Below are 69,772 nucleotides of genomic sequence, written 5' to 3' on the forward strand. Positions count from 1 at the left end.
ATTTAAGGTTCCATATATGTGGGATCCATCTTGATGTACGCATTATAACATGAGGGACCCATAGTGGGGGGGTCCCTCCACCACCGTTGATACCTCTCTCTCTCTTTCTCTCCCTCCCTTCTTCTCTCTCTTTCTCATGTATTATGGCCCCCACTGTGATGTATGATCTATGTAGTCCCATCCATAGGGCCACCTTGTTGACCGTCTATGGGTGGGCCTGGATGTAGGGGAAACACAAATGTCAGGTTAGTCCAAATATGGTGGGCCATGTCCATGTGGGACCCACCATGATGTAGCATTAAATCCATGTCGTCCAGCGTCCCTGGATGCTTGACGTGGTGGCAGTGGAGGGTGGTCTGTCGTGGGACCCAAATCCATAGCTAAAGTGGTAGGCTGAGTGTAAGATACCTCGTTTCAACGCTGGGGCCTCAGCATTGATTCCCTACTGGGAGTGGCTAGCCGTAGGAGTGGCTAGCCGTGAAGTGTGAACGTTAGTGGGGTCCTTGAGACCCATCCACGCCATCCACCCTATTCCTTGGCTCATTTTAGGCGTTGAGTGGAAAAATGAGGCCAATCGGATAATTAAGCAGGCCATGCCATAGAAAACTATTTTTCCTACCGTTTAAAGCTATTAGGACCCACCTTGCTGTATCTACACACCAAACATGTTGTATATTAGACTTGTTTAGTGTGTTTTGAGCCCGAGAATCCATTGGACGGAGTAGATTCTCAAGAAGCGGGCCCCACATGTGAAAAACTTCAGCAATATATATATATATATGGACGAGCGGGCAGCGGCTCACGGGCCCAGCCGTGGGCCCCACCATGATGTGGTTTTGAGATCTACATCGTGCATTTGGTAGGCCCCCTTAGGGTAAAGGGCCACCCGAAAAATCAGCCTAATCCGAAGCTTAGGTGGCCCACACGGCAGGAAACAGTGGGATTGAGTGGCTGCCATTAAAACCCCTTTTAGGTTCTCACTCTCAGCATATGTGTGCTGTCTAGGCCGTTCAAGGCCTAAACGTGGATATAGTATATTATAATATATATAAAATACATTATATTATATATATTATATATTATATTATACAATATATACATGATGGTGGGCCCTACGTGGGATCCACCTCTACCTTTCTAGTGCAGCAACTGCACGTATAATAGTTATACAGTGGCCCCTTCTTGACAGCAGTAAGCCTGCAGGCCCCACATTAATGTATGTATTTTACACCATTCATTGTTTAAATGGTGGGGTCGTTGTATCCAAACCGCCCAACCACATTGAGATATCATTTTCATGGCATGAGCAAAAGGTTGGGTTAGATCTAAAGTTCAAAGTGGACCCCACCATTTAAATAGTGGACCGTGACATCCACCGTTCAACTTGTAAGGGCAGCAGTAGTTTCCAATTTAGTTGATATTTGTTTTCATTTCATCTATCTCTATGTTAACTTGTGAATAGGTCGGATCCTAAAAATATATGAGGGTGGGCTCGATTTGATATACATGAGGCCCATTTGACTCGGCCCATTTGACTTGGCCTAATTGATTCGACCCATTTGATCGGCCCGTTCGATTGGCCCATTCAATGTATATGAGGCCCAGTGCGACGTGAGATTCTAACGTATGTGAGGCTTTTGTGTGGGCTGAGTGCAATGTATATGAGGCCCAGTGCGACATGAGATTCTACCATGATGTGTGTGATGATGTTTTTTGGCGGTCGCGCCTTGGGAACAATGATGGTTTGACGTCCACATTGTAAGACCAATGATGGTTAAATGTTCGCATTGTAACTCTCCCGAGGGCCCATTGTTAGGCTCATACTTGTAGTGTGTAGGCTGTCTAGGCCCATCTTCGTTGTGAACAGAGTCCATCACCATATATAACTTGTTTAGAATAGTTCCATGATTCATGATCATACGCATCATATGTATGGTTGAAATGAGGAGTGACTGATCATAGCATATGCCTTCGGACAATTTGTTTATGGGCTCTCGGATAGGCGGTGAGGCCCCACATGAGCACACGATACGCGCAAGATTGCTGCATGACTGGATAGTGTGATCCACGCATTTTGCATTATGTGACATGGTTACTGTACGCCTTAGTGACATCAGGGTCGTAGCCTCCACAGGAGTATCATGGTTGGTAGGATTGGATACCAAAAATCTTATTTTATATGGGGTGCTATAGATATCCCTAGGTAAAAGTTCCTAAACCCTTATGGTACCAGGAGGTTGCTCCAACGTCTAGACCGAGTGGGTGCATGAGGGCCGAGTGCCGATTACCATAAGGCTGCGCTTTCCACTGTGTCGTGGTCGGTTAGAAGGGGGTGCGGCCTTACCCGCTTGAGAGGAGAGGGCAAAGCTAGGCTGAGTTTGACCAGCTCAAGGAATGGGTTCACTATCGACGAGCCGAGTCCGATATTAGCAGACGGATAGTGAGGTCTTTTCCACTCACCTTGTTGCGTGCAATGGGGCGGCAATCTGGTTGGAGTGTACTAGACCCCGGTGATATTTCAGATTTGAATTGTATTGATATATGGACTCAGATGAGGATTTGTATGATTGGGTTACATCTTGCATCACATGGCCTTGGTATGGCCGACATCATTCATGCCTTGCATCGCATAGCCTTGGTACGGCTAATGGTATTCATGGATTCATTAGCATATTCCGCATTACTCTGATACTGCATAACTATATTAATACCTTACACACACACTCTCACCACCCTCTAAGCTTTTTATAAGCTTATACATGACCGTTGCGTGTAGGTGACGTTAGACTGCAACATCGCTGAGGCAGAAGTGCAGAACAGATCATCTTGGAGCTTTTGTCCATTATCATTATATTTCCCTTTATGCTCATTATACTTGTAAAGTTTTTTATCATAGTGAAAATATGATAAAGTTTTTGGTTGTTGTTTGTGGGTTATGCTTTTGGTTATGCTTATTATGAATCAAACTGACATTGAAAATCTGCCTCGTAGCATCCCAGGATTGGAACCTAGCAAATGGGTGCTGGAAGCCGAGGATGGGGTACTATGGAGGCTGTTGGCGCCGGATTCGCCAATCGAGAATTTTGTGAGCCCGGTTTCCGAGTTTGGGGAGTGACAAACATTGTTGTAATCTTTTACAAACTTGAAAGAATATTTTCACCTACATTTTTTGATGTCATGGTACACCTAGCGATTCACTTACCGCACGAGACGAAGCTTGCAGGCCCAGTACAACATCATTGGATGTATCCGATCGAAAGGTGGTAGAACCTATTAAAAATTTTATTCATTTCATAAACTACATATATCATGTTTTCATACGTATAACATAGTAGTTTTGTGTACAAATACCTTCACACACTAAAGCGATTTGTGAGGAATAAGGCACAACCGGAGGAATCCATTGATAATGAGTGCCTAACATTTTGCTCTATATATCTTCATGGCATAAAGACTAGATTCAACCAAGAAGATCGGAATGTTGATGAAGGGAAGGAGCATGAACAAAGACTCATATCTGTATTCGCACATAATGTTCGTCCTTTAGGATCCCTGACATTTTAAGATATGGACCTTGGGGATCTAGCAAAGGCGCGGTGGTATGTGTTGCATAATTGTGAAGAAATAGAGTCGTAGTTAGAGTAAGTCTTCCCTTGATTATTATTTTCTCCACATACGATGGTCTTAATGTTTCTTGCTGATGACATGCCATTTATGTGTAGCGAACACATCAACGAGATGAAGTCCTAATTCCCGACAAATTATAATCAAATGCATCAGGATCAGTTTTCAGAATGGTTCGCAAAATGTGTAAGATTTCACATTGTATCTCACCACACTTAGAATTTTTGTTGTATTGCATATTATTTGAACCTAAGAAAATCCCTAAATAATTATATTATGTACATAATAATAGATGAAGACGTTACGCACTAGCAACTCTGCGGATACGTCTGATGCACTTTACTCACTGGCATGTGGCCCTGATAGACGTGTATGTAGATATACAGGTTGTATTGTAAACGAGATTCGGTTCCGCACTTAAGAACGAGAGAAGTATATGACCACACAAAATAGTAGGGTGGTTGTGAAGGGAACGCATGAGGAGATAGAAATTGACTTTTATGGCATTTTGACAGATATTACTGAGCTGAGTTATTGTATGAGAAAATGGGTGTACTTATTTAAATGTGATTGGTGGGACATTGGAAATAAGAAGTTAGGAATACAAACTGACAACTACTTTACGAGCATAAATTTATCTTGAAAATGGTTTAAAGATGGCCCATTTGTCCTCGCCAACCAAGCCGAACAAGTATTTTACCTTGCTGACACTAAGTTAGGCGGCTCTTGGCACGTGGTGCAGAAAATAAAGCCCAGGAACGTATTTAACGTTCTTGTACCAGAAGTTGAAGATAGCGAGGATGTGGGAAATGAAATGTCTAGGGTTGAATAGGCATATCAAGAAGACATGCCATCTAGAGATACAGGGACTGATTCAAGTGTTGATATTAATGTGGTGCAATTGGACAGAGATGATGTGCCACCTGATCATGTTGATGCTTCAATAATCCATGACATTGTTAGAGATGATAGCGGTTTCATTGATGATGACGTTACAGACGATGAAGAGGAAATACCGATCAGCGATAATGATGGTGAAGAAGAAATAGTCCTAAACGGTAGTGATACAGATAACGATTATTAAATGTACACATGATTTACATGTCATTTTTCAATTCGAATAATTTATGTATTCCATGTATACGTGAAAATTACAAGTCATGATTTATTCCTTTAATTGACTTGTTTATAATCCACATTTACAGTTGAGTCAATTTCTGATCATGTCCTCCTCAAACCGGAGCATAACGGAAGCACACAGCATACTTCATCAGCTGTTGCAGATGAAATTTTCATCCTATCTTCTTCTGGTAGGGCCAAAGAGATACCCGGTCTGGTCAATGATGTACCGCAGAATATATCGACGATAACTCATATAAAAGATTATACCATCTCAAAGAAATTCCAGAGCTGATGGAGGTATATAATCGCGGGGAACTTGATATGGAAGATGCGACTTTGTCACTTGCACATTTGAATGGAGTCCTGAGAGACCAGATTTCTCCTATTGTGACTGTCATGTTGGCTGTAACAATGTCGAGTGCTTCACATAACATAACATATGCTTCTAAAGCATACAATAACTTACGCAGGGAGTACTTCGGATAGTTTACCTCAAAGTTGTTTCGTATTACAATAAAATATGTGTATTTAATATAGAATGACAATGTGTAATGGAATTTCTAAGGGTTATAGATTAAAGTTTATAGTTTTATTATATTCTACTTGCATTATAGTGTAATGGTTTAATCATATTTTAATAATCTCTCTAAGCATAAGTATAAATGCATTGTACCATCAACACTACTTGTATAATGTTTTAGTATATTCCACTTGTATTGACATTGTTTAAATTTATAAGTTCATAGCTCACACATATTTAGTGATGGCACCGGTGGGAGACCAGATCGTTCACGCACTGGATTTACCCCTTTTACCCGTGATGCAACAGAGACAGCATCGTCGTCACATGTTGCATTGTAGGCGTCTGATCTCTCAATCGCGCATACACCGGGCATTGCATGTAAGTTTAGAAATATATTTCTTTTAATGACTTCTGTTTATGTTTAGACTTACATATTTCTTTTGCAACAGCATTGTTGACCAGCCGATGAGAACGTGGACCCACGCGTGGGTTGCTTTTAGAATGACTTACGCGTGAGGGTAAGGTGACGGTAGAGTTTCCATAGAACTACAATAGACCTATTGGGAACAAAGCTAGGTTATTTATATTGGAGATCGGTGTCTTATACTGATCTCTGATCCCCCACCACCCCCCGTTGGGCAGACGTAACAGATGATGTGCGGCAGCTCATCCGTTAGTGCCTTCAGGTAAATTTTAGTAAATTAAAAATTATTTTAGAAAAGTTTATTTACAGTTAGGTTATTTTCTTAATAAGTTTATTACATTAATCTATTATTTATGAAACTACAGGATAAATTTAACTTGGATTTGAATGTTCCACACATTTCCCATGCCGTCGACGACATGGTCAAGGAGCGGTTTAAGGAGTACCGTGGTGACTTACACAAGTGGTACAAGCGGTGCATGAGCCACAAGGAGAGCGTACTGTCCACACCGCCGCACGTGACCCATGATGACTAGCGAATACTCTACGAGAGATTTTCGTCTGAGTCTTTTCAGGTAATATTTACATATTTACTATATCTTAAGGTAACAATTAAATTCGTAATTAATAACAATGTACTATGAATAATGTGCTCAGAAGAGGAGCAAAATAAATTCTGACAATAGGGGAAAGTTAGAAGTGAACCACGTAGCTGGTTCAAAGTCATTTGTACAACTTCGTCACGACATGGTAAGAAATTACTGGTAATTATTAAGTTGATATATTCTTTCCATGCATTTATATTAACTCTATTGTCCTTTCGATTGCGCAGTGAGATTCCTTCACTGGCCAGGAGCCCAAACTATTAGACCTCTACAGAGGGACTCACTGTCGGCAGGTGATGGGATCTTGGCTACATCCTAGAGCCAACGAGAATTGGGTAAAAATTCTTACATTATAAAATTTAATTACATTAAATTATAATGATCTCATTTGTTATGAAAATTCATATGTTTTCATTATAGGCGGCGATGGAGACCTTACGCAGTCAACCCACTCCCAATGGTACTCAGCAGAGTGAGCCAGAGATCCTAAGTGAGGTGCTTAGCACCTGTTCTAGATATGTGCATGGTCTTGGCCATGGTGCTAAGCTCATGACACTTGCTAGAGCTGTTTCTAGCCAATCCATCATTGTTGGTGAGAGCGTCGTAAGCCGAGCTGATATCGCAGAGAGAGAGAGAGGTTCAGTAGCTACGAGTCGTCGTCTATAACATCAGAGAGCAGATAGAGAGGCAGAGAGAGGAGCAGGAGAGGCAGAAGGAGGAGCAAGAGAGGAGGATGGAGGTAGAGCTGGGCATCGGACCGAGTCGGACCGGATTGGGTCCTACTCGACCAGGACCGAAATCTAGAGGGCCGAACCCAAACCTGATCAGATCCGGAGCCGAGTCCGGGTCATCTGACCCGAACAGATCCTAATCCCTCCTAGCCTGAGCCGATCCGAGTCCGTCTCGGGCAGGACAACCGAGTCGGATCGGATTGGGCAAGGGTCGGATTGTCATTCTTTTCAACGGTGTAAAAATCATTATTCACATTGTTTCTTATGGTGTGATCTACTTGATTATTAGAAATATTTAAAATTTAGCATTAATCCCTAAAATCATCTGAAAAAACTAATGGATGGTTTGGATAAACCAAAAAAATTCAAGATGGGCCACATAGTTTACTCGGCTAACAGGGTACGAAATCTACTTTTAATTCAACAAGTACTCCTATATAGGCTATAGCTCATGCTGTCTGATAGGTTATAGCTCTTGCTGTCTTAGAGGCTATAACTCCTACCAGGCTACCAGCTATAAAGCTGCTCTATGTACAGTGCGAACGGACTGGCTACTCCGGTCGGTGATCTATGGGTCCCACCATGATGTACGTGCTTCATCCATACCGTTCATTAATTTTTACAGATCATTTTAGGGCTTAGTACAAAAAATGATAGGGATATAAATCTTAAGTGGGCCATACCACAAGATAAAAATAATGAATGGATATTCACAATTAAAATCCTCCTAAGGGCCACTATACTGTTTATTTGACATCCAATCTGTTGATTTGGTCATAAAGACCCAGATGAAGGGAAAAAATAAATATCAACATGATCCAAAACTTTTATGGCCCCCAGAACGTTTTTAACGGTCAAAATTCATTCAACACTATTTCCTGTAATGTGGTCCACTTGAGATTGAGATATAATTCATTTTTTAATCATATCATAAAATGATATATAAAAATAGATGGACGGCATGGATGATACACATACATCATGGTGGGCCCCACAGAGCACCGACCATCAACCAATGGTTGGTGTTAGGGGGAGTAGCCAATCCGTATAGGCTATAGTTCCTACTAGCTGGCAGCTGTACAGGTGCTCTGTACGTGTCATGCGAAGACGAGTCCTGACACTCCTTGAGCTCCGAGTTGTACGAACGGTTCAAAGGAGATCAAAGCTACATGACCCACAGTGATGTATTTAGTAAATCTATACCATTCATCTGTTTTTAGAGTTCATTGTAGAGCATTATCCAAAAAATGAGTCATATCCGAAGATCATATGGACCACACCATAAATAGAAGTGGAGATAATGATTTTCACCATTGAACAATTTGTATGGCCCACCATAGTGTTTATTTTCATCCAATTTGTTTGTAAGGTCATAAAGACCTCAGTGAAGAGGAAAAACAAATTTCATATTGATCCAAAACTTCTGTGAACCCAAGAAGGGTTTCAATGGTTGACGTTCAATCCCCCATTACTTTCTGTAGTGTGGTCCACTTAATAGTTAGATATGTCTTAATTTTGGTCTCAAGCGTTAATACGATATTGCCAAATGGATAGATGGTTTGGATATAACACATACCTTATAATCAGACCCACAGAACTTGCTAACGTTACACCCGCAAATCCACTTCGTACACCAACCAATATGCTTCCGTCAACCAGTAGGTAAATCATTGTATCTATATGCCAACCATGCCTGCTACTACTCTCTCTCTCTCTCTCTCTCTCTCTCTCTATTTCCCTCTCCGGCATAAAAATCGAGCTCCAAAACCCAACGGCTCTCCCTGTATATTTCTCTCCACTAGAGAAATCCCATAAAAGCTCCAAAACCATTGCAAGACATCTAGCTAACCTTCTTCTTACCTTCTTCTTCAATAAAAAGGGAGAGACAGATACAGAGAGAGACAGATATAAAGAGAGATAGAGAAATAGAGGTGAGGCTCAGGTGTACATTGGGCGGAGTTTTTTGGCGCTAAACGAAAAGAAAAAGATGCGTGGAGAAAGAATTTTACAAAAATAAGGGATATTTATATCCCAGGTCAGTTCGGACCCTTTCGGTCCGGGTTTCGTATCGATTCTGTTTGGATACACCCCTATCGGAATCCGACCCGAAAAACGACCGGATCTCGATGGACAAATTCGATCAGGGACGATCTAGGCTGTCGGTTCTGTTCGGAACGGTACCGAGTCGGGTCGGATCCACCAGATTGGGTCCAACTTGCCCACCTCTAGATGGAGGAACTGACGAGGCAGAGGGAGGAACATGAGAGGAGGAGGATGGAGGAGCAGGCAAGGCAGAGGGAGGAGTATGAGAAGAAGATAGAGGAGATACGGGTGGAGCATGAGTGACGGATGACGGAGATGTTTCAGGCTCTCGTTGCACGCTTACCCACTGATGCCCCACCACCTCCGCCTTCATCTTTATGATTTTTTATATTTTATTTATGATGTTAAACTTATATGTATTTATGCATGAATGAATGTGATGTAGATAAGAATGTTTGTGTTTGGATGAATGTAGTTTATGTTTGGATGGATTTATGTAGTTTAGGTTTAGATGGATGTAAATGTGAATATGATGAAATATATTACATAACAAGTGTATATTAGGAAGAATATGATGAAATATATTGTAATAGGTGTATATCAGGAATTTTGTGCTGGAATAATTTTTTTTGTTAAAAAAAGAAAAACTTTTACTTACGAAAAATTTTGTAGGTAAAAGTTTCATCCATGTTTTTACCTACGAAGTATTTTGTAGGTAAAAGTCTCATCCACGTTTTTTACCTACGAAAATTTTCGTAGGTAAAAGTCTCATCCACGTTTTTACTTGTGAAAATATTCGTAGGTAAAATTTTTGTAAATATTTTTACCTACGAAAATTTTCGTAGGTAAAAGTATTGTGAAATATTTTACCTACAAAAAAAATCGTCGGTAAAAGTTTTTTACTTATTTTTTAACGACGAAAAAATTTGTAGATAAAAGTTTTGTAAATACTTTTACTTACGAAAAAAATCATCAGTAAAAGTTTTTTACCAACGAGAGAATTTGCCGGTAAAAGTTTTGTAAATATTATTACCTACAAAAAAAATCGTCGGTAAAAGTTTTTTACTTATTTTTTACCGACGAAAAAATTCATCAGTAAAAGTCTCACCATTGCCGACGATTCAAATTTTCGTTGGTAAAAGCCTTCTCCCTCGGTCTTTTACCAATGAATTTACCGACGAAAAAATTCATCGGTAAAACTTTTTACCTATGAAAAATATTGATTTAGTGACGAATATTTTCATCGGTTAAAGTAGGTTTTCTTGTAGTGCCTTCTACGGCTTAGATCACACATTTTCCTTACGCGGCTTGGTTCACATATTTGCCCTCGTGGCTTTGATGGATATTAACGCCCTTTTATAGCTTGTTGGCTATATTCACATATATTGTTGATTTTCAGGTCATGCGGAGTTCGTTATGATTTTTGGGTGGAGTTGAAGTTCGTTTATCGATTTTCTAGCCATCTTACAGAGTTCATATAATTTTTGAATGACATAGGAGTTTTCATGTTGATTCTCTCTTTATCTTGCGGAGTTCAGTCGTACCTTAATTTTCCGGTGGAGCCAATTTTCTAGCCATCTTGTGATGTTCACGTACGATATGATTTTTGAGTGAAGTAGAGGTTTGTATGTTGGTTTTCTAGCCATCTTGTGATGTTCAGTCGTACTGTGATTTTCGTGTGGAGCTGAAGTTCACTTATCGATTTTCTAGCCATCTTGCGATGTTCACATATGATATGATTTTCGGGTGGTCTAGAGTTTGTATGTTGATTATCTCTTCATTTTGTGGAGTTTAGTCATATCATAATTTCTGGGTTGAGCTGAAGTTCGCTTATCATTTTTTTAGCCATCTTGCGAAGTTCACATACGATATGATTTTTGAGTAAAGTAGATATTTATATGTTGACTCATCCTTTATCTTGCGGAGTTCAGTCGTACCATTATTTCTTGGTGGAGTTGAAGTTCCCTTATCGATTTTCTAGCCATCTTGCGGAGTTCATGTACGATATGATTTTCGGGTGAAGTAGAGGTTTGAAGGTTGATTTTCTATTTACCTTGTAGAGTTTAGTTGTACCATGATTTCTAGGTGGAGATAAAGTTTGCTTAATGATTTTCTAGCTATCTTGCGGAGTTCATGTACAACGTAATTTTCAGGTGCAATAAAAAATTGTGTGATTGATTATTTGACTATCTGGACACTTCTACTTGGATTACAATTGTTATTACATTTCCTTAATGTTGAGATTATGTTGACTGGCTTAATTTTTTAGTATATGATCATGATTATGAATTGCGCTGCTTAATATATACATTCTTATGACTTGCTATCTATTCTAGATTATGAATGATGAGTGTGAAATCTTGAAGGGTTCTCCTCACTGCGATAGCCATTGATGCTATCAAACTATATCAATTGATGTAGGTGTAGAGTGAGCCGATGTTGTTCATTGGGTTGCTAGAGCAGATCGGGTAGCTGACGAGCTAGTTGGGGTCTCTGCGGCCCATATTGAGCTCCACCATTAGATGATAGATTTCTGTTTTTATTTAATGAACTTTGCTATTTGGGGATTGTATAAGTCCCGTATGGGCGCTCCATTTGGATATTTATGATGATTGAAACGTTTTTATATAATACATGGTTTATTCCACCAACATTTGCTGCTAACTCTAATTAATGATAAGTGGTTCAAATTTATACTGAATTTGAAAGGCTAATACTCAGGTTTTTAGAAAATGAGTCATATACTTCGGTTTAAAAAACCAGGGCTTTACATCTTGCCACCTCAACCCTCAATTCCATATATAAGAGTAGGAGCTCTCTTATACTCATCCTTTTGCTATACTTAGAAAAATTCTGAGATTTTAAAGGACAGTGAGAGATAGTGGAGCCAAGGTGTGGCCCATCATCAACCTAGAGGGAGTGGACCACACATCATCATCAAGCCATCCATCCATTTGTGGTGAGTCTGCACCTGTCCTTCCATCTTCCTCATCCTCATCTTTCTCTCTTTTATTTACCTTGATATGTGTGGGGCCCACTAGTGTGGAGTCCCATGGGTTCATATATTACTAGCCATGGGGGTCAGCAAGGTGGCCGAAGTCAGTATGGTCGATCATGATAAACATTATATAAACACCCTTCACATGCATGTAATCTAATTTTTGTATCTGGATAACAACTTCTAAAAATCGTAAAAATCAACCATGCAAAGATCGGAGTTGAAATGTTAGAATAATATGAACCATAATATGAGCTAACTCTGAGCCAAATTTTGTAGCCATCCAACGGTCCAATCATCCGTTGAATCAACTTTACTTGGCTGATATCTAACAACACATGTAGGATTTTGATTTGCTAAAAATGGACCCATTTTTAACTCCTTTAATGAATACATTAGAAATATATGTTCCATTGGATTTGTAGAAAATTGAACCAGCTTTCCAACAGTATATAATAAGCCTCTATCGGAGTTCGGACGACTGAGATCTTGGCCTTATACGAAAACGTATTTAGGAGCTTGTTATGACCATTCTTGTGTGGGCCATATCCGTGATTCCAACGGTCAGATATATTTGATAATTATTCTTAAATTACTTGAGATAGTTAATTTCATATGTATGGTCCCCATGGTCATATTCTTTCATGATAAATTTTAGGAAATTTTGGACCGATAAATACTTCCATAAGGATAAATCTTGAATTGTTTTGTATGTTCCAGATGAATTAAAGGCTCTATATGGTTGAAAATCTACATACAATATAAATGACTTATTCCTAAACCATCCATTGGATCGGATTTTCCAATAAAGGATCTGATCATAGTGATTTGATCAATACATTACATGTGCTACTTGATGTATATGTTAGATCTATGTTGTACATAACATTCATCCTCTTATTGACCAATTTGGGTGTGGGATCACTTATGATTTATACATTTTATTAGTTCATCCAATATGGATACCCATGTACATTGTTGTGTATCTCTTATCTATGGTTTGCTAGCGTGTGGGCCTAAATTGTTATTGGATCTATTTCATTTCCTTTGTACTTTCTGTTTGCTGAAATTTTCCAAGTACTTAACTGTATTGCATGTAGGTCTTTTTGACACCTTGAAGTGGGCCCCATGCTCTGTAGTTGAGGGTACCACTATGGGGGATGTTTAATTCTTATGTCAGTGAGATGGGATATCTCACCTTTTTGTCAGGAATGATCCCCAAGTGTTTGGAAAGTGGGCCCTAAGTTGTGACATATCCCATTGCTGAAAACTGTCTGATTATTTTGGGTTTTGTACCAACTTTAGGCCTCTATAGTGGACCCCATGCAGAAGATATGGTAGGCCACCACTTGTAACCTTTAACCTATACCAATTAATAGATAAATAGTATTTTACTTGGGCTAAATCACAACCCACATGATCAGGCAGTGGATCTCAAAATGGGATCAGGCATGGTTGTCGCAGAGAACTCTGTGCAGAAAATTAAAATATATATGTTTGACCATACACCAAATATTATGTGTACATAATCCGTTGGTCCCATCTCATATTTTTTTGAAGTCCATATATATGAATACCAGGTCACCTGAAGGCACGCCGAAAGGTGATCCCTCATGATCATGGGATGTACTCCAACTTGGGTAAAAACTAATTCTGCACACTGTTTCCTACACAGTTTCTCCAAGTACCCATGTTTGGGCCATCACCATAAATTGTACTCACCCAAACAATGAGGCCTGCCTTATAATTTGTAAAGACCATACATAGAGCTACCAGGTGGCTATTTTCTTTCACCATATGTAGGCCCCATTGATCATGAATCTGACTCCAAAATGACCTAAAACTAACCTTGCACCAAAAGTCTGTTTGATATAGAATTCATGTAGGCCACATTAATGGGGTCCACCACCTTCCCAGGGCATTTAATGCAGTAACTAAACCATGGAAAAGAAATTGTTGGTGCTGGTGAGCCCATAACCTTGGATGAGTCATCTACTGTGGGTTGTCTTGTATATGTCATTCCCTTCATCTGATGAGGCCCACCTAGCATGTTTTATAAATGGGTGTTATATAACTTGTAAAATATGTAGTGGACTGATCTTGCTGCCCAGTTGTTGTCTTAAGATATGGATGGTCTTGGGCCCATATAAATGAGGCAATCCTAATACCCAAGTGGGCTATCTTATATGAGCCGCACATTTGCCAAATAAGTCCTACTTAGTATATTGTGTACATGTCTCCTAGGTCATATGTGTCCTTGGGCCAATCAAAATGAAGCAAAACCAAGGCCCAATGGGCCCAATACCAAGAGAAACACATGGGAGTAGAAAGCCTTTCATGATAAATCTTCTTAGGCCCGCTAGGTAGGCCAATTTTCTAGTGGGCAGCGTGCCTTGCACACTACCACTAGTCAGCTGGGCCACACTTAAAGGGGCCCATTTGGATTGTATAAATTATAATAGACAAGCCTTCATATTTTACTTGTGAATGAGGTTCATGGGTCCAATACAATGTGGAATCTGTGCAATGTTGGAATGTGAGTGATATGTTTGGGATTATAAGTTTATCTCCTATTTGATGTTAGATTTGTGGGGCCCAGTCGTGTTATGGGATCCACCTTAGAGGTATGTATCCATGTATACTTCCTTTGGTGTGGGATTGTTGTCCACTAATAAACCAAACCTAGACCTAAGTGGGCTATACCACAAGAATGTTAAATCTATGAAAAGCCCATTAACCATACTTGTGGTAAAATGTGAGGTACAATCATGTGTTGAACTTGCACCTTCAACTAGTGGGGCCCACTTATCCATGTGACTGGATCCACATCATCAAAGAGCCCGGTAGTTGGATGTTTATCCTATATGGAATTTGCTCAGTGGTCCACCACGTGGGACCCACACTTAACTTATATGATTGTGTACCTTATGTATAGTGCAAGGTTAATGTGGGGGTCACACTAGGTGGGACGCACCTATTAATGATTGTGATGATGATGGTGAATTATTGGTTTTTATGACATGTATGATCTAATTGATAGTGATTATGCTAGGGTTAATATCGATTATGGTGATCATTTAATAGATGGTGAATTGATATGGCATATGCATTGATGATGAATGAGTAGTTGTTTGTGGTAGTTGTGACATTGCATATGTTAATCATGAAGTGGAAGTGGCCTTCATGCTAATGATGGTGATAGTATGTACATGTATATGATGACAGAATATGCTAGTTGATCACCATGTTTTACTTAATGATCATTACATTGAATGATAATGTTGATAGTTTAGTTGATAATCATGCTCGTGCTGATGGTCATGACGATGATACGTGTATAATCACCATGCTTTGCTTGACATTGGTTTCATTGGAGATTATATTGATATCCAAGTGAGAATAATGCACACGTTGATGGTCACGATGACTCATGCATAAGATAATTGTGTTTTACTTTATACCTGAATAATAATAAATAAATTATACTTGTGAACGTATGGATAACATCATGCATGACAGAAGCCTAATGCCTAGGGCATGTAAGATGCTAGTATTGGATGACGGCCATGATGTTGATGATGCATGTGAATCTTTGTATGCTATGTACTTCATGCATAAGCTTGCATGATTTAGATAATTCGGCGTAAAATGTTGGTATGACGCCTGATAATTTTTGTGGCGTTACATTAGTGATTGATGTGAGGGTCACATTGAATGTTTGCTAATACCATTTTCTTTATGTTGACATGGCACTTTCTTTATATTGATTTAACCATACTTTATTTTTAATGTGATATTACATAACTCAGGAATAGTGCTTATGATTGTACCTTACCATATCTCATACGCATCATTTGTATGCCTGTTGTGAATGACGATTGTTCATAGTATATGTCGTTCAGCTCGAGACACTTAGGGGACTCTATATGAGATAGGGTCGCCCCACATGATTTGCGCGATATGCGCAGGTTTAATGCATGCCTTGGATAGTGTGATTCATGCATTTTGCATTATGCGTGATATGTACATATACTCCCTAGAGACACCAGGAAGGTGGTCCCGTAGCCTTATTGTGGCTGGTGGATGATGGACACTGGAAATTACTAAGGTTATAGGGCGTCACAGGTGTCTCTGGGTGAAAGTCCTTAAACCTTGTGGTACCAGTAGGAGCTCCATCACATCAGGACAGAGTGGGGGGAGATGCAGAGGGCTGACATGGCTGGATACCGGTAGGCCACGTCTCCCACTGTGTTGAGGTTAGTTAGAAGGGGGTTTGACCTTACTCGCATGGGTGTAGAGGGTTATATGTTAGGTTGAGTTTGACCAGCTCATGAAATGGATTCGCTATCGATAAATCGGGTGGTTTTTGTATACCACTGGCGAGAAGGATAGTGAGGTCTTTTGCACTCACTTGGTCTTACGCGTTATAGGCGGCAACCAATGTCGGAAGTGTACTAGACCTCGATGTGATTCCAGTGATGATAACTGTACTGAGATGTGAACTTATTGAGTAGGACTTACATGTACAGCATTTGACGCATGCATTCATTCATACATTATCCACTCGGGTTGGTGGTGCGCAACTAAATCATTATCTACTCGGGGGTTTACCACACTGAGTCTAGCTATCCAAATCAAGTATGAGATTGGTTTGGATAGAAGTCCCTTGTAATGAACCCCACAGTTTACGATACCATGTACTATCATCTCGACCACACGCACCAACTTTGTTATTTCTTTTCCATCATATGCTCTATAGTGGAATATGTAATTTAATTATGGTGTACATGATGATTGGTTATTCTCATGATTTATAATCGTTCGTCCGAGTAGTATGCCTAAAATTGATCACATGATTTATGATAACCTGATGAACTTTAATAATATGCTTAGTTGATAACATGCTCACCTATGATAACATGCTTGGTTGATAATATGTTTATGGTTGTTTTGGATGTCTTTACGGGAGTGCAATGATAAGCCGTGTTTTACTCCCGGCATGCAATAGACTTTCGAGTTGTGGTTTGCTCATACAGATTATTTACACTTTTTTAAGATATGTTTAGTAGCATGGTGCGTGCAGGAGTTATAGGGGATTTGTTATCTCTTCTCCCTCATTGTTGAGCTGATGCACCATCATATGTGTGGCATGTCGACCAGGTTCGTTTCTTGGATATGCATTGATACCATGTATGAAAAGGTATAACCACCTAATTAGATTAACCATTCCATAGAACAAATAAAAAAACTCCCTCACCATGAGCTAGGTTTGGTGTTCGGGAAGTTCGCTAACCGTTCACCAAGTCCAACAAGTGGCGAGGAAGTTGTCATGACCCGAGTTCGAGACTTGGGAGGTAGTAGGGCCTGGGTTCCAGATTTGGGGTGTGATAGGATTCGTATCATGGAAGAGCATGAAGCAGTCGATTATAACGTCTTCTAGCATGGAAGCAGAGTATATATCTTGTCATGAAGCCACAAGTCAGGCGATCTGGCTTCAGAGTTTTTTCTCTAGTTTACATGTTGTGCAGATGATCTTGAAACCATTGAAAATTTATTATGATAGTTCAATTGCAGTTAAATTCTCTAACAACAACAAGCATTCATCAAGGTTAAAATAAATTGACATTAAGTATCATGTTGTGAATCAGAGAGTTCAGAATTGTCAAGTGTCTATAGAACTCATCGGCACACGGTAGATGTTAGTGGATTCTCTCACTAAAGGCCTTACTATCACACTCTTTAAGGAACATGTGATGTCTATGAGAGTTATAAATCCCAATGATGTATTTGAATAGTGGAGGTTTTCATTTTTTATCCGATTATTTATAGACATTTTAGAGATCTATTAATATACATTGATGATTCTGTTATTCAATTTATATCTTGTTTCTCATTTAATATGCACATTCATTTTTGAGTGAGCAAGACTTTGGTTTGTGTCTTGGTGACACATTCAGTAGGACTATTTGAAGATAGGCATGTATGATCACATTAGACGTGCAATCTTCATACCACATCATATATCTTCGATCCATATCATTAAGGCTATTGGTATTCATGAACATGATTTGTTACACTTCGAAAAATATAAATGTTGTGTTAACTACCATGATTCAATATCAATGGTCTTGATAAACTGAATCTGACAAGAATTGCTCATAATTATCCAACAGTGTTGTTTTAAAACTCAATAGGATGCCCATTAGGAACTTTCAAAAGCAATAGACTGAGGAGGGTGGACACAAGGTCGGAGTCAGTGATGGGATTTGCCATGGCCGCTAGGTTGTCCACAATAGACTTTATAGACTGGATGTATTCAGACATAGGGGTTGTACCCATTTTAACAGTGTGCAACTGATACTTAAGTTGTTGTATGTGAGCTCGGAAGGACGACACAAAGATTCTCTCCAGAGCACACCACACATCACAAGATGTGGTGAGGCCGACAACATGGGCTAAGAACGGTTTAGTGAGGGAGGTGATGAGCCAACAAAGGAGCATTTGATCCATTTTGGTCCATTTGGTGTAGTCAGGATTAAGGATAGGTAAGGTATCCTTCTCAGTTGGAGGGAGGAAATGATTTGGAAATGGAGAGGTGTCATTGGCAAGGCCTTCAAGATCATGGAGTTTTAGTCTGGGAAGAAACTAGGAACGCCATACCAAAAAATTACCCTTGTCAAGTTTGATGTTGAGGAAGTGAGTGATGTTAGAGATAGATGACGCCAACGAGGAAGATGAAGTGCTCAACATGGTGGATGCACTCGTAATAGATGAAGCGCTTGACATGGTGGAAGCACTTGTAATAGCTCTGATACCAAGATGAATTGGGATGTAATTTAATAAACCTTATGAAGGTGCACGGTCTCTATTTATAATTAATTGAGGGGAACAATCAGCCATTAATTTAGAGGGTTGTTATAAGAGATATACATAGTAACTAAATATTTTTAGGCTAATTACAACTGTGTATAGTTGGAGCAAGCTTATTTATAGACATCAGGATATGCACAATCACGAGTTGCTTTATGGGGAGAATCCATAAGATTTTATCCACTCATGTTATCTTCTCTAACAGGGCCATCACTATGTTTATGAGAAATACACCATGTTCATCCATTTTGCGAAGCTCATTACAAGGCATGGGCCTAAATGGGAGGTGGATCCAAAAGTCAGGAAAACACGACAGAAAAAAAAGTAGGTAAGAAAAAAGTTGAGCGACGAAACCTCCGTGTCCACCGTGATGTTTATATGCTCTCCCAAACTATGAATAGAAGATGAAATGATCTTTGGCTTGATCTTGAGTTAGCTAGATCATGGACAACATCATGATCAATCCAGGCTAGACTGTGGCATAGAGATGGCTGGGAGGAGGCTAAGGGGTAACTAAAAATCAGATCTTGGAGGCTTGGAGCTCCTTCTCACCCTCACTCTCTCTCCCTCTCTCTCCTTCTCTCTCACTTAGAACTTTGGAATGAGATGTGTTGTTGTTGAAATGTAAGGAGGAGGGGGCTATTTATAGCCTTTTGGGATGACATTGTGGTAATTGCTGGGTTTGTGAAGGCTAAAAGCTGACATGGCAGCTTAGGATTTGTTGAGGAGAGAGAAATGCCATGTGGTATGCTTTTATGGGCTCTTGGGGGTAGGTAAAAGGGTAAATAGGGTGAACTATAGGGGAAATTCCATATGAAAGTTGACTTTGGGATGGGGGACAGTTGTGTGCCCAGAGGGGACACTTGTCGGATAAGGGGCGGGAGTCAAATTACCACTCACAATAGTCCGACTACCACCTGGGCTCAGTTTCCCCTATGCTTTGATTAGTGAGCTTTCTTTGGTGCTCTGGTTCGGCCCAAAGTCTTTTTTCAGGATTTTGGCTCAAAATGGTTAGGTGTATTTTTGGGTTTTATACTGATTTTCATATAAGCTTTGGCTTGGGTGATGGTTTAGGGTTTGGATTAGGGTTTAAGCTAGGGTTAGGGTTTTAGGCTGGGATTAGGGTTTGGTTTAAGATATGATCATGATTTTCGAATTGTTTTAGTTCTCTCGAGTGTCAAAGCAAGTGGACACCCCACCCTTCTGGTCAGAAAAGATCGTGGTTCGAATTTGTTTCTTGTCATTGTATCGGTAATAGTTGACTATTTAGAAAAGAGATGACTCGTACATATCATGAGGGTTAAGGAAAATTTTGTGATTATCCTTGCGCTTTCTGCTGCATTACGGGTCATGAATCACAACCCTTTCACGTCAAATTGTTAATATCATTGGAGGGTAAGTTTAAAAAGTAATGCCTCTGCACGTCGATGCGACTTTATGAGGATTCCCATACTGTTTAGATCTGTCGTTTCCTTTGCTACGTAATCACCCTAGGAGTATTCATTTTGTTTGATCGTCAAAGTGGTTAACTGCCCTACGCATCGATGCGACCTTACGGGGAACTCACTATGCCGACTTGGACTTGATCAAATTTTCTGAATATCTCAGACTAGGTATGTGTGGGTAATCTCTTGTCATGCAATCTGCTGATTATGATACTTTAGTTACAACATATTGTCTTCACTTTGAGTTTGATTATTCTTTTCAGAGATAGACTTTCTCTTGCATTCGACTCGTACGACTGTCTAAATATGGAGATCAGGCTAATCATACTTGTATCATATACGGGTTCGATCATCCTCCAGGGAGACTGGAAGAGATCGAATCTTATTTTATTGTTTTGCACTGGCCGCAACTGGAGAATATGGAAATTCCTCAGTGTACTGTGTGCCACGTACGTTTTTGAAAATTTTGTTTTGTTTGAAAACTACCATCTTGGGAACTAAATTCCTTGGGGATTTTATTTAAATATTTTTAGATTTTTAAAAAATATCCATTCGATCTCGCGGGTGGGCGTCGTTGTTTGGTTTTTATTTGCAGAATATCGAACAATCGTATTGCTGCACTAATGAATTAATGGGGCTTTTACTATGATTTTCTTTTTCTTTTTTTTTTGTTTGCAATTTATCATTTCATTTCATCAAGATTCTCAATTTCTCACGAGATTTTACAATTTCTTGCAAGATATTAGGTCTTCTCATGAGGAGATTCTTTTTCTCTCCTTTTCCAGCCATTATCCAATGGTTCATAACATTTTTCGGCCGTCCCATCAACTCAAGAGGGACAGGTGTGCTGTCCCACATATGTCGGACGGTGGGCGGCAGTCCAACTACCGCTTGGCACCGGATTGCCCAATGGTCTGGCGCTGGCGCTGGTCCGGGTGTGGTGCTTCCTTCCCTATTTCTTCTCTTCCTTCACTCTGTCCAAGGATGCCATTTTTTCTCCTTAGAAGCTTTGGTTGGTTGATCTTTCATCACTTGCAGCTCCTTCTTGCTCAACTCCTCCATTTTTCTTCTAGGTGGCTATTTGTTCACTGGATTGACCTTCTTGTTTGTGTGTTTGCCGGATTTTGGGTATCCATGCTTGTGGAGTTTTTGGAAATGCTCATCTGTGGCCTTAGATTTTCCTTTTTGGATATGGGAGAGTTGTGATTGGGACTTTGGACAACATTGCCCAAAATTCCAGTCGTTGGATCTTGCTGGAAATTTTTATTTTGATATGACAAATGTATTTTTTGTAATTTTGATTGAGTGGGATATGATAAGAAGGGGGCCCACTCTTATTTTGTGCATGGCCATTTTTTAAATTTTTTTTAGAGGAAACGATCTGGATTGTAGAATGGTAGGCCAGGATGGGTGAATCGAGGTCCACTTGGATCTTCTAGTGTCATGGATCTTGATGGTGGACAATCATTTTTGGAGTGGATCGCACTCTTTGGTATAATTTTTGGCTCCATGTATGGATTGGATTTCTCAAGTGGGCCTTGGATCATGAACTTAGAAACATGGGCCTTGTCTTGGACATGTGGGCATAGGACAATGGGCCTTGAGCAATGGGCCTTGGAACTTGAACTTTTAAGGTGGGCCTTGATATATGGGCTCTTGAAAGATGGGTCTTGGGCTTGGGGACATGGGCCTTGGATAACGAGCCTTGCCTTGGGCTTTTGAGTGGGCTTTGATATGTGGGCCTTGTAGTGAGAAGGATACTCACTTGTAAGTGTTTTGCTCCTGCAGCATGTCTCGCCGGGGTCGCGACGAGGCTGGTCCTTCTCACCATTCCACTAATCCGTATTATGTGCCTCGGCAGGGTCGGCACTTATCTAATGTGGCCTATGAGGGAGGCACTTCTGCAATCTTAAGGGGCCGTGGGGTCCGGATCCATCGGCTGGATTGGTTCAAGGATCCTCAGCCCTTGTTCTTCGAGGTGTTAGAGTGCACTCCTCTAGCCAGTTTTTTCAGGGTTCGTTTGAGTAAGACGAAGATGTCCCTGCTATCTGTGCTGACCGAGTGGTGGTGTGCGAAGACCCACACCTTTCGTCTACCCTTTGGAGAATGGGGGATCACCCCTTACGATATTTATATGCAGCTGGGCCTCTGGCACGAGGGACGATCCATCCCGTTTGAAGAGGACCTTTTGATCCCTTCTACTAACGACTGGATGGGCTTGTTGGGGATGATGTCGAATCCCACAGATTTCTTGAGCCCGCAGTTCAACTTACTTTGGTTGTCTATGAAATTTGCCTGTCGCATTCTAGAGACTGAGGCCAAGACCATTATGAACGCTCGTGCCTTAATTTTGTACACCATGGGAGCTATGATATTCTGCCACAGGAATGAGTTGGTGAATTCCCGTCTGTTGTCACTCGTAGCAGACATCACCTTCCCTACTCCGTATAATTGGAATGCGGCCCTTCTTGCCCATTTGTACGATGGGTTAGATAAGGCCAGTCGCTACAGCAGCAGATCTTTGATTGGCTTTTACCTGGTCATTGATGTGCGTGTTAGATCCTTTTCCTTCGTACCATTCCTTGGACAATGGATGTTACTTCTAATTATGATTTTACGCTGGTCTGCTTTTTTTTTTTTATCATTTTCCTCATCTGGCCCCTGCTTTGATCGATCGAACGCCTCCTTTTCCGCGCATGATGTTGTGGTACAAGGATAACCATAGTCGCATGTGCTTGTTTGCTGATCTTATGTGGAGGTCGAATGTCGATGCCCTTGTCCCCGATGATGTAAGTGATTGCCCTACCCTTTGTTGTCTGTCTTTTTGCCCTTCATATATGATCTTTCTTATCTTTTGCAGTTTTACACTAGGCCGTACCTTCGGTCGAATGCTGCTCTCATTCCTGTGGCCAAGAGGCTTATCAGGCCTCACGTCGATGCCACATTTTAGAGGATCCCTGAGTGACGAAGTTGTACCTGGGTGAGAGGTTCTTTTGCAGCTGACGGGTAGCCCTTTGGTTCTTTTTAGCCCTCCATCTGGTCCGCCAGATTGGAGGACAGTGCCTGAACAGGAATTGATTGCTGCTCTACAGGGCTTCGAAGCCAGTGCGTTTGTCGATCCAGCGAGAGAGTAAACTTCTTGGTGTGAGCAGTACGACAATGGTGTAATCCTTCAACATGCCTACGCTCCAGGTGGCAGTGCACGTTTCGTCGTAGGAGACCTTTTGGGGCCTCAAATTCGGCCAAAAGATATGGACGATTATGTACCTGATGATGATTAGTCTTGTTATATCATGTGATCATGTATCATCTGTTGTACAACCTTCCATATATATCGAATTTCTTTTGCCCGATGTCTTCTTTTCTGATTGTCGTTTGAGCCTTTATGTGGTCCTGATCGAGCCAATGGTAGAGAATTCATGTTCCATAGTATCCCGGGGGGCCCCTCCTTGATTTCAGCGTAAAGTGGGCCTGAGCGGTAGTTAGACTATCTTGGGCGGTAGTCTGACTACCATTCGTTGACATTTTGGAGCCGTTTTGGCTCTGTCAGATTGTAGGAGCGGAAGAAGCACCCGGACGGTACTCAGATTACCGTGGGTGGTTATTCGATTACCACCCCCTCTCATCTTTTATTCCAGTGATCTCCACTCTTCTTTGTTCATCCAAATCTGTTCCTCTGTTTATTCCTTCTCTACTCTGATAGTCTGAACCTTTCCTTTTGTCCCCTTCTTTTCCTTCTTGTCTTACCTTCTCCTTCCCTTTGTCTTTTTCCCCTTTGTCTCTATTATGGCTGACTTTAGAGAGTATGTTGGTGGGTCCAACAATGATGAAATGATGGGTTCTTTTGACGTAAGGGGTGCTTCCCCTTTATTGGTTCATGATGGGTTGGTGGGTGAGGGCCCATTTATGGGTGTTGATGATGGCTTGAGCGGTAGTAATGGTGGGTTAGTGAGTCCTCTTGAAAAAGTCAATGTCATTTATGGCATTGCTCCTACCACTATTGATGGTAAAGATGGAGTTTTGGGTGGCTTGGGTTTCGATGGATTGGATGGCTCCATGCTTGGTGGGCCATTTGATGGGCTATCTTTTGATGGGATGGGTGTGGATGGTACGGATGATAGTATGATAATGATAGGTGGGACGGATCTTGATGGGATGTGCTTGGATGGTGGAGATGGTGAGTTGATTGCTTTGGATGGTTCAGATGGGATGGATGGTGGGCCCCATTTTTGATAGATTGGGTTTGATGGGTAGTTTGGATCTGACAAGTGACGAGCCTTTTATTGACGGCTTAGGTTAGATATTCAGTGCGGATTTCAAGGTAATGATGGGACATACAGCTATTGTCGGGGATCGAGGTGCCGGTCCAGTCAGCTGTTGGATGGCCCGAGTGTTGTAGCTCCTGGGGTATTTACTTTCCAGACAGCCCCTGATGTGATAATCGTTGGCGGTTTAGGTCCACCTGTTGCCGCTTTCTAGGATACTCTTCGCTATGCGATGGGAGAGTTGGGCTTTTTCCAGCATCATGAGATTGATCTATTGGATGAGGGCAAGCCTATTTTTGATGATTCGCCCATTGATTTGGGCCTCCAGATTGTTAAGGGTGTGCCCATCCGTACCTGTTGCCTACAGTAGTGCATTATATGCTCTGGGAGACTACGTATCTGGATTGAGAGTTTGACGGCTTTCGAGGTCTTTGAGCTGGACTCCTTAGGCTTCTGAGTGGTCTTCCATTTTCATCGAGTTCACCTGGATTGGCGAGTATTGAGTGTGGCATCTTATGATTGGGTTCCGGCGCTGAACCTGTTCTCATTCAACGATCTAGAGTTGGGTCCTTCTCTGGAGGAGTTCGCTCGCTTGTCCAAACTTCCTCTTACTTAGGAGTCGTACGTCCCTTCATCCCAGCCGTTTCATCCTTCCAATTTAGGACCATGGTTTGGAATTTCGGCCACCTTTCCCACTGCGGAGAGTCGAGCTGATGAGTTCTCACTTGAGTTATTGTACGATCGATGTTCGACCGCTCGAGGGGGCCCATGATCTAACCGTTAACTTCAGTGCTTGAACGCACTGATCTTTTGTATCCTAGCGGAGCTGATATTCTCTGGATGACAGCGGTCGTCCTTAGGGATCTTGTTTGACGTCTTTCGCTGCGTCTTCGCCCATTGGAGCATTGTCTCTGTAGTGCTGGCAAAGCTATTTTTGGGTTTATCCGAGTGTTTGCTCGGGAAAACTCGCATCCTTAGAGGTTGTTGTACGTTTCTGCAAGTATCTTCTGCTGTCTCTCTTTTCTTTTCCACTCTTTTACCTGCTTGTACCTCATATTTAGGCCATGCTCCTCCTTAGGTGTGGTTGTGGGAGCACCTGCACATGACCCCTCTTCTCTCATGGCCGGATTCTCGTCGTGGTGATATGCTATCTTTACTGCTTGACGGCCTCCCTCTCGGCGCTAAGGCTACAGGGGCACTCTATCGCCGTATGTTCTCTTAGCTTCGTGGGTGGGAAGTCAGCTGGGAAGCTCCATGGCTTTGTTGTACGCTGTTGATTTGTAGTGTCGCTTGTACTCCTCTGTTGCTGTTAGGCTTCCGAGGGTGTTGCTCTTATCATCCCGTGTGGTTTCTTCGACAGTTTGGCTTTTGGCAGGACATCCCTGACTTTGCCTTCTCAGGATTTGGGCACGCTCCTCTCCTTATAGGCTTGACGACTCTTTATCGAGGGTTGCTTAGATGCAGCAGCTTTGGAGTTTGAGTTCTGGGCTCCTCCTCTAGCGACTGTGCCATATCAGCGGTGGGTGGGGGAGCAGTCGCTTTACCGTCAGGTCCCTGGTTGGCATTTGGCAAATGATGTGGATGATCGAGACATTATCGGTGATGCGGCTTCGTCCTCATCAGGGGTTAACTTCAAGGCGTTCGAGGAGAGGCCTTTTATCGACCCGTCATTCTTGCTTGCTACTCATGGCCATCTCATTTCTAAACTCGTCATCCTTCGTCATGCTTGTGAGGATATGGCCCGTCGTCTGGCGGTGGGGCCGTGGTATGATGAGAGCATGATTGCGTCGCATCGCCTGGTGAGGGACGAGGTCTTCTACCTGTGCATGGAGGTGGAGAGACTCAGGCAGAGGCTGTCGGTGTATGAGGATTAGGGTGTAGGCTTACCTGTTGATCCCTGACTTGTTAGCTGCTTATTCTGTGCATGTATTTTTATTTTGTTTTTGTAAAGAAAAGAAAACAATGTGCTTGTATACAAAAGTGGTTTGAAAGAAATAAAAATTTTACTTGTGCCAAATTTGTTAGTGCTTGCTCATGTTTAGATTTGTGCTTTGAATAATTGGGATCGGAATATTGTGCTCAGCCCACATTGAGTTCAATAGTCTGAGTTGTGTACTAGGGATCTTAGTTCCCTGAGAGTGTGCATTGGGATTGTACCCTTTGGATTTCGGTAGAGTCTGATAGAATATTAATCCGGCATTTATCTTTTCCTTGTATCTCTTCGTTCTACTCTTTGCTTCGGCTTCCTCTATACCTGCACTTTTGATTTTTTTTTTTATTTCTTACTACTTTTACCCATAGCGCCTTTTCAGGTTTTCACTACGACTAGCTTTCTCGTCGTTTTTGCCTTTAGCATCCTTTTGAATTTTCACTACGTCCCGGGTTTTGGTTCTTGCCTGCCCCTTGGCAGCTGTGCTTTTCAGGTTTTCACCAAGTCCGCTACATGCTCGCTGTTTTTACTCGAGCCACCCTTTTGGGTTTTCAACTCGCCCTTCTTGCTTAGGCATGTTATTTTTATTTTTTTTGAAATGCCAGGAGAGACAGAGAGGTTTCCTTCATAGTCGATCGATTGGTTACCCTCCTATCCTTGTCTTTGATTACAATTATAAGTTGTTTTATGTTGGTCGAATAATTTGGGGATGGGGGATGACCTTATTTTCTTCTATCTTCTTTTTGAGTTTCTGTCTTTTCTTCTTTTTTTTCTTTTTTTCCTTCTTTTCGTTGGAGAAATGATGGGTACTCTCTTCCCCACCCCCCCTCCTTTTTGTTTTGTTATTAATCCCAGCTTTGCGATTGTAATCATTGACAAGGTTAGGTGTGGTTACCCATGATAGATTTTCGCGTTTTCGATGTTGATGGGCTCGAGAAGATCCTCTCCTTTTAGACTGGTGAACCAAAGGGTCCCTCCTAGGAGTACCTCCCGAATGATGAGTGGTCCGTCCCACGAGGGTTTGAATTTTTCTCTAGGATCTAGAAAGTGTGGTGGTAAGATACACTTCATGACCATGTCACCAGCTTTGAAGCTCCTCTTCCAGACCCTCTTATTATAGGCTCATGCGATCCTTCTTTGATAACATTGTGATTGGCTTAACGCACGCATGCACTTTTCATCTGCTAGATGCAGTTGATCATATCTTGCTTGTTGCCACTCGCCCTCCTCAACTTCGCTCTCTAGTAGTATTCGGAGTGATGGGATTTTGATCTCAACTGGCAACACTACTTCCATTCCATATGTGAATTCGTAAGGAGTTAATGCCTATAGCAGATCGTACAGACGTCTGATAAGCCCAAAGTGCGTAAGGGAGCATTTCCGACCAGTCCTAATGTGTCTTGACCATCTTCTCCATTATACGAATAATAGTCTTGTTTGCAGCTTCGACTCCACCATTCATTTGAGGGCAGTAGGGACTTCACCAATGACGCTGGATCTTAAACTTGTCGAGGAAATCGCCTATCCTTTTATTGACGAAGGGAGTTCCGTTGTCTATAATGATGACCTGGGGAATCCCGTACCAGCTGATGATATTGTTCTTCATGAACTTTACCACGTGAGATGCTGCAATGGTAGTGTAGGATGCTACCTCTATCCATTTGGTGAAGTAGTCTAGTGCCACCAGGATGTATTCATGCCCATTTGAAGCTTTGGGGTTGACTTTGCCGATGATGTCAAGTCCCAATATAGAGAAGGGCCATGGTGTCATTAGATTGTATAGTTCGGAAGTAGGTGCATGGATCGGGTTCGCGTGCTCCTGACATTTAAAGCACTTCCTGACGTGTTTGCAGCAATCTATATCCATCGTTACCAAATAATAGCCAAACCGTAGGATCTTCTTTGCCATCATATGTCTGTTCATGTGTGGGCTACATAGTCTTTCATAGATTTCTGACATGATTTGAGCTGCTTCTGTTTCATCCATGCAGCGGAGGAGGACTTGATTGAAGGATCGTTTGTAGAGGATGCCCCCAGTGATCGTAAATTGGGCTGCTAACCGTTAGATAGTGCAATGAGTGGTTGATGCCACTCCTTCTAGGTACTTTTAATGCTTAAGATATTCTTTGATGTCTACGTACCACGGCTGATCATTCGGAGAGGTTTTGGCTTTGTCGATCTCCAGGCAGAATGCGGGTTCTTCCTGAAGTTCGATGGTGATTTTCCATTCGGCAGTTCCCCTAGGGATCTCCAGCATCGAGGTCAAGGTAGCTAGGGCATCTGCGAATTGATTCTTGGCTCGGGGCATATAAGAGAAAGTGATCTCTTCGAATTCCTCGGTCAGATTCTCCAGGTAAATATGATAAGGGATCAGCTTTTATCTTTGGTCTTCTAGTCGTCATTCATATAATTGATGATGAGTTGTGAGTTTCCAAAGAACCGCAACCTTTTCACGTTGAGGATGATGGCTTCTCTTAGACCAGCGATGCATGCTTCATATTCAGCTACGTTATTGGTGCAGTGGAATGCCAATCATCTAGAGATGGGGATTGGGACATCGTCGGGAGAGTAGAGTATTGCTCCCACCCTACTTCCATTTGAATTTGCTGCTCAGTCGAAGAAGAGTGTCCACTCTCCTGCCTTTCTTTCTTCTTCTTCCTCGATCAGGAGGATGTCCTCGTCAAGAAAGAAGGTCTTCAATGGTTGATAATCTGGCAGGGAGTGTGCTGTTAAATGATCGGCCAGTGCTTGCCCCTTGATTACTTTTTGAGTGATATAGGTGATGTCGATCTTATAAGGAAGTAGTTGCCATTCTGCGATTCTCCCCATTAAGGCTGGTTTTTTGAACAAGTACTTTAATAGGTCCATGTGAGCAAGCAGAAGGATTGGGTGGGCGATCATGTATGATCGTAGCCATTGTGTCATCTAGACCAGGGCAAGACACATTTTCTTTACGCTAGAGTATTTAGATTCGTAGCTTGTGAAGCTTCGACTTAGATAGTAAATCGCTTGCTCCTTTCTTCATGTAGCATTGTGTTGGCCGAGAACGCATCTGATTGCTTTCGTTGCGATAGAAATGTATAATAGTAATGACCTACCTGGTGTAGGTGGCATGAGCACTTGAGGGTTTAGCAGGTACTTCTTAATCTTGTCGAAGGCCGCTTGGCAGTCGTCGTTCCATTCCTTTGGCGAGTTCTTCCTGAGAAGCTTGAATATGGGCTCACAGATAGGTGTGAGCTGTGCGATGAATCAGCTGATGTACTGGATCCGTCTGAGGAAACCTTGAATTTCCTTCTCAGTTCTTGGAGTCAGCATCTCGATGATTACTTTGGTCTTTGTCTTGTCCACCGGGATTCCATCTTCGCTGACAATGAAGCCTAACAGTTTTCCCCCGATTGCTCCGAAGACACATTTTTACGAGTTGAGGTGAAGCTTGAACTTTTTCAACCTGTCGAAGAGCTTCTTGAGGTCTTCAAAATGCCCTTCGATCGTGTAAGATTTGATGATCATGTCATCCACATAAACTTCGATTTCACTACCAAAAAAAGGGGCAAAGGCTACAGACAACATTAGGTTTTTGCTCCGGATATAAACCGTAGCTATAGTACTACGGTTTTAATCCGTAGCTAAAAAGTTGACACACCATTAATAATTAATGGTGTAGTAAGAGGCTCTATGGGGCTTAAAAAATATATATTTTTTATCTAAGTTGTCCATCTATTTTGAAATATTACGTTAGAATATGAAATAAAAAATCAGCTAAATCTAAGGCTCAAGTGGACCACACGGTAGGAAACATGGAGATTAATCACATTTTGCTTCTTATGGTGTGGTCCACTTAGACATGAAATCTACCTTAAGTTTGGGATCATGATCTAAAATAATTTAATAAAACTAATGGTCGGAATGGATAAACAAAATACATCATGGTGGGCCCCACGACACCCCTGCCATGACCGTCCACGGTCCGTCTCACAAAACGTCGCCCAATCTTGGGCGCACGCTCAAAACATAGCCGCGCCCAAAACGGGTTCTCTCTCTCTCTGTTTTACCATCCTCTCTCTCTCCCTGTCATTACTCCATCTCTCTCCCTCCCGATCTCTACTCCATCTCTCTCATTCTCCTCCCTCTCTCTTTAATGCATCTCTGTCGTCTCTTCTATCTTTGCTCCATCTCCTCCATCTCTCTCATTCTCCTCCATCTCTCTCTTCCTCCCTCTCCCTCCAATAGCGCATACATCTCCCTCTCCCTCAAACAGCCCACACATCTCCCTCTCCCTAGGGTTTTGGTGAACCCCTTACCTAGGGTTTTCTCATTCTAGCTCATGGCTCGAAGGAGGGGCAACCACTCTAGTTTATTCCTCAGCTAGGAGGTAGCAACAATGGTAATAGCAAAATGCTGCCTTTAAGCCGTTGATTCGAAATCGAAAGGTTAATATATTTGGGGGTTTTTGAATTTGGAGTTTTTTTTGGATTTAGGGGTTTTTTAATTTGGGGGTTTTCGAATTTGGAGGTTTTTGGATTTAGGGGTTGCCAAATTTGGGGGTTTTCAAATTTGGAGGTTTTTGGATTTAGGGGTTTCCAAATTTGGGGGTTGTCGAATTGATATTCAGAGCGGAGATGGGCTAACGACTGGGTTACCGTTTTGAGTTTGTTCTTTTCGATGGTGGATATTTGATTTGTTCTTATTTTTGCCTTTACTTTGAATTTCCTCATTTTATGTTGTTTTCTTTGTAGATCTATGTTTTTAAGCCGTAGATCTGGATTTGGATATGTCAAGACTTATATATCTGGCTCAAAAGCTTCTTAGAAGCGTTGGATCTAGCTATGTCGATTTCATTCCGTTGGATTTTTTTTAATGTTTTCTGGATTTATGATTGTCTTTGTTTCTCTGATTTGTAGCTTTCTGTGCTTCACAGATCAGATCTAATTTTTGTTGCATGTATTAGCTCTAGTTCGTTCATTTAGCGTAGTAGATCTTTTGAATTGATGGTTTTGTGGTTGTTATTATGGCACTATCGAGATTTAGCTTGCAAATCTGCACTTACAACAGAGTGTTGGCAACACACCTGCAATACACATTTCATACATGTGAGATAATCCAGATCGTCCACAAATCATGGACGCCATTGTGGTTGGCTATGATATTCTGGTTTGGGGATATTTGGATTATAGTCCATCTACAGTAGGAGACCCATCAAATGGATAATTTGGATGGGAACTGAGACCTGATTAAACTAGGTGATTTGTGAGACTTTTTGCTATTTGGTGTATATGGATTGTTTGATCTGATAACAAAGAGTGGCCCATATCTTGAAGGCAAAATTTTCCACTAAAAACATCTCATTACTGTATTTTGAGGTTATTTTTTCATTGTATCCATATTCTCCTGACATTCTTCACTATTGTAATTAGAGAAGATAAATTTCTTATATGCTTCTCTCTAACTCTAAGAATGTGGTTGTCCCATTTGACAATTGTAGATGCAGCCATTAAGAACTTTATGTTGGCCTTTGTACAGCTGCATATTTCTTCATTATTTAAGTAAGCTCTAATCCAGTCATGTGTATAACTGCATGATGATGGAGCCACAAATCACTTCTAATATCCAGCCATCACTTCTGTTGATTTTTTCATTACAACTTTCATTGATATCCATGAGCATTGTTTGGACTATAGTTTGTAGCTTGAGTTCTGAGGTTGCGGTGGAAGGAAATGTCAAGTAACTCTATTTATCTTCTAGAATGTATGTCTACTTTGAATTGAGGATTGATAAGGATGTGGAGGATAGGCTCTTATACTCTTGTAACCATGGAAATCTAATTTAACAGGTCTCTTTTGGGAAAAAGTTCCATTCATTTTTTGGGAAATGGTGGAAAAGGAAATCGATTTCCACACCTATTTTTGCTTTTGCAATCATAGGAAAACATCACATCTATGGAAATTGATTTCATTTCCACTATTTTCTAGAGTTCTCCACCAATCCAAACTGTTGGAAGGAATAGAAAATGCAGCATGGAAAAGGTAAAACCACTCCCCTCAATGAAATCTTCCTTGATGTCTTTCTTTTCAACATTTATATACCCATTGTGGCACTAGTCAAGGGGTCCTTGGCTGGCAGCGGGTATCTATACATTATGTTATCATCCATTCCCACTATGGCACTAGTCAACATTTATATACCCACTGTTTTGAACACTTAATGAATGCATGCCGACCCATCATTGACTGCTTGAAATGAGAATGAGAAGCTACTGACTTCGAACTATTATCATCCATTCCCACCATTGGCCTGTTTTAGCAGGTGGAAAGGTTTGGTTTGTCTTTCTCTGCATTTGGCACCAAAATCCTTAATATGCAGAATGTGGGTTGCCCACTCTCATTCTAAAGAGGCCTTTGTTGCATGACTTTCGCATTTTAAAAGAATGTACAATCCATCATAATGAAATTATGAATGGATGAGGATACAAATCTTTATAGAATATTTTTTTTTTCTTTTTTATTTCCTGAAGAAAATGATTTCATCTCGTTAAAATTCATAATCGTGGTTTTCAGGTGTTGTTGATGTCTTTGAAGGCTGGAGGTGTAGGCTTAAATCTCACTACAATGTCTAATGTGTGTGTGTTTTTTTTTTTTTTTTGAAGACACAGGGTTTCCCCACCTCTTTTTGAAGTGAGACTAATCCCTCCGTATACACGCAGGAATCAATCTCACTTCAAAAAGAGGTGGGGACACCCTGTGTCTTCAAAAAAATGGTAATTTCATCATTTACCACTTAAATCCAACCTGCCAATGTGCGTGCATGCACATTCACTTATGGTTGGCAGGGATTGAAAGAGAGATGAATCTGAATGTTTCTCTTGATATTATCAGGTCATTATGTTCCGCAACTCGCTCAGCTCATGATCCAATTCAACAAGAAGCAGAGGCTATTCAATCTCAAAGGAATTGCTATGAGTAATTGCATTTATATTAGCTAGGCAGTTTGCTATTGCAGCCCACCTCCTTAACAGAGAGGCTATTCAATCTCAAAGGAATTGTTGTGAGTAATTACATTTATATTAGCTAGGCAGTTTTCTATTGCAGCCCACCTCCTTAATAGAGAGGCTATTCAATCTCAAAGGAATTGCTGTGAGTAGGTGTTGCACATGCACTGTTTCTCTTTCCTCATGCAAACTGTTTATGTTGCCCTGCAGGGTGGTGATGTCAAAATGGCAGATGCCACAACGGCAAAGACTGAAAAGAAGGTGGTAATTTTCTTGACTATGTGGCTATGATACTTTTTTCAGCTCTATATTACAAAACCTAACGGCCATGTACTAAATTGATAGAGCCTAAAACACTTGCAACACCTAGTGCTAAGACTTCTAGATCAAAAAACCCTATTTGTTGGCAACCTATCCTATTATGTCGAAACAGCTGATGTGTAATTATCATTTAATACCAGAGAACTACTCTTGTGACGAGATTTTAATTTCTCAATGTGTATGGGAAATAAGATGGCTACATCTGATAAAATGAGATAATTTGCTTCCTTTGTTCACCCGTAGAGAGGAATTCTTTAAAGGTGCTGGTGAAGTTGTTGATGTCCGATTTGCTTCAAATGAAGAGGGTGACTTCAAGGGATTCGACATGTTGAGGTTTGCCACTGAGGCAACAACTCACAAGGTTAGTTTTTTTTTTTTTTGAGTTACTTGTGTTATGTCAACACGATATTGTTCGTAGCATCGGTTGGATTTATTGTTGCAGAGTTGTCTTCTTATTTAATCATTGCAGAATTTTCTTGTTATTTAATCATATCTAAGTTTCTGGTGTTCAGCTGCCAACTAAGTTTAAATATCTTACATTTTTAGTCTAATTTATTAAGCAATTGATTGAGTTATTCAATTACTCAAATGAGTTTTAAGGATGCATTTGACCACACTGTCTAATTCAACCACTTTAATTGCTCTATTAAAGTGCAAATGGCTAAGGTTTACTTACCTGAGCATTTATATTGCGGATCTCAGTTCCAATTACCATTGCATTACTCTTCCAAGTTGGAGTTGAAAGGAATGAAACTTAAATTTGAGGGCTATAAAATAGGGATAACTGGAAACCATTTTTTTTCTCATTTATTCTTGATTGATTAGAATGTTTGCAATTTAATCTACTCATGCATCCTAATGAACCTTTACTACTAGTAGTTGTTGTTTCATCATCATAATTGTAATCATCATCCAAGCCCCTCTCAGCAATTTGGGGTTGGCTTTTATATAAAAGTTGTGCTGCCATGTTCGGATGTGAATATGTTGCTCAAATTTAACTAAACTTTTCCTTTGTGGCTGTCATGAATGTTTTGATGGGTGGCTTCCAGTGTTACCATGACACTTCCAATGCAACAAATGAGCTTGTTCAGAAGATACTACTGACAAGACTGGAGCCTGGAGTTGTTGATGTGTTTCTTGATTTCATTTGCTACTCACGTGGTCCTCTACCTGACGAACTGCTCACCCAAGTTAAGGTTAGGCATCACCCCACATGATGTCAAATTCCATTTCTTTTAGCCTTTCGGTTCCTCCAATTCATGAAGCTGGTTCTGCATTTCTATGTTTTTTTTTCTTCTTAATTTCTTTAAAGTCAAGGTTTATGTGTTATTTTGTTGATATAATTTAGAAAATTTTCTGCATCAGTATGCAATCATTCTTCAAAGCATTTTCTTTTATCAAATGTTATCAGTTATTCTTTATCTTTATTCAATTTCTTTAGTGCTATTCAATTTTGCTCATGTCTCATCTTGAAATAAGGTTTTTCTAATGGAGTTATTTTGTTATAACCAGGGAGTTCATGTTTCAGAGGACTTTGTTGCCAAGCAATTGAGGTCCATGCTTTCTGATATGTAGGTTGATGTGGTAAAGTGACAAGCACTCAAAAGCAAGTTATGATTAGATGGCACTTAAAGCTACTTCCCATATCCAATACCATATTATCTTTGTTGGATTTATCTCAATGTAATGTCACCTTTGCTCTGCGACTATCAACACATAATACTTGTAATTTTTTTAATTGGTTTTGGCATCTAATGCAGATCTACAGATCTAAAAGGATTTTAAAATCTGAAAGTTGTTTGTTATATACAATTTACTGTAAATAGTGTCAGCTGAGTAACATAGAACAACTTGTAAATTGATTTTTTATTTTTTATTATTTATTTATTCTTATTATTTTATTTTATTTTTGCAATTTTGAGAGCTATCTCTACCGATAAGAAACTGTATCATAATTCGGGTTGAAACATATAGTATCTGGTTCTATCTGTGGAACATGCATCTTTAAACTGGGTTTGTTTAAACCATACCCACAATCTATAAGGTTACAGCTATGTATATATCTTTTAAGGAAAGACGCAGTTTTAGTAGTACAAAATTCTATATATTCTCGTTTCTTTTTCATAGAGGAGCTTTAGAGAAAATCGTTGTTACCAACTTAGAAATAGATAGCAGAGATAGATTATCCTTCTCATCTCCAGGCCAATTTGTTTCTTAAATCATAAGCTCCGTCAATGTTTGATAAGGATCCTTATGTGATGGTTTTATTAAGAAAACATAATTCATTTGTAGCTGAAACATTTATATGTTGAGGGTAAATTAGAATCTCTCATCAGGTACCTGTAGTATTTAAGCATTTAAACTTGACCTTTTTCAATGATGGATGGTGCAGTCCTTTGCAAAATTATATTTGTGTTGATTGTTTATTTTTCGTTTCCAATCAGTTACTTTCACAATGAATAATTTTAGGTAAATCTTTAGCTATATAAGATGTTTTATCTATGACTTCTTTCTAACTGCATAACTATAATGGATCTCATTTCTAAATTATTTCCTTTTTTGTTTTAGGTTACAGTCAAACACGACATTGAGCATGCAACAAGAAAATAGATTGAAGTAGATGGGTGTGGTGGTGAGGAACGTTTGTTTGTGACTCAAAAGACTGAAGATGAATGAGCAGAGGGAAATGTTAGCAAAGATTGCAGTGGGGAAAATGTCTATAGAGCAATTAGCTAATCTGCTCTCAAGATCTGCAGCACAAGGTAGCTCTCAAACTTCCGTGGAAAGCAACAGGAAGCAGAACTTTGCTTAGTGTTATTTATGTCTATTTTGTTAGTTTAAATAGATGGTTAACTATTTGTTGGTATTGTGCTTTTATGCTTAGTGTTATTTGTGTCTGTAGTATTTTTAAAAATTTTAAATAGAAGGTTAACTATTTTGCTGGTATTATATTTTTATGATTGTTTTTAAACAAATATTTAAAAATAAAATTAAACATTTGCGAGTGCACAGAGACTCACCAAGATTTGTATTTTCAGCATTATTGTAATTGTAATTGTAATTGATTGAATGAAGGATTGTAATTGATTCATTATCGAATGAATGAATGATTATGTAGCTGGTAATTGAATGAATGAATAAATGATTATAATTTTTTTAAAATGTAGGCAATAGCTACGAATATTGACCGTAGCTGATAATCTTACAATCGTATTGCTATGGATCTAGCACTACTTTTAGCTACAAGTATTATCTGTAGTTGTAGATGCTCTTGGCTACAGAAATTATTACTACGGATTATAGTTGTAGCTATTTGAATCTATAGCTACAGATTAAATCCATAGCCATAGGTTTTAGACCTATGGCTATGGCACCTATGACTACAGTCGTGCTACGGATGAAAATTGTAGCCATAGGTCTTTAGCTACAGCTTTTATCCGTAGCCTTTGCCCAGTTTTTTAGTAGTGTTTCGTTGTTTATCATGTTGTCGAACAAGGCAGTCATGGCTCGCTGATATGTAGCTCCTGCATTCTTCAGCCCAAAGGGCATAACCCGATAGCAGATGGTTCCCCATGGTGTGATGAATGATGTCTTCTCACGATCTTCAACGGCCATCTTGATTTAATTGTATCCAGAGAAGTCATCCATGAAGGAGAAGATCTTATGTCCAGCAGTATTATTTGCCAGCGTGTCGATGTCAGGAAGAGGGAAATCGTCTTTAGGACTTGCTTTGTTGAGGTCCTTAAAGTCGATGCACATCCTGACTTTTTCATCTTTCTTTAGAGCCGGTACAATATTTGCGAGCCATTCTAGATAGTTAGAGACTACCAAGAACCCGAGCAGGACGGAGTTGCAAACCATGATTGATCTTGTCCTGGTCTGGGATGCCAACTGCTATTTACATTGGCCTTTTTTTAGACCGATATCCGTGGATGGCTTGCCGGGTGATTCGATGGTTAGGGGGATAGCTCACTAGTTCAATTCTCCCCCCTTTCTGATCTCGCTGCCCTGATTTGTTTGTACCTGTGGGTCATCCGTCCCAATGACCATGATGTCTACTGGACCAGGTTCAGAGTCTGTGTCTAACCTGATCTCTTCACTCATAAGTTGGAGCTCTTCAGGCTCCTCAGATCCACATTGCGGTGGAATCTTGATGTCTGTCCAATCCAAGGAAGGCTACTTTCCTTTTTTGATCTAATGGATGGCATGTTTTTGCCCGTTGTGATGTTAAGTTGTTGGTGGGGGTGTCTCCCCTTGGCTGTTAGTGGGGATGGGTGTCTCCTCGTTCCTGTTTGTCTATGTTGCAATGGGCACCTCTTGTCTTGGATCCTCCGTGGGTGTCCCTGGTTCCGTGCCCCTAGCTTCATTTGATGGGTTTGGGGGTTTTACCCCTAGCATTAGATGTGCTTCTAAAGCTTTAAGGATCTTGTCTCATCGTATTGGCGGCCAAATAGACTCCTGGCTGGAGTGTTTTGATAGCTTGAGCTCTTGGAGGTGATCCTCGAGAGAGGTCCCCGTGTCACCGCAAACTGTCTTAGATTTGACAAACTTTATGGGTGTGTACTTGAACGGATGTCTCCTTTTAGACTTTGCGGCTTGATCCTCCGACGTCGGTCGATATCCCAGTCCCTGTCTTTGTTCGTTTGCGCGAGCTTGGTTTACTACCGTACCTTTCTCATGGAACTCGATACGATAGTTCAGGATTTGTCATTCAACTAGGGGAATAACATATTCAGCAGTGAGTGGGTAAGGGTTAGTGATGGAGTTTAAAATTTCAAACTTAAAACTGTGATATGGTATGTCACCCTCCATGTGTTAAACGTCAATCACTGGGATGTTAGGTTCTGGGATGTTAACCGTTGTTGGTAGGATAATTTCCAGTTTGGAGATGATTCGATTTCCCGAAGGAAATTTAACCCTTTGATGGAGAGTGGATGGGATGGTTCTAATAACGTGGAGCCAAGGTCGCCCCAACAGAAGGTTAAATGAGGCAGAAATGTCAAGGATCTGGAATGTGACAAGGATCATGTCTGGTCCGATTTGTGTTTTGATGTCTATCTCTGCCTCTACCTGCCTCCGAGAGTTATCGAAGGCTCTGACACTCATAGTACTAGGCCTAAAGGAAGATGGTTCAATCCCCAAACGCTCGTCAGTCCTCAGGGGGCATACGTTTAAGCTTGATCCATTATCAATGAGCACGAGTGGGACCTTGAGATTCTTGTAACAGACAACTATATTAAGTGAGCGCCCATGTTTGCTGCCCTCAGGTAGCAACTCATCATTGGAAAATGTGATGGCTTGCGGTGCGAGGAGTTGTCCGATCATGTTTGTCACCATCTCGGGTGATACGTCAGGGGAGATATGTGCATCATTCAAAGTTTTCACAAAGATTTCTCGATGCGATCTTGACGTACACAAGAGTTCCCAGATGGAAATTTGTGCGGGGATGGATTTGAGTTGAGTTGCTACATCATAGGCAGCATCAGCTTTGTGGGTTGTTCCTGACAACGTTCCCTGAGTTTCTTTCTGGTTTTGGTTGTCCCTCCTGAAGAACCAACCATTGCTGCCTACTTCGGCATATTCTGGGTAGTGCCATGGGACTGCCTTTGTGCTGTAGGAAGGAACCATCCTCCCTTCCAAATATACTGGTTCTTGAGACTGTGGAGTTGGTCTTGGCACGATTTGCGATAAGCTTGAGGATCTCCCTTGGAGCACAACCGAATCCTCGCAGGGCTTCGATTGTCCTGTGGTGTAATTCTCCTCCCTTCTTTAGTGTGCATTTTGTGAGGGAGGGATCCTTTGAGTGTGTGCCAATTGATTGGGTAAGAGGAGGAAGCTCGGAGATTAGACTGGAGGTGCCCCTTGCAAGGTTAGTGGGGCCAGATCGGGAAGGCCCACTGGAAGGATGAGAGGTTCAGAATTTGACCTGCTTGAGTATGTGGGAGATGATGCTGGAGGTGCCCCTTGGAGAATGAGAGGTTGTACTGTTAGTGTTACTTCGAGAAATACCTGTTGTTCAGACAGAAGCGCCTGTCGGTATCGCCATGTCCGATTTACCGTATCGGGAATGATTGCTTGTATGGAATGATGTGGGAAGGGGTACATAAGACACCCTTCCTCAATGTTGTTGATGGTAGAGGTGCCGGATGTGCTGGGCCCTGCGTGGTGCGATGGCAGGGGATTTTGAAGGATGTTGGCATGAGCCATAGTGTTAGCCTGTGGGGTGATCGCAATTTTCTGGCTTTTGATCAAATCCTAGACCGCGTGTTTCAAGGCAAAGCGGTGGTCAGTTCGATGGCCTCGAGATTGATGGTATGCGCAATATTCATTCTCGTTGTATCTTGCAGGCAAGGGATTCGGTGGAGGCCGAGGTTGGAGTAGTGTTAGAAGTTGCTTTTGCACCAACCTTTTCATGATCTGACTGTATGTTTGTGCCAATGGGGTGAACTTCCTGCCCAACATTGCTTGTTTGTATGGGTATTGCACATTTCCCCTAAGCTGTTGTTATTGCTGTTGAGGTGGCTGTGCATGATATCCCTGTTGAGTTTGTTGTGGCTGGTACTGTCCATTTTGCTATGACTCCTGTTGTAGAGCATACTGGTTGCCTTGAGTGGCTACGACGATATTATTGACCTTTGTGGTGCGTTGCATGGGAGCAGCGCCGTTTTCATTCCCATACCCGATGGGCTTCCCTTCGACTTTGTTTCTTTTAATTGAGGGAGCCTGATGCGGCCATGGGGAGATGGTTCCGACTCTTATCCCGGGTTCTACCTGTTCACTAGCTCAAATGAGTTGGGAGATGTTCACATATGACTATGAAATCAGATATCCAGAAATGTTTGGGTTTGCTGAATGGACGATCATGGATATCTGCTTCTCCTCATCAATGGGGTTTCTCATCCAAGCGGCCATGGTTCGCCATCGTCTCACATATGCAGACAATGATTCATCAATTTTCTACCTCAAGGCAGCCAGGTCTGCTCTTCTTAAAGCCATATTCAGATTGTAAGAGAATCTGTCAATGAATGCCTGGGAAAGTCTTTTCCAGGTTTTAATCTGATGACTATCCAGTGATGTGTACCAGTCAAGAGCATCGCCCTTCAGGGATTTCTGAAATAGTCATTCCCAGTAATCGCATTGAGTTCCTCACAAAAGGCTTTCAGATGTGCTATGCGGCACCCTCTACCGTCATACCTCTTGAATTTTGGTACCACAAAGTTTTGAGGCACCCTACCATCTAGAAAAGGACATAAGTCCCTAAATTTGGTGAATGGGTGATCCACTCCTTGCTGCCTTTGCAGCTAATTTTGCACCATTTGCAATTGTTCCCGCAACTCCTCGATTTCTAATTTGTTGGGTTGCGGGTATCTTGTCCCTTGCTACAAAGCTTGGGCTACTTCCTCCTTATAAAGGTCAATTTCATCGACCCTCTAGTTTCCAAGAATGGGGGCTTATTGAAAAGAAGATGGACTCCCAGTGGTAGGAGGTAATTAAATCTGAACTCCGCTCCCTTTCGGGGGAGGGTGTGATGTATGGAAATGGCTCCCGCTCGGGGTATCTGCCAAATCTGGAATGTGACTCCCGTTAGGGGGAGTAAGTTGGACTCGAAGTTAGCCCACTTTGTGGGCATCCGCCAGCTCTTGTTTGTAACTCCCGTTAAGGGGAGTCTATGTTGTGACCTGATTGTTATTCCTGTTTCTGGGGAGATGTGTTGAGTAATGTATTGGAAGATGTCTAGGAGGGTTGCTCCTGTTTGTATGTTGATGTTGATCTTGTGCTGATTATGTAGGGAATGGAAGAACGGGATTTGTTGGGGGAATAAGAGAGAAAGCAAAGGGAGTTTGTGGGATTGAACTGTTTTAAACACTAGGCTGTCTTGCCTGCATGCTCGGTATGGCGCCTAGTACCAGACGAAGTAATAGCTCCTATAATGCTTTCATATTTTGGGTCATCTCATCATGGCTGCATAGCTGTCGAGTCTATGAGAGTCGTTGGAGGTGCCGGCGTTGGTGTCGGTGCCAGTGCTGATGCCGGTACTGATGCTTTAGGAGCTGGGAGAGCTGCCGGCTCTTCCTCGTGGGTAGCCATAGCCACATGGGATCGAGTAGTCATGACTCGGATTGGTGCCCAAACAAGTGTAAGCCAAAGAATTTTTTTTGTTTGTTTTATGAATGTAAATGTATGAAGAATGTCCCTTGAGATTGGAATACCACACGCTTTCGAGTCAGGTCTCAGCTAGTGTGCTCTAGCATTTCTCCAGTGGAGTCGTCATTCTGTGAACGCTGGGAGATCACCGCCCACGCTTTTAGGCGATCTAGTTTTGGCTTTTTTATGTGTTGGTGTAGGGGGAATGACTTTGATTGTAAGTTTGGAGTCGCTACCAGCCACTTAATCTTAAAATCCTACAGTCGGCTAGAACCCACAGAATATGTAAGGCTAGAGAAATCTGAAGATCCTCTTGCCTTAAATTGACTCCTGGTTTGCCATCCGGGATTTCGAATAAGGGACCTCAGTTACAAAGAGGGAAGGTGTTAGGCACCCTCTTTACCCATACAAATGTATGATCTCTACTTGGTGTGGTAAGAATCTCAGGGGATGAATGATATGGTCGGAGTAGGACTAGGCACACACGGATTTTTAATGCGGCAAGATCCGCGATTTCGACAAGCCACAGAGCATACATCCGGGGATGTATTTAGAAGGTGGATGTGATGATGCTTATGTAAAAGTAAAGAATAATGGACTAGATTACTAAGATTTTTTAATGTGATATGATTCAATGTACGCCAAGCCACAGAGTATACATTCACTAGCGATCTAGAGAAGCAGGGGGGTTAAGAAGAGTGGAGATGTTATGGTGAATGCTTAAATAGAAGATGAATTGATCTTTGGCTTGATCTTGAATTGGCTAGAACATAAATAACACCATGATCAATCTAGGCTAGACTGTGGGGTAGAGATGGTTGGGAGGAGGCTAAGGGGGTAACTAAAAATCAGATCTTGGAGGCTTGGAGCTCCTTCTCACCCTCACTCTCTTCCTCTCTCTCCCTCTCTCTCACTTGCAACTTTGGAATGAGATTTGTTGTTGTTAAAATGTGAAGAGGAGGGGGCTATTTATAGCTTTTTGGGATGGCATTGTGGTAATTGCTGGGTTTGTGAAGGGTAAAAGCTGACATGGCAGCTTAGGATTGGTTGAGGAGAGAGAAATGCCATGTGGCCTGCTCTTATGAGCACTTGGGGGTAGGTAAAAGGGTAAATAGGATGAACTATAGGGGTAATTTCGTATGAAAGTTGAATTTAGTATGGGGGACAGTTGTGTGCCCAGAGGGGACATCTGTCAGATAAGGGGCGGCAGTCGGATTACCGCCACGGCAGTTCGACTACCTCCCGAGTTGAGTTTCCCGTGTGCTTTGGTTAGTGGGCTTTCTTTAGTCCTCTGGTTTGGCCCAAAGTCTTTTTTCGAGATTTCAGCTTAAAATGGTTAGGTGTATTTTTGGGTTTTGTACTGATTTTCATACAAGCTCTAGCTTGGGTGATGGTTTAGGGTTTGGATTAGGGTTTAAGCTAGGGTTAGGGTTTTAGGCTGGGATTAGGATTTGATTTAGGATATGATCATGATTTCTGAATTGTTCTAGTTCTCTCGAGATGCTAGCCTAGGTGGGGTGTCTACAGGTTCGCATATGATCATTACTCGTATAAAGTAATGATCTACGATCGAGCTCATGGGAATTCCCCATGAGGTTGAGCTGTGTGGGCCCCACCATGATGTATGTCAAACATCAACACCGTGCATTTGATGGGTCCCCTTTAAATTATGGGATATCCAAAAAATCAGCTGTATACGGAACTTAAGTGGGCCATACGATCTACAATCAAGTGAAAACATGCCTAAAACATATAAAAGCACTTGGTGGGGCCCACCTGAAATTTGGATGCGACTAAAACTTAGTCTGACCCCTAATCCAAGTGGGACACACATAATGGATGGGCTGGATTTGTGAACCACATCTCAATGGGCCCAAAAAATAATTATGAATGTTTTAATGGAGGGTAACCCCTCTCAACTTTTGTATGTGGTGTGGCCCACAAAAGTCATGGTTTGACTTGATTTTTAAGCCTTAGGCCCCCCTATGGAATGGTGCATCTAACTGATGGGGTAGATGTTCAACATACATCATGGTGGGGTGTGTGTGTGTGCATGCGTGTCTATATATATATATATATATATATATATATGCAAATGGTTCTATGTGGTCGAGCTCATGGGAACTTCCCATAAGGTTGAGCTGTGTGGGCCCCACCGTGATGCGTGTCAAACATCAACACTATCCATTTGATGGGTCCCCTTTAAATAATGGGATATCCCAAAAATCAGTTGTATACAGAACTCGGGTGGGCCATGCCATCTAAAATAATGTAAAGACATGCCTAAAACATATAAAATCACTTAGTGTGGCCCACCTAAAATTTGGTTGCATCTGAAACTTGGTTTGACCCCTCATCCAAGTGGTACACACATAATGGATGGGCTAGATTTGTGAACCACATCTTGGTGGGCCCAAAAAATGATTATGAATGTTTTAATGGGAGGTAACCTCTCTCAACTTTTGTACACGGTGTGAGCCACAAAAGTCATCGGTTGACTTGAGTTTTAAGCCCGAGGCCCATAATGGAATGGTGTATCTGACTGATGGGGTAGATGTTCGACACGCATCACGGTGGGGCCCACACAGCTCGACCTCATGGGAAGTTCCCATGAGCTCGACAGCATAATACAGTGTATTTGATGGGCCACACCATCTAAAATCATAGGATATCCCAAAAATAAGCCGTATATGGAACTTAGGTGGGCCACACCATCTAAAATCATGTGAAGACATGCCTAAAACATATAAAATCACTTGGTGAGGCCCACCTGAAATTCAGATGCGTCTAAAACTTGGTCTGACCCCTCATCCACGTGGGACACACATAATGGATGGGTTAGATTTGTGAACCACATCTCGGTGGGCCCAACAAATGAATATGAATGTTTTAATGAAGGGTAAGCCCTCTCAACTTTTGTATGTGGTGTGGCCCACACAAGTCACGGATTGACTTGATTTTTAAGCCTTAGGCCCACCATGGAATGGTGCATGTGACTGATGGGGTAGATGTTTGACATGCATCACGGTAGGCCCACACAACTCAACATGATGGGAATTTGAGGATTCAACTCCTACCACTGGGAAATTTTTTATAGTAATAAAAACTATGAATCGAGCTGATATTTGTATTTTCTATTTTTCCATATATGATACATGTGACTTTATTAACAAGTTAGGTGGCAAATAAATATCATGATAGCTCCTAGGATGGTTTCACCTGTAATATGCAATATTATCCTCGTTATTTCCTATAATGTAGTTTACCTGAACTTTAGATTTGCTTATTTTTGCAATCCGTTCATCCCGGTGGTTGCTATTCTTCATGAGAACCTATAAAAGTAAGTCGCATGATTTGTATGGATTCACATGGTGTTTTTTTAGATTTACATAGATGTATGAGAAGGATTTCTTAATAACATAGTTAGAGTGCATCGAGCAATGCCGGGTCGTTGTGAAGATTGTCGATCATGGAGGAGTGGTTACAAGACAGATTGCAAAAGGAGGAACAGAAGACCATGGTATTGAAATGGTTATAATAACCGTCACGATGTGGAAAGCATCTAGATGTTCGGATTAAAGTTATAAATAGCAAAGGAATTCAATGGGAAGATCTCGTCTCATACCAACCAAATCAAACCAAACATTAATTTTCAATTATCAGTTAATTACAATTTGTAGTGTAATTCTTTACTTTTCATGTGAAGTAAATTACATTTCTTAGTGTAATCCTTTACTTTCAGTTTGTTGTTTACATTTCGTAGTGTAATTCGTAGCATTACTCAAGTAGCTGATAACCTTATCTATAATTTAAGTCTACACTCGCACAATGGATTCAGTTCTTCACTTAAAAAGATGTTTTGTAGCTGCTCTCTGTGACCAACTGTAAGAATTCCTTTCTTGACCTTTTTATATGTATTGAAAAGTTATTTCATATGGAAGGAAAATATATAACCCAACATCAGAGGACGAACCCTACGCTCTGAATATCGCCCAATCTTGTTTACACGTTGAGCGAGTGGTTGAATAGGCGACCGATCTCATCAGATCTCGGTCATACATTACGTGTCTACCTATCTTGGTGCTCGGGGTCATAGTTGTTCGATTTGAATTGAGAAGCAAATCCAATTCTGGCACTCCCGCATACCTGTAGCCGAAAATAGAGCAGCAATAGTTTTTTGCACGCACGGTGGGACCCTGTCTCTACTTTACTAACGCAATATTGAAATTTATGAATAAAAGTACTTAAATTGCCAGAGTCAAGCCCTCCACACTGACCGCACCACTTCCAGTCGAGGACATATCGGTTCAAGTTGTCCCTGAAGCATTGAATCTAAAGAACAGTCCAACGCTCGATACTAGGGAGCGGGAAGGAGCATCAACCTCTCGCACAGCCTCCCCAAACGAGACAGCAATAATGCTTCGAGATGTACAAATGAGTATTCAGCATGTACAAGAATATGGAAGAGCCTAAGTTGAGAAATTTCATATTCAAACTGAGAATACTAACAGATATATGGCCAACTATACTAAGGCTATGCATCGATTAGTAGCTATGATGGCCAAACGAACATCGTTGGTGATGCAATATAATGCCAAGGGAATTTTTATCTCCAATGCAACTCAACTGCCACCTATTGATTACCAGGAAGATAAAACCCTCAGCAATTCCCCAGAAATCCTTTATTCCAAGAGGGATTGAACCTATTTGGCCATGAACCGCCACTGGTCCTTGAACCTCAGTGAGTGGATTGTGACCAAATCGTATAAATTGTCGAAGAGGTTACAGGCTAAGTACTCGGTCACAATATTATCCTAGTATATCACAAATTGTATCCCGAATGAATTGATCGATAACATCCATTGTCGAGAAACCATTAACTAGACTTTGCCTTATTTTTAGGCGATCCTAGTCAGTCGACTATCTAACACGTTGGCTAATTTACTATGTAGTACGAAGAGTTAGCAAATGATGACTATTATAAGTTACAATTATTTAGTCATTCACTAACGGCAATGACCTTTATGTGGTATTCAAACCTATTACTAGATTTGGTGCACATTTGGAAAGAAATAAAGGTGAAATTTCATGCTTAGTTTTTATCTAAGAATAGAGAAATAACTATGGCTGATCTCGCCCATTTTCGGCAATTACTGGGAGAAACTTATGAGAGTTATATTACCTGGTTTAAGAGGGTAAAAAGCTGATGTAAGATTGTCATGATCGAATCTGAATTTGTGCAACTATCACAAGATGGGCTTAAATATAAACTTTGTAAGAAGTTCATCAGGACAAAGTTCATGGACCTGTATGATTTGACTAAGAAGGTCTCCAGGTACGAGGAACTGCTATAAGAAGGTGCCCAATAGAAAAACTCATCAACATGGACTTCTTATCATGACCCAAATTATGAGGTCACGATTGCCGAAGTGGTAGCTAAGAAACCACTCATATGCTCAATAATGGTCAAAACAGAATTGACCACATTGACTGCACAAAAAAATTAAAATGTTTAAACTGTTGACATCACAAGAGCCGATGAAATATTTGAAATTATGTTATTCGGAAAGTTTATTAAGATCCACATGAATCGTAAGATAACTTTGGCCAATGAATTACAAAAGATCGAATATTGCAAGTAGCACAAAAATCGGTATCATCCAACTAATAAATGTGTTGTATTCAGGAACGTCGTCCAAGATAACATCAACCGCAGGTTGCTGAAGTTCCTAGGAAAAGGCAAGGAAGCTATGTTGATCGATACGGATCCATTCCCGCCCAAGCTTGAGGTGAATATGGTCACAATGAATCTAAAAAAGCCTAATCGGCCACAGCCGAAGATCGATCTTGGTCTGACCAAACAGGAATACATTCCACAATGACTAGTGCGAGGGTGAAATTGGTCTCCTCATTTAAGCGATGCTCGAACAAACACCATTCGACAAGATAGGTGGGGTTCACAATTGTACGACCGATGTGACAAAAAGACTATTCCAGGATGGGGAGATCTTCCTAAATCAAGGTTGCATGGTTGTTGTATGACTCCTAGGCAAGTTGGGAAGAACAGTCAATATCGACCATAACGAAAAACCCCTAATTGCTACCAACAAGTTAGGGTACCCAACCAAAGGATGGTCAAGCCCCCAACAACTCGAGAAGGAGTATGGAAGCAGGTTATCCATCCAAAATTTTTGGCAACACTAGAGGCATTGACTCAAACTCAGAAACGTCGATGACAGAGGTGTCAAACAACTCTGAGAAGAGAATTGGAAGAAGTCACATACCTACCTCAGTCGAATATAGTCCAACTACCACCATTCTGGAGAATCTTGTGTCTAAAGAATCAGTGGTTGTAAGCACGGTAGGAGCAACCCTGTCTCCGATGTTACGTGACCAAGATTCTAATGTTTTCGACTGGTTTAATTAGTCGGCCAGTCTAAAAGAGAAGTTTGTAGTAATCTATCAGATTATCTTAGCGACAAATGCTTTTAAGAGGATGAATGATTGGTGATTGAATCAGCAACGACTACTGAAGCATTGCAAGTCATCTCACTAGGCACTGTAAGTCATCTCACCAGTGAGCACCTTGGCCAGCCTTGCGGTCGATGAAAGCATTAAGCATGGCGAAGACCTTAATATACAAATGGATGTGGGAACACTAGGGGGGAAATGTCCAAAGGAAGGAATTGTGTTCGGGGCATTACCACCAATCGTGTTCCATTGCAATATGATGTTCACATTGCCTTTCAACTTCTAGACCAAACCAGCCCAGCCAAGTAGAATGGTAGGCGATGTGGAAGAAATCTATCCCTCAGTGGTAATACATCATGCCTCTTTTCCATTTGAGGAGACATCTGGAAATAAACCTAAGATGGATGAAACCTCACATGTAAACACAATCACTGTGGAGTTGGGGGCTACATTTAAAAGAGTAGTCATAGAAAGACCCATTCATAGCAAGATACAACATCTCAAGCCGTTGTACATATCTTCTTATCTCGAAGGATGCCTAGTCATCAAAATCATGGTCGATAATGGGGGCACCGTCAACCTTTTACCATTGAGAATGATGTCTAAACTAGGGAAGATAATGGCTGATTTGATCCCTTCGAAGGTTATAGTTAGTAATTTTGCTTTATTAACACTCATGGGATCCTACCAGTCGATTTGACTATTAGGACCAAAATGGTATTGGATCTATTTTTTGTGCTCGATACTTCATCCAACTACAATGCCTTACTAGGTAGAGATTGGATTAATTCATTCATGTGTATCCCAACGTCCCTACATCAGTTCGTAATCTTCTAAAATTAGGATAAAGTTGAACTAGTCCTGGTCGATAATGAAATTGCGGTAATGACCGCTCTAGTAGAAGTAAGAATAGGTCAAAGTGTCCTAGAGGGGGGTGAATAGGACTTTATAAAATTTTATGACAGTTTAAAATCCTATCATCATCATCTTAATCTAATATAACAATTTATCAAGATATCTTTATCTTAACCCTAAAGGCTTTCAAGCCAAATAAAGGATCCAATCACAAGACTATTCAATATCTAAGCAATACATAAATTTAGTCTATGATGGATGAACAAAGTGATTATGTGTGAGATGTGATACTTATCAGTTCTAAGTAATCATGCATCATGTGATCATTCAAAGTAAGCACAGTAATGTAAAGTGCAAATAACAATCTCAAACACAGTCATTTATAGTGGTTTAGCTACTTGCCTACTCCCCTCCTGACAGACGCACTCAACCCTTGAGTGTACCGGATTTCACTAACAAAGGTTTTAAATCAGGTTCACCTCTAACCTTCATAACCTACACAAGGTCGACTCTAGGACCTACACAAGGAACCTAGTTGTGTCTCTACAGGACACAAGTTTATGCCCTAGACAGAAGCAAGGGTCAACACACAGCACTCGGGCTTTATGCCCTACACAAGAGCAAAGGATCCACACAAGGAACCTACCATTTTAGGCCACACAGGCCAAGGATACACACAAGGAACCTAAATTTTATGCCCTACACAAGAGCAAGGATCAACACACAGCACCTAGGGTTTTATGCCCTACATAAGAGCAAAGGATCCACATAAGGAACCTACCATTTTAGGCCATACAAGCCAAGGATCCACACAAGGTAGCTACCATTTTAGGCCACACAGGCTAAGGATCCACACAAGGAAACTAAAGTTTATGCCCTATACAAGAGTAAAGGTCAGCACAGCACCTAGGATTTTGGGCCACACAGGCCAAGGACCTACACTAAGGATCTAAGTTTATGCTCACCAAGAGCGAGGGTCAACACACAGTACCCACACGTATTCTTCCGTCGGAGGCCTCCTATGAGGACTTGAAAGAGGTGAAAATCACCTGTGACTCAATCTTACACAAAGGAATGATTAGTAGGGTCTCTGGACTCTAACGACTTACAAATAAGTAGATGAGCCCCATTTAGCACGTTGATGAAGATCTCCTCCTTTGATGATGAAGAATCTTCAGCTCCCTTGATCCACAACACTTATGATGCTCCAATGTAAGGCAACAGGTTGGGTCAAGGTTATGTTGGAATCCTACTCTATTAAATATTTTCCTATAGTAGAGACGGAGTGATTCCAAGCATCTATGCATTCAAGGTGTCCCAGCTCAATGATTTACCATTAAGATGGTATTTGAAGGAACCTTGAATGTGAAAGGTCATTCACCAATCCACTCTATTGAATATCAATAATGAGGGTGGATTGAGGAATGAACTCCCATGAGAGAAAAAGGCTTAGGATAGGTGATATGAATTAAACACTCAAAAGCTCTATCTATTTTCTCTACAAACAACCTAAGGAAAGCTCTCATTAAATAGGAAAAAAGTTCTAATGAAAATAAAATAGTCATATTTTTTACAGAGTTTGATATCATCAAGTGTATACTCTCGATAACGCCAAATGGCCGCTCGATAACACAAACTCAATCTGTCAAATGCTTTTGAAGCTTTTTGCCAACTAATTGAGGAAATCGAACATGCTTTGATGTCATTGGATTTCGAACTTTGATTTCATCAACCCATGGTTTGATTCCTCGACATTTAAAACATGAGAGCAGACTTGTCTTTGGAACTTAACAGGCATCGATATGATTGATCATTCCCCGATATCATCTGGTTTTGAATATCAATGAAATCGATCCCAGTTTCGATTCATCGATCTTTTCAAGGAATTTTCCTATAAACTTGCTAGACAGTTTTTTATCCCAATTCGATGCCATCAATCTGGTCTCGATATGATCAAGCTTCGAATATCGATATCATCGAGTAATTCTTGATACTTCAAACATTTTGAAAGATTTTGCTTAAAAGCTTGTTGGATATATTTGTGTCCCAATCCGATATCATCGAAGATTCGTCGATATCATTGAGGTTTGAATTTCGAGGATATCGAGGCTCTCTTCGAGATATCGAAAATCACATGATTTTCCTTAACTGCATATTGGACACAAACTGACCAGATGTTGATGATATCGAGCCTGCCATTGATTCATCAATAATTCAGTCCCGGATTCATTGTGGTTGTTGGACATTTAAAGTCCTCATTTCGACAACATCGAGTGAGTATCGAGGACATCGATAACAGAGTCCGATTTCATCGAACCACTTATCGATAAATCAACAACGGCTGAAAACTTAGAGATTTTTCTGATTTTATAAAACAATTTTCACACCTTAAACCCTAAGTTGTTCTATCCATTTTTAAGGGTTTTATATACTTGGTGTTTTGGGTCAGGGGATGTGAGGTTAAGTTTACCTTTGACGAGTTCAAGCACACATCCTGATGAGGCAGACGCTTGAACGATCTTCCTATGGGGCTCACTTGTCTTGCTGACTCAACACTCACGCTAATTGACAAACCAAGGCACTTTCAGATAATAAACCCTTTTTTGCCACTTTAAATGCAAATGAAGCCTATTACTATGGGGAAGAAGTAGGACCAATTTGGTTTACTGGAAGGAACAAGTTTGACCGACCAACAGGAATATCCATAAAAAAGAATCCAGATAATTTATGTAAGCGATTATGGAAGTAATTCGACCAAGCAATATCCTGTCAAGAGACATTGTTCCTTATCGGTCGGTTTCACATTGTACCAACAATAAAATCTCATAATCTTTAAGATAGGAGATAAGTTGTATCAGGTCAATTTTACGACAAGCCTAAGAGATGCATACGAGGGTTGTCTCGTGAACTTTGCGGCTATGGATGTCTCGACTATAGAAGAGGACATGGAGCTTAAGGGAGCCCCTTATGAGCTAGAGGATTCTCAACCCCAGGTTCAGGACCCTCTAGTAGAGGTCAACTTAGAGACTGATGTAACACCCCATGTTTTCAGGACCCGAGTATATGACTCGTTTCCTAAAAACCCAAGTGTTAACCTATAGAGAGCCAAATTTCATATTTTTTTATCTTCAAAGTTAGCAGTTTAGCATAAAATGAACAAATCAACATAAAGGAAAAATTACAATTTTATTCAGAATATATAAGAGGTTGCCCATAATGACTTATACAAACTAATGTCTCTAAAATTAACGAATACAAGATTTACATGATTTAATACATAAGAAATAATAGAACGCATGTAAATTTGAGCCGCAAGACTGCGCAGCTTCTGGCAACAATACAGCCGTGCATCCCTGGCACCTATACTCGGCTCCTCATCAGTCTGAGCCTGAAAGTCACTTAAGCCACCTGTGTTACCTGTACAGTCATATATTTGATGGATGAGTGGCCAGCTCAGTGTGAATTCTCCTCAAGATTACACACCGCCACCTTAGACAAGAAATAACATGAAAACATCCAAACAAACAAAACATAGCAAATGCAGTTTTATTATATGCATGGATGCGTGAATGCATCATCGACCCGGGGATGCTCATCCGTTCGGCAGTTAGACTCGTCACCCATGCAAAGGCTGGCCATTAGTGAAGCACATCACATGCGTACATCACATACCACATAATAACTACCCATTGTACATCACGTACGTAAATCGATAGTTGGTCGTCTAGCAGCTAGCGAAACGATATCTCAATAATTCGGAGGCATGTGATACAACATCCAGAAATATCCATCCGTCATCGTAAATATGCCATGTATACATGATTAGCCAAGCCATTATTAGTCCAATTACAATCATCCAGTTTAATAAAGCTCAAGGTCACTATAGGGGGTCGTCACCCAGCATAAGCCGACAGCTCGAACATAGTATCCCATGACCACCATCCCCGACCCATGAGTCTACCTTCTTAGGGTGTTGATAGAACCCATCAACACGTGGTCAATCAATTCTTAATGTATGAGAAGCTACCATCGTATGTTGAGTGGGAATGAATGTCAAAGATACTAAATACAATGTTTAAAAAGGAATCGGTAAGCATGTCTTAAACACGAATAAGTAACGATGATAAAAAAAAAACATCAAATGGTTCATCCCACAATAAAATAGGTGGAATTACCCCATATATGGTAAGTCCCATGAATAAATTGCCACTAACATAACCTCCATGTTAAGGATCTATTTCTAGCACAATCAATCTCATTACACCCTAAGTACAGAATCTCTTTCTTAAATAGAGGTTCACCTCACAGACTAAAGAGATTTTGATTCATATGTATCTTACAAACAGTATAATAGCATATCCAAATGGCATAGAGATCAAGTATCAAACTAGGATACCATCCTAATAAAGTACAACTAAAGTGCAAGGGTAAATACAATTCAAGAACTACTAAATGAATCAAGGTCTAGTATATGCATTTGATATTCATGATTAATTCTCAAACATATATCTAAGCAAGTTAACCATATAATTAATCAAGCTCTAAGGTATCATTCATAATCAATTTAAAAGCTACCCTTGATCTAATTTAGAGATGGAAAGCTTAAGAGGAAGGAATTATCACCTCATGATCGAATCGCCACTAATGTTGCAAGGGAATGCGTGTGCCCTTAAAGTCGAACCCTAGCACGAATGGTGAAATCGTATAATTAGATTCAAGTTTTACGAACCTTTTAAGGTTATGATCATAACCTAGGGTTTGAGTCATTTATTTTTAGGGTTTTGATGGTAGTATTAGGGCTCCATCCTAGGGTTTAGTCCTAGGCTTAGATTCTAAGATTTGAATCCTAAGTTATTATTAATATTATTATTATTATTATTATTGTACAATGGATCGACTAATATTCATAATAGAAGTATTAATCCATCAATATTAATAATGATGGTTCATAGGTTCATATTTAAATATACTGACATTATCTAATATTCTTATAATGACTAATAATCTCTTAAATAATACGAGTAATAATAATAGAATATTTACTAATGATAATATAATAAGGACCAATACTAATAATTATATTAACAAGTATTATACTAATCCCATAAGGAAGATGATAAATATTTTCTAATGTTAATAGTCACAACTATCAATAATGAACCTAGTCATGATAATAGATACTATGACCTACCATGAATTATGAAAGTTTACAATTAGCTCAAACCTAATACACTATCTATGTTTAGGGTATTAACCTAGAGTTAAGACCACTTAGGTCTAGGATTTTATCCTAGAGTTTAGGTCTTGGCTAGATTTTATGCAATTAATTTTAGTGTTAATTTGATAATTATAAAATATTTATTAAAATTAGTGTTATAGTTAATATTAGTTAATAATCATTATGATGACACCAATTAGTACAATCTACTATCAATAACAAATATTTAAAAATGATAGGTAAAGTACTATGATTTAATAGTTGGAATTTGTTTATAATAACTAGTTTAGCATAAATGACCTACGATTTATCTTAAGGTTAGGGTTTGGAAAAAGACAAGCTTCATAGGTGCAATATCTAATTAAATAATCAAATTAAAATTTCAACACAAGAGGTTAGAGAATTTATACCTCAAGGGAAGTTAGATGAGGCCCAACCAATGAGCCAGCGGTCTGACTCGGTTCTGAACCAAGTTGACTCAACTGCCACGTTTCTTCTCTCCTTCACCCTCTTCTTCTTCCGCTTCTTCATCTATTATTTTTACTCTCTTTCCCCCTGCCCTATCCAGCAAGGTTGTTGGACCGAAATGACCCACAACTTCCACCAATGACTCAGCCGAGTCAACTCGGCCCTGAGTCGACTCACTCAAAGGCTCTCTCTCTCTCTCTCTCTCTCTCTCTCTCTCTCTCTCCTACTTCTTCCCTTCTCTCTCTCTTCTTCTCTACCCATCTAGCTGGACCTAGGCTAGGCCCACGTTTAACTCAACCCAACGGACTCGGCAATGAGTCAGCCAACAACCCAGCCCAAACTCTCTTTCTCCATCGCTTTTCCCTCATTTCCTATTCTCCTTTCTTCGTTTCTTTCTTTGAATTTGTAGGGAGGTTGGATGTGCTTGGCAGCTGCTCGGCCAGGCTCAAAACTGGCCTGACTCGAGTTCACGACTCAGCAACGAGTTAGACTCGGCTCGGTTCAAGTTGGTGCCACAACGCAACCACTCTCTCATCATTCCTCTTTCTGCTTCTTTCCTTCTCTCCCTCTCTATCTATTCTTCCCTCTGCTACAGGTCCAGCCACCCGTTGGATGACCAAGGATGGAACAGTGACTTAGTGGTTGGACTGAGTCACATCAGCGGGTCCAGATTCAACGGCAACTCCTTCGGGCTGGGTTGGTGCAACAGACTGCACCTTCTCCTTTCTTCTCTCTCTTCTTCCTTTTGCTGGGAACTCAGCATGGCCTGAACCAGATGATTCTGGCTCAGCCAAACTGACGCAACAGTGGCCCTTGCTGGTCCGACGGCTTGGGTGGGCTGAGATTGGTGTAACACGCACCATCTCTCCTTCTCTCTTTCTTCCTTTCTCTCCTTCTTCTATTCTTTCTCATTCCATTTTCTTTCTTCTTCCAGCTGCGACGCCAAAGAGGGCCGGTCGTAACCTCAGTAACCGTTTCTTCTTGATGAAGATGGTGATGGCCATTAATGGCGGATCTCAAACGGAGGCTTCCTCCTCCAATCTGCCTCTTGTAGACAGACCGTATGGACCCTAAGAAGCTTGTATACGAGCTTCATTGAAGCTTGGAGGAGGTTAGGTCGGTGGGTTCGAAAGGAGGAAGAAACGGCTAGTTTTCATGCAAACCCGTAATAGCCGATGAGGACCCCTGCTGCACTCGACCTCTAGCTCTTGTATAGAGTCCCTCTAACAATCCTAAACCGTTGGATTGTAAACAAAAGGCCTGGATCACGTTGCTGTGCAACGACTCTAAATACAGCCGGTAAACATGAAACCAGCGGCCGTTCCGGTTTTGTAGTGGAAGCAACCCCAAACCGCTTGCATCACATGGAGGGCTGAGAATGCTTAGGAAGGACGGCTAAGATTAAGGGAGAGAAACTCACGCGGATCACCCTATTGGCAGCAGCAGGTTTCCCTTTTTGAAATATTATGTTTATAGGACTCGCTTGCAGCGAGGATCGTGTGCATACACACGTGATGAACCGTGCGAAAATCCCTTGGTTTTGGTCAGAGGGATTTTTCGAACCAGATGAACGGTTCAGATCATGCATGTGACCACAGGTAGTGGGCCCACTGATCAAAACAGTGGTGTTGGCCATTGGAAGAGAAAAACGAAAGAGGGAGAGAATCCCTTTGTTTGCGGGAAGTCATGGGCCAGTGCCCAGTTTGACCGTGCTGACAGTCCAGTGCACCTCGGGTGCTTTAACACCGGTGTACATGCACACCAATGTGGGGCCCATGGTGACGTTCATGGGAAATCCCCTCATTCATTCGATCCATCTACCCATATAAGGCTATGAGCTTAAGATTGGGGCTGACCTAAACTTTGAGTGGGCCATATTCTTAAATTTCTAGTTCTAATGGTGGATTCCCGTCGATCTAATGGTCGGATCTTCCCGAAATTGAACATCAATGGTTAAAAGATCCTAATGGGTCATTCCATCATAGATTACGAACCAATTACTAATATTAATATTAATCTTATTACTATTACATTCTACTACTATCATTATTTTATATTAATAAAATTACATTAATAACAAGTAATAATGTAATTTGTTATATATAATTTATATTATCACAGATTGTTAATACATATAAATTATATGAATATTATTAAAAAGAAAAAAGATTAATATATATTATTTGTGTATTATTTGTATAGCTATATATGTTTTATGTTTTAATTTTATATAAAATGTTAAATTGTTTGAAATATGTTATTTATTATAAATTTTATTAATTTACGTAATATAAATTTTATGATTGTAATTCATATAAATGATGTCACAAGTGTATAATTATAATATGGATTATAATTACATATCATTTTAATATGAAATTTTAAATATTTATGAAGTGTATAAATAACATTTCATAGTGTATTTATCTATGTTGTATTATAGTATTTATTACAAATGATTGTTAAATAGTTAGATTATATAACATATATATATATATATATATATGATAATTATTACATTTTACATATTCTGAATTGGATGACCAATCTGATAATTAGATAATTCCAAAATTGATCCTAAGCGCACTTAATGTTTCCTGATATTATCATCGATGCTTCTAAGTGTCCCCAAGCTAACATGGATGGACTCTAACCATTTCTTTTAGGATTGGGTGGTTATACCATGTAGGTGAGTGTCGAAACATCCCCCAAAAAGTTGCGGGCTTGATGAACGGTGGATCTTGTGATCCATAGCTTTAAATCTACAATGGTCGGTTAGATTTGTTTATCAATGAAATTAGAACCCTAAGGATAAGTTTTTCTAATGACATGATGGTCTGTCTTGAAGATTAATGGATGGATAGCTTGATACATAGGTGCGGACTACTTTCAACGGTCGGATTTAAACCGTAATGAATGTGAATATCCAAGTAGGTTAAGTTTGTATTCATACTAGATTAGATTACATGGTAACACTCGAGTATTGGAAAGTACGAGGTGTTATAACTGAGCAAGATCCAAAGCCCATGTTCGTTAGTGATTTGCTGAGACCTCAAGAGAAAGCATGGTTGATTAACTTACTTGAAGAATTCGTTGATTGCTTCGCATGGGATTACCATGAGATGCCAGGAGTCGAACGAGGCTTAGTTGAGCACATGTTACCTATAAAATAAGGGTATCGCTTGCATAAGCAACTGCCTAAGTGAATGATAGCAGAAGTGACCCACAAAATAAAAGAATAAATTGAACGACTTCTGAAGGCTGGCTTCATTAGGCCAATCAAATACGCCGAGTGGATTTCAAATATTGTCCTAATTATAAAAAAGAATGGTAAACTACGGGTTTGCATTGACTTTTGAAATTTGAATATGGCCACACCAAAAGTTAAATACCCAATGTCGGTGGCTGATCATCCGAGCATATGATTGTATCCTTTATGTATGGTCATTCTGGGTATAATCAGATTTACATCGCGACAGATAATGTACCGATCGAAGACGACGTTCAAATGTCTAGGTCCACTAGGAACTTATTGTTGGGTGGTGATGCCTTTTGGACTTAAAAATGTGGGAGCCACATATCAAAGGACAATGAACACCATATTTCATGATATGATTAGTTGGTTTATGGAGGTCTATGTGGACGATGTAGTAGTCAAGTCAGTCAATATAGAAGATCATGTCATTCAATTACATAAATCGTTTGAGCGAATGAGACTCCATAAGCTAAAAATGAACCCCTTAAAGTGTGCTTTTAGAGTTTCAATTGGTAATTTCCTGGGATTTTTGGTGCATCAGCGAGGAATTGAAGTTGATCAGAACAAAGATCGGGTAATTATAAATGCCCACCCGCCAAGGAATAAATCAGAGCTATAATGATTCTTAGGGCAAGTTAATTTCATGTGGAAGTTCATATCTAATTGTGCAAGGAAGACTAACGCATTCTCGCCATTGATAAGGCTGAAGCAGGGGTCTGAGTTTGTATGGGAGGCAGAGCATCAACTAACTTTTGATAAGATTAAAGAATATCTGATGACATCGCACGTGTTAATGCCACCAGTCGAACGTTGACTGCTCAAGCTTTACGTCGCGGCATCAGCCAAGTCGATCGAAGCTCTCTTGGGCCAGGATGACTGGACCCAGAAAGAGCATGCGGTTTATTATTTAAGCCGAACATTGCTTGACATAGAGAAAAGACACTCATTATAGAGAAGTTATGCTTAAAATTGTACTTCACGGCCACTAAATTAAGACATTATTTGCTAGCCGAAAGAGTAATGTAATAGCAGTGACTGACCTAGTTAAATATATGTTGAATTGGCCAAATTTAAGTGGTTGAATTGGCAAATAGGTATTGGATTTATCTAAATTTGATATTTTTTATACTCCATAAAAGGTAGTAAAAGGTCAAGTCATAGCAAATTTCTTGACCAACCACCCATTTTATTTAGAAGAACAGATTTCTCTGAAGATTAGGGATTTGTACTACGTACAGTTAATGCCATGGAAGTTGATCTTAGATGGATCAAAGACGCACAAGGCATTATGATCCAGCATAATTTTAATCGCACTAAATGCAAACAGACAGGAGTTTGCGTTCCAATTGAAATTTGACTAAACCAATAATCAGGTTGAGTATGAAGATATGATAATTGGCCTAGATTTAGAGTTAGGTACAAGAATTGTGATGGTAATAGGAAACTCACAGTTATTGATCAATCAGATGGCAGGGCTCTTCAAGTGTACTAGTATAACCTTATTGTCATACTATGTCTTAGCAACCCAAATGATGGATAGTTTTAAGAAAGTAGAGATCATGCACATCACTAGGGATCACAACATGGATGCCAACAAAATAGCGCAGTTAGCTGTAGGGCTCGATGTGCTGGGAGGATTGGCCAAAAGGACGATTGCTATCTAGAAAAGATCCCTATCATATGTTTTTGAAAGAGGAGGAGATATGAAAATAAATCGAGTTAGGGGAAGCAGATTGGAGGGCTCCTCTCACTAGTTATCTTTAGAACCCGCACACTAAGGTCAACATGAATGTGAGAAAGTCAGCCACAAATTACGTCATGATTGATAGTGAACTCTAACAAAAATGAGCCGATAGAGTCTTACTTCGATGCCTATATAAAAAAAGAGGCTTTATTGGCAATGGGTGAGGTCCATAAAGGGATATGCAGGGCTCATTAAGCAGGGAGGAAAATGAGACTCACGCTTAGGTGTTATGGGTATTTTTGGCTGACAATGATGGTTGATTACATGCGGTATGCCAAAGGTTGTCAGGCTTGGCAAAAGAATGGGCCAATTCAGCATGTGCCCGCCACAAAAAAACATTCGATCATAAAGGCTTGGCCTTTCCAGGGTTGGACAATCGACTTGATAGGCCAAATTCATCCACCTTCATCACGGATGGATTTATTTATCATTATGGCAACCGATTATTTCATTAAATGGGTGGAAGTAAAGACTATGAAAGGGGTCGATCATTAAAAAATCATAGAATTTATCGAAAGTGGTACCATCCATCAATTCAAAATTCTAGAATCCATAACGATGGATCGTGGTGCATCATTTTCGACAAAAGAGGTGCAAGCAATGACTGACAAATATGGTATAAAAATCTTGCATTCAATGTTATATTATGCACGGGCCAATGGCCAGGTCGAAGCCAGTAACAAGGTAATTAAAAACATCATAAAGAAGATGATTAAGGAAAACTCTCGAGAATGGCATACGAAGTTATCAGAAGCATTGTGGGCTTATAAAAAACTCACCTTGGATAAGTACCGGGATGAGTTCATTCATGTTAACCTATGGACATGATGGAGTAGTGCCTCTATAGGTCACTGTACCATCCCTAAGGACCACTTATCAAGCCGAGTTGACCCCTACTGAGTTTAAAGAGGCCATGCTGCTCGAATTCGAAAAACTGAATGAAGTCTGAATGAAAGCCCTTGATTCGATCGTAACTAATTTTGTGGTCGTTACTCGTGCATATAACAAAAGGGTAAAAGGAAAATTCTTTGGAGAATGGGATATGATTTGGAAAGTTGTACTATCAATCGGTTATGTAATCATGCTCTAGGTAAGAAATAGTCTCCCACATGGGATGGACCATATGTCGTTGTCCAAATCCTTAAGGGTGGAGCATATATTCTGAAAGATATGAATGAAAAAATTACAAAGGCTCCAATTAACAGCCGATTCTTGAAGCTGCGTTACTGCTAGCTATGGGAGGTAATTCAGGAATATGCCAGAAAAGTTTAATGGAGTTACAATTATTTGCAAGAGAATAAATACAAATAGTTTTTATTGGAAGAAATGAGGCCTTAAAACAGTACGTTTTTTTATTACAAGAGAGAGAGAGAGAGAGAGAGAGAGGATACACACACACACACACACACACACACACACACACACACACACACATATATGCAAAAAGAGAGGAGATACTCGGTCGATCAGTCGAATTACAGATAAGTAGCCTTGAGTTTTTTTAGTTTATTAGTGGCTGATTCCTTTGCCCCGTTAGCCCGTGCACGCCTGCTCCTCCACGACATCCACTAGCCTATGGAAGAAGATCGATGAGCATATTAAGGCATCGGTCGACTTTCATAAACTCTTTCTCAACCCTCAATTTTTCAGTCCTACTAGATTCTTCATAAGACCGATAAAACTCTATCTGGGACTCGATGAAGTTTAAGAGGTCCTGAGAGTATGGTTGATCCCTCTCTAGGTAGAGGTGGGCCCTCTGTAAGAGGTTAGCAAATAGGTTGCGACGCTGGGTCTCCAACAATCGCAACATCCTTTTATCAAAGTGATGCCGACAAGTCCATTGTAGTTGGTCTTTCCATGTTGTATCGTACTAGGCCGAGAAAGTCTCGAACCCGGCATGGATGGATGATCTGTTCTCCTAGAGAGCAACACATTGGTGAAGTTCTAAATTGGCCTTGGAATAGATATCCCCAAGGCGAACTAATAAATAGTCTTTAAGATTTTTCGTAGAGGCTCATCAGCTTTTGCCACTTTGGAAACATTTGTGAGAAAGGGGTAAAGGTCCCGGAGGAAAGAAGCATGGGAGAAATATTCAATTCCTTCATCGAAGATCTCTTTCAAAATCATCAAGGATTGCGAGAAGAAAATTGAGGAAGCGATGACTATAAGACTTACTATCGAAGTCATTATTGTGATTTGTTTCAAATTCGAGCAAGGGGTGCTTTTATAAGCATCACAAGAGGTGATAAATGCATGCATTGGATAAAGGTTAGTGGTTGGAATACTTGAGGTAGACGGCTGAGCTACCGCTTCGATTCCTATAAGGTTTGAATACATAATGAAATAAATGAATCCCCTCGAGAACATGCACGCATTTGTTACTGCTTAGTCAGCACGAGACTACATATACAAAGAAAGGAAAATTTGGCTAAGTATTGAGAGGCCAAGTTATTGTAGTTTAATTTGGCCAATGATGAACATTTTGTAGGTCTCATGTCACAATGGTAAACGGATCGGGATAATCAATTGTCCTGAATATTTTAGGTGATGGCCAATTGTGGAGGAATGATCTGATATCCCGATAGAAAAATCTAATGTCGTGATATACTATGAAAATCAACCTTAATGCATTTGAAAATTTGATAAAGAACAATTTATTCAAAGATGTTGTTGGTCACTGACTGCGTTACAAAAGTAAAAAATAAAATAAATTAAAAAAATAAAGCGGTCAAATAACTCAGACTATTTTAGTCTTTATTTCTTCAAATTCTTCAAGAAAAGCCTACTTCTCAGCTTCATTTTGTTCCTGTTTAGGCTTCCAATCAGCTTCATTTTCAATGATGATCGTAAGGAGATGAAGAAATTGGTCGATGTGGATGCTATGAGAAGAAACTCTGTTCTCGGCTTCTCTTTTCCCACCAAGACTTATCTTCGACCGAATCTGTTAAATAACAATTTACTTGTACAAGAAGGAGAGATCTTTAGGAATGGGCAGCTCCTTAGGAAAGAAGGAACATTCTTATTCCTTGAGTTCTTCCAACAAAATAGTATGATATGCTTGTAACGTATGGAGCATGGTTCGGTTGAACTGATGAGTCTGGGCCCATCGCAGTTGCTTGTTCTAAGATAGTTCATGAGCTTCGCTCACCTCCAGATAATCTTCCTTAGTTGAAGCCTGTTGGCGAAGATATCCAGTGAGCTACTCAGATTCTAAGGTGAGTTCGAAGTAACAGTGCCTGATGAAGTATAGATGTTTCAGCTTTTGAAGAAGGTCTTCCAATGCGAACTCTGATTCAACCACTGTTGAAGCCTTCTTAACAAAGTAATTCACATCAAAGAGCAATGAAGATTGACAGAAGTCCGTATAACCCCAATCAAAGATTTTCTACAAGTAGCTCTTAGCACCAGTGAGGAATGAAGAAATGTTGGAAGCCATAAAAGCAATAACGAGCTGTACATTTTAAAGAAAGATCGGTATGAATCTAAATAAGATTCGAATTAGTTTAAATAGATGATCTAGGAACCCATGATTGGAGCAGTTATAGCAGGAAAGACACTTCATGTTCCAGGAGGACTAGAACGTGTAGTCGTTAAGGTTTTTTATTTGGGAAATAAAACATGATGTCTCAAATTTTGGGGGTCAGGTTAGCAGTTAGTTGTAGGGTAAGAGAAAAATAAGCTTAAGCATTAAACAATAAAAAGGAGGCTCGATGGCCAATTGCATTGATATATGTTCTCTGATACAAGATTACAATTCAACGGAAGAAAAGGGTTGCATCAATGCATTTATCGTCTCTAATCGGCCCTTCGCCACTCGTAAGGTATCCTCCTATTTAACAACAGCTTGACAAAGTCAACTAATGGTAGTTGTCTGAGCCCTAGCCGACATTACCAGATTCTCGATCATTTCCTTCTGGTGACTATGCTCAGCATGTTCTTCGCATAACTCCTTTTTAAAGTCATCAGTTATGCTTCTAGAGCTGTGATTCTGACTTTTATCTCCTCCAACTCGGCCCCAGATGTCTTTAACTCAGTTGCCCCGGTTGAAAAATGTTTGGCGATATCTTTGGCAGAAGCCATTTGAGATTCTGTTATTAAATGCTCTGCCTCAATTCGGTCAACAATAACACATATATGGTGTTGTTCTTTGACAAATCCTAAGAATTCCTAGAGAATTGGTAACTTGTCCATAGGTTTGAGATCCAACCAAGAGAAAACACGATATGATTCGATCAATAGTTCGAGCTTATCGACCATCTCGGCCGTCAACGTTCTAGATGACCCCACCTGCATGAGGATCTGGAGTTCTTCCTTAAAGTTTTGCAGACTGCTTAAGAGAGAGGGCGACTCGACCATAATAATGTCTTCAGTGAGAGCTCGTTCAAAGGAGGAAAGGATGTCATTGAGTGGAAGCACACTTTCGAGGGAAGTAGGAAGAATAGAACCTTCGCCCATGATTATTGGCATGAGAGTGGGTAATGGGCATGAATCAAGCCCAAGAGTATCGATCGTTGAAGTCTTTTCTATCATCGGCTCAGGTACAATTGCCTCATGAGTTGAAAAATCTTCGATCGTTGGAGGAAGCTGTTTGGCCGATGAAGAGATCAGTCAAGGAGATGATCTTTTGCTAGAACTCTAAGAGGTAGCACTAAGTGGTTGTTCTTCTTCTTCTTGTTGTTCTTAGTCGACAGCGACAGGTGGTGTTTGGGAAAGATCGACCATGTATTCTGACTCGATGGTGAGAGTCGTGACTCTAGGAAGGGTATGATAAGGAAGAGTTTCAGCACTGACTGTGTCCTCAAAGTCGACATTCCAAACATTAGTCACTTCAGGAGCATCGATCGCTGGTTGCCATTGCTGCAACGGGTGCGCCATTATGACTTGCTTTTCTGTAGCTGATGGGTCTCAAGTAACTATAAAAGAGAGGTATAGTTAATCGACAGGAAAAGCAAGAAAAGGGCAAAATAATTGCACAGGTAAGTAATTTCCACTTAAATTAGAACGGACAGCGTAGGTGATGAATCGGTTGTTTACAAGCTGAGAGTTTCTAATAGTTATTGCTGTCACTTGAGTTGAAGTAGGGAATGGTGGTGAATTAAGAAGATAGGAAGTAAGATATTTTTCATCAAATAGAAGATCGGAATTATTTGATCTCTCCTTATCTTGTCATCATTTTTTCTAGCATTTATTATAATGACCTTAATGGTGATGTTTCAAACCTTCCTTGATTTATTTGAAATATTCTTCGGTAGTGAGTCTTGGTCAGTATTTAGTTTTGAAGTATTTTTCAAATGAGACTATGACCTCAGCCGAGGAAGCACCTATTTGTCGTCGTCCTTTAGATGAAATTGGCAACGATTGATCTACGTCAATTAGTTGGGAAGGTGGATCGATGTGCTTAAGAATTAGATTAGTTGGTTAAGGAGGTAGACCAAGAGGAACTCTCAAATTAAGAATTTTCTTTAGACCTGATGTTGGCTGGTGAGCTGATGGAGAACAACATGTACCTTCACCACAACTTTTTGGTGCCTTGGGAAAATAGTTGTTGTCTCGATCGGTGAAGTTAGTAGAGTGGATTCAATGGACGATTTGGTATCCAGTTATTGGTTTTTCGAGTGGAAGTAATAGCCGATGTGGGCGCTACTCTTTTCTTTTCTCTAGGCTATATGGTAAAGGAGAGTTGGGCAATGATGTCTTGTAAGGATTTATTAATTAACTTCTGATAATGGTTTTCCCACCAAGCAACGAAGGTGTCCATTACCTAAGGTTGATTTAGATAGCAGGGAAGGATAAGAAGTAGCATGGACTCTTGAAAAGAAACGAGGAGAGAATGTTAGAGTTCGACTTTATCAACGATCGACCGACTGTAAAGATGCTGATTGCAAGTTATTTAAGTAAATGGATAGTGGATACATTGGACCAGGCCAAATTGACGGGCAAGTAAGTTAGAGCAGTGTTTCGATCCCAGCTTTAGCATTTTTGTCAGATTCGATCATACCACCATAAAGAAGATCCCTACAGATGAGGTAACTTTCCCATGCTCGATGTAGTTGGAACACCTCATCGTCATCAGTCTCTTGCTCAAATTGGTTGATGAACCAAGCAGGGAGGTATTCTCTACCATATAATGGGATGAACGATCAAGTCCACTTTACTTTATCCAGAGAAAAGAATAGTGCTCATATATACATAAAGTGATTGGACTTCTTGAAGAGAGTTGATGACGCATTCACAATATGAAGAATAAATTATACTAGAGCGGATGGAATTATGTACAAGAGAATGACGAAAGTACTCATAAATCCACATCTAAAGAAGCCACATCGGTCCTCCTCCATGATATAGACCCTAGGTGGTGACTTCATAGATGCCCCTATACAGATGATCGAGTACGAAAGGTGCTTAAGCAAGTGCCTCAGCCAGTGAAACATACTGTAACACTCCGCACTTTCAGTACTTGAGTGTTACCATGAATTTAACCTATTATGTACACATATACGGTACCTATGTAGCCAACCTAACCCTACATTTATCCTCTAATATGAATCAAACCAATTAAGAATGATCTCCATCCATAAATTAAGTCATCCGACCATTAATCATGTGGTCTGATACATGTACCTTCCCTTGACTAAATCAGTGAATAACTCTTTAACCATAATGATTTAGATGTAAGTTCTTTTGTAAGAATTGTTTAGAAATAGACATAGAACTAAGTAGAACCATTAGATTTCATAAAACTCTTAGATCAACAATAATTATGAAAAATGCCATCAACCTATACCCTGAATTCCAATGCACATGGTTCTCATGATCTGTTTCATGTGAAATTTTATACCAAGCCTAATTATCATAAATTAACCGTACACATCAAATTTTAGTCCTTAGATCACATTAAATTAGCTACTTGATCTCTATATCTGTCCGTACACTTATCAGATCAAGATTCTGATCCGTTCAACTTGTTCACACCATATGAATATGCTTAACCCACCATTAAAATTACAATATAAGAAACCTACACATGTGAGAAAGTCACTCGAACCTAACGATATGCATTTCCTATGCCTAATTACTTCAAAAACACACTTTATGACCATCCGTATACGAAATTGACCGTACATCCACCTACATACATGGTGAGAGTGCTAACCACCAAGTCCCCTATTTTTAGCTAGTCATATGACCATTCATAATGTTTGGATCCGCCAAACAGGCCACATGAATATCATGGTGAACTGACCATCATAAAGATCATAGGACATAGGTCGAAACTACCTGGTAACTTGTCAATCAAAGGTGTACAAATACTGTTTCTAAGTACGGAGAGAGTTAGCCAATAAAAGGGCATCTCACCCATCCTTAACAGATCAGGGCCCAAATTTAACCAATTGAGAGATCTTAAGAAATAAGGATGATTGGTAAAGTTTCACTTCTTTTGGATAACACAGTAGGGAGGAACAGATGACAGAAGATACGACAAGGGGGAAGGGCAAATTTGTAAATACCAAGTGCATGGCAACCAGGTACTAAGGAGGATTGGGTTAAACGATGAATGACACCTCATGCATTGAAGGATCGTGTGGCCCACCTGGAAATTGGATCTGACTTAAACTTGGGAATGTCGGCCACAATGACATGTAAAAAGTGGTGAACGGGGTGGATTGCTCACCAAACATTGCAGTGGACCCCACCTGATGCCATAACCAATACACATCTATGTTATGTGTTTGAACAGAGACTAATGGGCATTTGTACGATGAACTGATCAAATGTGTTGTTGCCCACCCGGAACTTAGAATTACCCTATATTTAGGTCCCTAAGGCCCTTTTTCAACTATTGGTGTTCAACTTTGAGGTGATCTGACCAACAGACTAACTAGAATATGCAATTAGAGCTAAAAACAAATGAAAATTGGGAGTATGGCCCACCTAGACCTTGGATCTGCCCCATCTTTGGTCAAAGGCTGTAATGAGGCCTCCAAAGTAGAATGGACAAACTGGATTTCATCAAATCCACTTGTTGATCACATGTGTACACAACACGTACACTCACCATGTATTGAGTGGGAGATGTTCGGTCAAAGCCTCCGACCCGTGCTTCTCCAAAAGGAGAAACTTCCTCTCCTTCCTTTAGCGTCAGCAGCGAATGGACGATGTCCCTGAGTTCTTAATGAATGGCCCACCACCGGCGGCCATCGGCATTATCCAAACCGTCCATCGTGTGCACGACTAAAGGTTGACCAAAACCCTAGCTATTTCACATGGAGATGTGCACGTGTGTGGCCACAAATCCAGTCGCATACGGACTGTAGAAAACCATGTTCCAGAAATGGAAATTGTCTCCCTGCGCCAGCTTAGCGATTCGCGTGAGGGATGTTTGGGTGGATCTAGACCGTCCCAAGCAAAGAAATCTTGACCATCCAACCTTGGGCGTCACTCCCTCAATGCCAGAGAGAGAAAACCAGCGGCTAGTTTCAGTTTTGCCAGTCGTACTTAAGGTGGTTTTAATCAGAACGGATCCTGACCATTTAAGCTCAATCTGATGGCTCTAGCAAGATCCGTAGTCCATTATAAGAGCGTTAAGGACAAGAAGCAGGGTTCATTCTCCATTTTCAGCGGCCATGCTCGAGAATCGACCGCCATCTTCTTCATCTGAACCCACCACCTAAACTGGCTTTAAGCTTCCTTCCTCCCATCCTCTGAGCTTCCTTGGGCCTACCCACACCATCCAAAATGATCAGATCGGAAGAAGATGCAATGGGTGTGAATCTGCCATTGCCACCCACTTTGTCTTCCTCAACGAAACCGGACTCAGCTGTGTTCTTTTGCCCGCATTTTTAGGTATAGCTAAGATGAAAGTAATAAAGGAGAATAAGGAGAAAGAAAGGAAGGATAAGAAGGAAGAAAGGTATCATGTGGTGCAACCACCATGTCGACCCGGGTTGAGACAGCACGAGCCTTGAGTCGGCTGAGTCGTGTACAACTCAGTTGTTGGGTTAGTCCCTATTTTGCTAGACATTCCAGCAATACGAGTTGGAGAAAGAACAAAGAAGAAGAATAGAAAGAGAAGCAGAAAAGGAGAAGAAAAGGTAGGGTGAGAGTTCAAGTGGCAGCCCCGACTCACTGCCGAGTCGAGTTGAACTCAAACCTGGTTCTAGTTGAAAGTTTTGCTAGACCGAGTCCAGCCATGGGCTGTTGTTAAAGAAAAAAATAGGGGGAGAAGAAAGTGATTGAGAGAGAGAGAGAGAGAGGGAGAGTTGGGAGACGAGTCAACTCGCTGTCGAATTGAGTCCGAGTTGACTCGGTCCAGATTCTTGCTAGTTATTCCAGCAAAAGATGGGTGTGAGGGAGTGAAAGAAAGAATAAAAGAAAGGAAGGAAGGAAAGTTCTGAGTTGACTCAATTTAAAACTGAGTCAAACACGAATCGAGCATGTAAGATGAGATTTACTTTCGAGGAAGATTAGAAGCTTTCCAACATCTCAATTAGATTCTTGGAAATTGGCTAAGTTGAGTTAGAACCAAAATATTTAGGTACGTGTCTCTCAAAACTTCCATTGTTATTCTAATTGAAATTTAATTATTATCATTAATATCCTTGTTTGAATATATGAGTTCATCCTTTCCAATTTCACTTCTAAACTCGCCACGACTCTACACTAGATCGAGTGCAGGTGATTCATTCACAAGGTGAGGACTCACCCTTTGAGCTTCTCACTTAAATTCAT

At 40.6% G+C, this 69,772-nt stretch overlaps 2 long non-coding RNA genes across 2 annotated transcripts; both read left to right on the forward strand.

Moving 5' to 3' along the window:
- The first annotated feature begins 5,891 nt into the window (after positions 1-5,891).
- LOC131256178 (uncharacterized) lies at positions 5,892-6,854 on the forward strand. The gene is made up of 4 exons (XR_009176627.1): positions 5,892-5,955; positions 6,059-6,268; positions 6,351-6,633; positions 6,719-6,854. It is a non-coding gene; the product is annotated as an uncharacterized LOC131256178 (long non-coding RNA).
- A 26,812-nt stretch (positions 6,855-33,666) lies between these two features.
- LOC131256179 (uncharacterized) lies at positions 33,667-36,823 on the forward strand. The gene is made up of 5 exons (XR_009176628.1): positions 33,667-33,829; positions 34,130-34,247; positions 34,936-35,082; positions 35,399-35,470; positions 36,455-36,823. It is a non-coding gene; the product is annotated as an uncharacterized LOC131256179 (long non-coding RNA).
- Positions 36,824-69,772: the final 32,949 nt, after the last annotated feature.

This window comes from Magnolia sinica, chromosome 9, assembly GCF_029962835.1.
Source record: "Magnolia sinica isolate HGM2019 chromosome 9, MsV1, whole genome shotgun sequence".
NCBI lineage: Eukaryota > Viridiplantae > Streptophyta > Magnoliopsida > Magnoliales > Magnoliaceae > Magnolia > Magnolia sinica.